At 41.4% G+C, this 72,089-nt stretch overlaps 1 protein-coding gene across 1 annotated transcript; it reads left to right on the forward strand.

The window, feature by feature from the left end:
- The first annotated feature begins 17,263 nt into the window (after window positions 1–17,263).
- LOC122337612 (ADP-ribosyl cyclase/cyclic ADP-ribose hydrolase 1) lies at window positions 17,264–41,750 on the forward strand. Its single transcript, XM_043233795.1, has 8 exons — window positions 17,264–17,362; window positions 17,437–17,557; window positions 17,823–17,949; window positions 29,081–29,219; window positions 29,339–29,421; window positions 29,596–29,669; window positions 36,261–36,353; window positions 41,110–41,750. The coding sequence occupies exons 1-8, from the start codon at window positions 17,296–17,298 to the stop codon at window positions 41,204–41,206; spliced, it is 801 nt and encodes a 266-aa protein (XP_043089730.1). The 5' UTR covers window positions 17,264–17,295; the 3' UTR covers window positions 41,207–41,750.
- Window positions 41,751–72,089: the final 30,339 nt, after the last annotated feature.

The following is a 72,089-nucleotide window of genomic DNA, read 5'->3' on the forward strand; positions in this document are numbered from 1 at the left end:
CGGACCTCATCGGCCTAGTAGACGGTCATTCGTGGGAGATCCCCCTGAGGCCGGATCTACTCTCTCAGGCGGGGGGAACAATAGTTCACCCTCGCCCGGAGTTATTGAAGCTGTGGGTGTGGCCCCTGATGGGGCACAACTCATAGCCTCTGGTCTTTCAGCTGAGGTTGTTGAGACCATCCTCCAATCCAGAGCTCCCTCTACGAGGAGCATGTATGCCAGGAGGTGGGAAATGTTCACTTCCTGGTGTGGAGACCGCCACTTAAACCCAGTTAACTGCCCAGTAGGTTCAGTGCTGGAGTTCCTTCAGGCGAGATTCTCCACTGGGTTATCCCACTCCACCCTAAAGGTCTACGTGGCAGCTATATCTGCATATCATGACCCTATTGGTGGCCACTCAGTGGGCAGACACCCATTAGTTACATGATTCCTCCACGGTGTGCTGAGGCTGAGACCTCCAGTGCGGACCAGAATTCCCCCCTGGGATTTGGTTGTGGTGTTAGAGGCTCTGTGTAAGGCACCCTTCGAGCCCCTCGAAGAGGTTCCCTTACCTGTCTTATCTTTTAAGACAGCATTTCTCCTCGCCATCACCTCTCTGCGGAGGGTGGGAGATCTGCAGGCCCTCTCAGTGGCCCCTACTTACCTGGACTTTGCCCCAGGCATGTCCAAGACTTTTTTATACCCACGAGTGGGTTATACACCTAAAGTGCTCTCTGTTACACCGCAGCCGATCGTACTGCAGGCCTTCTGTCCTCCCCCCTTCCAGGATCCAGACCAGCGGAAGTCCAACTGCATGTACTGCGAGCACTGGACACTTATGTGCGCAGGACTGCGTCTCTGCGGAGGTCGGACCAATTACTTATTTGTTTTGGTCTGACGAATAGGGGTGGCGCTGCTGCTAAGCGGACTGTTAGCAGGTGGATAGTTGAGGCTATCCACCTGGCCTATGAGGCCTCTGCACTCCCATGCCCTCTCGGGGTCAGAGCACACTCTACCAGGGGTATGGCGGCCTCTAAGGCCTATCTTAGCGGTGTCCCCCTCGGGGACATCTGCAACGCTGCTTGGGTGGTCCACGCCTCCACTTTTGCCCGGTTCTACAACTTGGACATGAGGGCTGCTCCTGGCTCCTCTGTCCTTTCCTGATGGGTGGTCTGAGGACCCCGTTTCAGGCAGGGCCTTGGAATTATGGCGGCGTGGGCATCTCGTTCCCAAAGCGTTTGTGACGCAGCTCGAGTTCCTGAAGAGGAACGTCTCAGGTTACGAATGTAACCTTGTTCCTCTAGGGAACGAGACGCTGCGTCCCGATGCCATACTTCCCGCACCCCTGCCGGCGCTTACTTCACTACGAGGCTGGTGCCGGCATCGCAGAGCGTGACTTTATACTTCCTGGTCGGCGACGTCATCTCGTCCATGACGTCGCTCCCCTCCATTGGACAGATTTCACACGTGGTTCAGAACGGCTCAAGCCGAAGGCGTTCCCAAAGCGTTTGTGACGCAGCGTCTCGTTCCCTACAGGAACCATGGTTACATTCGTAACCTGAGACGTTTTTGACTTTTTATGACTAGAAATGCTGTTTTAGTGCCTCTGAGCAAATGAACTGAAAACAAGCCTAGAAGTGCTTTAAAGGTTGTTTCTCAGCGAGAGAAAGCTTTTTCATGCAGTTTCAAAGCAGAATGAGCCTTTCAGTGAGTTTCTGCTTTTGGACACAAAATGTCATTTTAGAGCTCAAAAAGCACAATTTGCTTAGTTTTTCACTTTTTATGATCAGAAATGCTGTTTTAGTGCCGCTGAAGAAATGAACTCAAAACAAGCCTAGAAGTGCCTTAAAGTTTGTTTCTCAGTGAGAGAAAGCTTTTTCATGCAGTTTCAAAGCAGAATGAGCCTTTTCAGTGAGTTTCTACTTTTGGACACAAAATGTCATTTTAGAGCTCAAAAAGCACAATTTGCTTAGTTTTTGACTTCTTATGACCAGAAATGCTGTTTTAGTGCCTCTGAGCAAATGAACTCAAAACAAGCCTAGAAGTGCTTTAAAGGTTGTTTCTCAGCGAGAGAAAGCTTTTTCATGCAGTTTCAAAGCAGAATGAGCCTTTCAGTGAGTTTCTACTTTTGGACACAAAATGTCATTTTAGAGCTCAAAAAGCACAATTTGCTTAGTTTTTCACTTTTTATGATCAGAAATGCTGTTTTAGGGCCGCTGAAGAAATGAACTCAAAACAAGCCGAGAAGTGCTTTAAAGGTTGTTTCTCAGAGAGAGAAAGCTTTTTCATGCAGTTTCAAAGCAGAATGAGCCTTTTCAGCGAGTTTCTAGTTTTGGACACAAAATGTCATTTTAGAGCTCAAAAAGCACAATTTGCTTAGTTTTTGACTTTTTATGATCAGAAATGGTGTTTTAGTGCCTCTGAAGAAATGAACTGAAAACAAGCCTAGAAGTGCTTTAAAGGTTGTTTCTCAGTGAGAGAAAGCTTTTTCATGCAGTTTCAAAGTAGAATAAGCCTTTAGAGCAGTGGTTCCCAACCGGTGTGCCGCGGCACTAGGGGGTGCCGTGAGATCTTTTGAGGGTGCCGCCAAAATTTCGGGGAAAAAATTCCAAGGGTGCCTCAAACAAGAAAAGGTTGGGAACCACTGGTGTAAACAGTATTCTCATATCATCTAGGACTAGGTATAAGGTGTTGTTGCATGCAAACTCTCGAAATGAAACAAATAAATAAATAATAATAAAAAAGCTACGGAGATTTTAAATATCTATTTCCTTATAAGGGTGCCGGGAACTTTTGAAAGGCTTTCCAAGGGTGCCTCAAACAAGAAAAGGTTGGGAACCACTGCTTTAGAGTATGTTACTGGTATTGGTTACAAAATGTCATTTTAGAGGTCAAAAAGCACAATTTGCTTACTTCTTGGCTCTTTATGATCAGAAATGCACTTTTAGTGCTTCTGAGCAAATGAACTCAAAACAAGCCTAGAAGTGCTTTAAAGGTTGTTTCTCAGCGAGAGAAAGCTTTTTCATGCAGTTTTAAAGCAGAATGAGCCTTTACAGTGTGTTTTTGGTTTTGGACACAAAATATAATTTTAGAGCTCAAAAAGCACAATTTGCTTAGTTCTTGACTTTTTATGAGTAGAAATGATGTTTTTAGTGCTTCTGAGCAAATGAACTCAAAACAAGCCAAAAACTGCTTTAAAGGTTGTTTCTCAGTGAGAAAAAGTTTTTTCATGCAGTTTCAAAGCAAGACATGCCTTTTCAGTCAGTTTCTAGTTTTGGACACAAAATTTAACTTCAGAGCTTAAAATGCACAATTTGCTTAGTTCTAGACCTATATGAGCAAAAACTGTTGAGCCTATTTCACTCAAATGGCTCTTTACCAGGAAGGATCAACTCAAGCGTAATAAAACACAGGGTGAGATGAGTAAAAAGGAATGACAAGGACTTCAAACATGAAGTCAAACATCAACTACATATCTTTTGCGCGTCAGACTCTTCACTCCTTCAGATTCTTCTGGCGCCCATACCAGTCTAAGATATTATATTGAGGTCATGTTATGATCTAGAACAAAGAGTGAACCGAATTGAGACTGAAGGGCCACAGGTGCACATATGTCAATACACAATTCCAACATTCCGTGTCCACCAGGCGGACATCCTGGTGAAAGCCTGGTACCGGTGGACACCAATGCACAACTCCAACATCTCCCTCCTGTTTGACATTTAGCACCTACTAAAGATGACATAAAAAAGCACATGCATGTTGAACTACATATCTACTGATTACTTGATTAAATAATCAACGCTTACTTTAAACAGCAAGGTTGGGCGAAAACCTCAGTATCTGAGGAAAAATTCCCAACCGACCCCCAAGATGTTACATGGGCGATCACCTGTAAGGCTTGCATCTTAATGTATACAATATAAAATTTAAAAATAGAAAATGAGAAAAATAAAAGGAAAATATGAAAATGAAATGAAAAGAGAAAATTAAAATAAAAACAGTGCCTCTTGTTCTTGGCACGGCTACTGTATCTTGTCAGTGTACTTTTTGTATCACAACATCAGCACTCAGCCATGTCACAGCTGTGGTTTTAACTGAGACTCCACACATGACAGTAAAACTCTCCATTTTTCTCTTGGTGGAGAAGCATGGTAAAACTGAAAATTTTCTGGCTAATCATTTTGGTATTCATTGCCCTTAAACATGGTAAAACACAGATCATGCATAAACACAGCAAACTTAAAACTGCAATCACTGGTGTGATCATTTTCAATAGCACATTCCACCATTTCCCACCAAACAGCCATGATAACAGTCCTTGAGTTGTTATTCTGTCCCTCTCCATGACATCTCTTAATTCAGTGAGGTTGGCTATTGCTTGTTGTATTACTCCTCCGTCCGTATCGTTGTCTGGTATAAACGTGCAACATGATGTTCCTACTGTTGCACACACTCCTCCGGTGGAGGCTGTAAGTTGATCTAATACCAGTCTGTCTTGAAGTTCCATCTGTCTCAGTGCTCTCAGCTCTTCCTGTATTCCTTTTATGGCTGCTATGGTGCTATTCACAAACAAACCCGAAACGGTAATCCACTTTCTCCATGGTAAACATTAGTTTACCAACCCCATCCCATGGAAAAAGGGCCAATAAAACTTTCTCTCCATCAGTCCATAGCTTGTGGTCTTTGGGAACGTCCGTCCCCCAGACAGAATCATGTTTCTCAAAAGACCTCTTTCTCAACCTTACTTTACTAGGATGTGCACTTACGATGTAGGGATGGTCTGTAGGAATGACAGGGGCGCATTGTCCGGTCCACCTTGTTGGTAGATTAGAATAAATGTTGTTGCCACATAACCACACATGTGTTTACTGAGGTGTGGTTCCCATGACGTCTGGAACTGTAAAATATGACTCACAAATTGTCTGTGTAGGATTAATTCCATTATGTTTACCTGCTATACACGCTGTAAATGTCTGATTACAGTATGCAGAGGGGAAATCTCCCATTTCTTGCTCTGGCGTGCCACCTAGTGTTTCTCTATTCTCATAACAGGTGAAAACAGACCCTGCTTCTATGTGCACCGGTCCACACAGTTTCTCTACTCCTGTGGTATTTAATATTAACAAGTTCTTGAAGGTCAATGTGCTCATATTCACAGGTGCGGGCAACTTGTTGTTCTTAGTGGAATTCAAATAAGCAGAGCTATAAGCTGATACAAGTGTTTCAGGAAACAATGTTGAAATATTTGTATATGGTCTAGGAATTATGCGTGGGTTTCTGATGGCTGTTGGCATTTTAGTGCAGACATAGCAGTTGGTCAAATTTGTGCTGTTTGCTAGGAACTTTGCGTAGGCATACCACATGTTCAAATCAAAATGAGTTCTTAGTTCTTGTCGTTCTGTGAACCAGTCAAAATTCACCTCTTTCTGTTCCTTTTTAATCGTCTCTCTCTCCTCGTCATCCATCCACAGTAGGACTCCCACCAGGACCGCCATGCTAAAAATGAGTAGGGTTCTGTTGGTTTCTTTACTGGGTCGAGACCAGTGAGGCCTATTGCCTTCACCACCCTTTGTAACCGGACTTCACACCCGTACTCGTCATTCTAGGCGGGAAACTCTGTTACCATCTTAAAGTGGCTCTGATGAATCCACGTAGATCTCTCAGCGATCTTCAAGGCGGTTGGGGTAGTCAGTACCACGGTGAAAGGTCCTTCCCACTTGGGCGAGGTCCAGTTTTTCCTCTTTATAGCTTTTATCAGGATGGTATCTCCAAGTTTCACTCGGGTTTCCTATGTAGACAGAGGAACGACTGGCAGGTCATTTGCACTTACAACATCTTTAAATTTCAGCATTTTGTTCATCCATTCTGCTAGTATATGCTGTTCTTGTGGTTTCTCACACACATCATCACACAGCGGCAAACTGAACGGTCTACCATACAATATCTCAAAAGGTGTTAGCCTTTTGTCCGTGGGCGTTATTCTCATATATATTTTTTTACCAAAGTCAAACATTCAACCCAGTTTCTGCTTGTCTGTTCCATTGTTTTCCTTAACCTGAGTTTAATTGTGCCATTAGTTCTCTCAACTAATCTTGCACTCTGTGGGTGATAAGAACAATGGTTTTTAAGCGTTATGCCTAAATTAATGGACATCTGAGTGACTACATCATTCACAAAATGTGGTCCATTATCACTGTACAGTCTCTGAGGTACTCCATGTTCTAGGATGATTATCTTACACAAAGCTTTAGCCACCGTTAGTGCATCAGCATGTTTACTTGGCACTATTTCAACCCATTTGGAAAATGGATCTACCAGCACCAAACAGTATTTGTACTGTTGGCAAGGTGTCAGTTCAAAAAAATCCATGTGGATAAATTGAAAAGGGTAGTCTGGCTTTGGAAATTGACCTCTCTTAGGTCTGCAGTTGCCCTGCGAGTTATGTTTACAGCAGATCAAGCAAGACAAATTTTTTTGAGTAGCTATTAAAGCCTGGTGCATAAAAGTATTGTTCTACCCTATGCACCATCCCTCCTGTTGACACATGTGCTTGCCCATGTGTCAAACTTGCTGCTATTTTGTACAAACTTCATGGAAGGCACAGTTTGCCTTCTAGTCTGTATGTGTCATCTGACAAATGTGCTCTTTTTGTTAACCACATCTGCTTCTCCGATGCTGGTGCTTGTTTTTGCATGTCTGATATCACTGACACGTCTAATGGAGTTTCTAATGATGTTACTTTGTGTATTTCACATATATCTAACTTTCCTTGTGCAGCTTGCTTACCTGCTTCGTCTGCGTATGCATTGCCAAGTGAAACTGAGTCAGTACCTTTTGTGTGTGCGGCACACAAAACAACTGTATGAGGGAGTTGAATGACTCTTAATAAATCTGTGAGAAGGGCGGCGTGTTTGACGTTTTGACCAAATCAAATTCAAATCAAATTAAAATTTTATTTGTCACATACACATACATACATGGTACGACATGCAGTGAAATGTTCTTTACAACCATCCAGCATCAAAATAGAAAACAAAATTTAAATATATATATAAATATAAAAATATATATAAAAAGAAGTGTGCAAAGTATAAAAAAAAAAAAATAAAATAAAGTATAGAATATAAAATATAAAGTATAAGATATAAAGTGTAAAGTGTAAAGTGGCTGGGCGAATGTCCAATGCAAAGTGACTAGTGCAATATTTTCCTGTGTAATTGTCCAATTGTAAGTGGCGAGTATCTGGGGAAGGAGGGGTGGACATGGGAATCCCAGTGATTAGGTACTGGGTGTTCTCTGGTTCAGACTCTGAATGGCCTGCGGAAAGAAGCTCCTCCTCATTCTCTCTGTGTTTGCCTTCAGGGAACGAAAGCGCTTTCCTGAACGCAGCAGAGAAAAGAGTCCATTGTTGGGATGGCTGAGGTCTTCCACGATCTTCCTGGCCCTGGTACAGCACCGCTTGTTGTAGATGTGCTGCAGCACAGGGAGCTCAGTGTGGATGGTGCGCTCAGCTGACCGCACCACCATCTGAAGGGCTCGCCTGTCCTGCATGGTGCTGTTCCCGAACCATGAGGTGATGTTTCCCGTCAGGACAATCTCGATGGTGCAGGTGTAAAAGTTCCTGAGCACCTGAGATGGGAGTCTGAAGTCCCTTAAGTGCCTCAGATGGTATAGACGCTGCCGGGCCTTCTTCACCAGGGTGTTGATGTGACAGGACCAAGACAGGTCCTGCGTGATGTGAACACCCAGGTACCGAAAACTGTCCACTCTCTCCACTGGGGTCCTGTCGATCATGATGGTAAGAGCGCACCTGCTTCATGCTGAAGTCCATTATTAACTCCTTTGTTTTGCTGACGTTCAGGAGCAGATTGTTCTCCTGACACCATCTCTCCAAGTTGTTGATCTCCTGAAGGTAGGTCATCTCATTGTTGTTGGAGATCAGGCCCACCACAACAGTGTCGTCAGCAAATTTAATGATGGTGGTGGAGTTTGTAGTGGCCACACAGTCATGTGTGTACAGCGAGTACAGCACAGGGCTCAGAACACAACCCTGAGGGGCTCCAGTGCTGAGAGTGAGGGAGGATGAGGTGTGTTTTCCCATCCGTACGGCTTGTGGTCTGTCGGTCAGAAAGTTGGTGATCCAGTGATGCAGGGATGGGCTGAGTCCCAGGACCTCCAACTTCGAGGTGAGCGTGGAGGGAACTATGGTGTTGAACGCTGAACTATAGTCCACGAACAGCATTTTCACATAGTTCCCTTTCCTAAAATCCAGGTGGCTCGTGGTTGTGTGGAGGAGGTGTGTGATGGCATCCTCCGTAGACCGGTTTTGGCGGTAGGCAAACTGTAGTGGGTCGAGTGTGTCCGGTAGCGATGAGGTGATGAAGTCTCTGACGAGTCTCTCGAAGCACTTCATCACTACCGACGTCAGAATAAAAGGGCGGTAATCATTCAGGCAAGATGGTTGAGGTTTCTTCGGCACAGGAACAATGGTGGACTGTTTGAAACACAAGGGGACTGTAGACTGTTTCAGGGAGAGATTAAATATCTCAGTGAACACCGGTGCTAGCTGGTCAGCACAGGCTCTCAGAACCCGACCTGTGATGCCGTCAGGTCCTGCTGCCTTCCTGGTGTTCACTCTCCTGAATGCCCTCCTTACGTCGTCCCCCGAAATGGTGAAAGCAATTTCCTCTCCGGCTCTCTCGGCATACATGCTGTTCATCATACTGCTAGCGATGCTAGCGTGATTAGCGTGATTAGCTGCAGCCTTGAAACGAGCATAAAAGTTATTTAGCTCGTCTGCCAGAGAAGCAGCCGTGCTCTCCACTCTGGAGGTTGGCGTTTTATAGTCTGTGATGTTTCTCAGTCCCTGCCATAGGCTCCTAGAGTTACTGTGTTGAAACTTTGACTGTAGTTTCCTCCGGTAGCGCCTCTTTGCCTCCTTTACCGCTTTGCGCACGCTGTACGACGCAGCCTTGTATTCGGTCATGTCCCCGGTGACAATCCCCGTGTTATAGGCTGCGGAGCGGGATCTCAGAGAGTTGTGGATAGTTTTGTCTACCCACGGCTTCTGGTTTTCTCTACCGTGTCATCCGCTAGTTTCCCGATGAATCCCACCACCGCTTCCGTGAACACGTTGACGCCCTCGGAGCTACACCTGAACATGGCCCAGTCTGCATCATCCAAAGCGTCCTGCAGAGCGGCCACCGAATGGTCAGACCAGCGTGACACCTCCCTTTGTACTGGGGCTTCCTGTTTCAGCCTCTGTTTGTAAACAGGTACAAGGAAGATTGCGGCATAGTCCGATTTACCAAACGGTGGGCATGATCTCTCTCTAGCTCTCTCTGAAGGGTGTGTAGCAGTGATCCAGTGGGGCAGGTGATGTGCTGGTGAAAGTTTGGCAGTGAGGTTTGCACTGTTAAAATCCCCCAGCAGTCCCAGTGCTGTAACTGGTGTGTTGTGAGGTGGTTGTGTAAGTCCCATATTGCAGTGTCCGTGTCCGCTTGAGGTGGAATGTAAACGGCACTGACTATGACAGAGCTGAATTCCCATGGAAGATAGAAAGGGCGACATTTGATGGTCAGAAGTTCCAGGTTTGGTGTGCAGGAGCATGAGAGAGGAACAACGCTCGCGCTGTCGCACCAGCGGTTGTTCACCATGGAAGCCTGTTGTTCAACATGAATTCCCGTGGAAGATAGAAAGGGCGACATTTGATGGTCAGAAGTTCCAGGTTTGGTGTGCAGGAGCATGAGAGAGGAACAACGCTCGCGCTGTCGCACCAGCGGTTGTTCACCATGGAAGCCTGTTGTTCAACATGAATTCCCATGGAAGATAGAAAGGGCGACATTTGATGGTCAGAAGTTCCAGGTTTGGTGTGCAGGAGCATGAGAGAGGAACAACGCTCGCGCTGTCGCACCAGCGGTTGTTCACCATCAGACACACTCCACCTCCCCGTGTCTTCCCCGACTCCATTGTTCTGTCCATGCAGTAAACAGAGAAAAACTCGGCTGGTTGTATGGCGTGGTCCGGTACCGCTGGGTTCAGCCATGTCTCGGTGAAGCAGAGGAGGTTGCAGTCCCGACTGCCTCTCTGGAACTTGATCCTTGCCCTGAGGTCATCAAGCTTGTTTTCCAGAGACTGGACGTTGGCTAACAGGACACTAGGTAGGGGAGCGCGGTGTGAGCGTGCCCTCAACCAGTTCCTGACGCCGGCTCGTTTCCCTTGTGGACGCCGGTGTGGGTCGCGTCCTTTTGTCTTCGACAGGATCTCGCTCGGCCAACATGGGTCCGAGTTTAAAAACGGCGAAAGTTGGGTGCATTGTACACCAATAGATATAAGAGTGGCTCGGTTTTATGTAGTAATAGCCATCTTATATAAAGAAAACCGCGCAGACTATCAAAAATACTAACAATTAACAGAAAAACAAAGTTTTGCAGGAGCGGTCGTGACGGCAGCCGAACTCAACGGCGCCATCTTGATAGACTTGATAGACCTTGATAGATCTTGACAGACACATTCTACCAAGCTAATCAGAGAGGAAGGGGGAGGAGAACACGTGGGCAAGGTAAAAGGGGAAGGTTTTAAAGGCAGACACACGATGACAAAGAATATAACAGGTGTTTTAATTGCCACAAGGAAGGCCATTATATCCGAGACTGTCCAAAACCGCTAAAGCCCAAAACACAGGATCGAAGCCCTGATGAAAACTACAGCCCCATATAATGATCAGTTATGACTACGCAAGACCAACAATGACCCCATAGCTGACCCAGATCTAGACGATACTGATAATCAATCAATCAATCAATCATTTTTATTTATATAGCGCTTTTAACAACACAGGTTGCATCAAAGCACTGTACAGTATAATGTAGAAGAGTACAATGACGAGAGTGACCAATTTCTTATTAAATGCAGAGACGGTCTCTGTAGTCAATTCAACGATAATCACTAGAAGTTAAGTGTCCCCAACCAAGGAAGCCATAGGCGACAGCGGCAAGGAAACAAAACCCCATGCATCCAGAATGGAGAAAAAAAAACCTTGGGAGAAACCGGACTCAGTTGGGGTCAGTTCTCCTCTGACCGGACACCCAGCACTTAAATTCCAGTTCAATTTTAAACGCAACTGTGTCAGGTAGTGTAAATGACTTAGTGTGTGTGTGTATGTGTGTGTGCATCGGGATCTGGTGACTGCCGCCCGCAGTTGATTTTGATATTCTAGGTATTATCAAATGGCCAGAGTTTTGAGAACGCAGCGGACGGGCAGGACTATAATGTGATAAGAGCTCGCTCAAGTATTGAGGAGCTAAACCATTCAGGGCTTTATAGGTAATTAATAAGATTTTAAAATCTATCCGATGTTTGATAGGGAGCCAGTGCAGTGTTGACAGAACCGGGCTAATGTGATCATACTTCCTAGTTCTAGTAATGACTCTGGCTGCTGCGTTTTGGACTAGCTAAAGTTTGTTTATTAAGCGTGCAGAACAACCACCCAATAAAGCATTACAATAATCTAACCTCGAGGTCATAAACGCATGAATTAATATTTTTGCATTAGAGGTTGAAAGCATAGGTCGTAATTTAGATATATTTTTAAGATGGAAAAACGCAGTTTTACAGATGCTAGAAACATGACTTTTGAAGGAAAGATTGCTGTTAAACAGCACACCTAGGTTCCTAATTGATGATGAAGAATTAACAGAGCAGCCATCAAGTGATAGGCTGTGTTCTAGATTATTATATGTGGGGTTTTTAGGTCCAATTATTAGCACCTCTGTTTTTTCAGAATTTAGCATTTGGAAGTTACTCATCATCCAGCTTTTTATATCGACTATGCATTCTGTTAGATTCTCAATTTGGTTGTGTATCACCAGGCTGTGCTGAAATATAGAGTATCATCAGCATAGCAGTGAAAGCTAACACCATGACTCCTGATAATATCTCCCAGAGGTAACATGTACAGGTTGAAAAGTAACGGTCCTAGCACTGAGCCTTGAGGAACTCCATATTTCACTTGTGATTGATATGATACCTCCTCATTTAATGCTACAAACTGATAGCGGTCAGATAGATATGATTTAAACCATGCTAAGGCGCTTCCTCTAATTCCAACATAGTTTTCTAGTCTATCCAAGAGAATGTTGTGATCGATAGTATCGAATGCTGCGCTAAGATCTAATAGCACTAATAACGAGATAAAACCACGATCCGATGATAAAAGCACGTCATTAATAACTCTAATGAGAGCAGTCTCAGTACTATGGTATGGTCTAAAACCTGATTGGAAATCCTCACAGACACCATTTTTTTCTAAAAAGGAATACAGTTGTGAGGATACTACCTTTTCTAGTATCTTTGACAGAAAAGGGAGATTAGAGATTGGTCTGTAATTTACTAAGTCTTTGGGATCAAGATGTGGTTTCTTAATAAGAGGCTTAACTACAGCCAGTTTGAAGGTTTTGGGAACATATCCTAATGACAATGATGAATTAATAATGTTCAAAATAGGATCTATGACTTCTGGAAGCAAATCTTTTAATAGTTTAGATGGAATAGGGTCTAACATACATGTTGCTGGTTTAGATGATTTAACAAGTTTGTACAAGTCTTCTTCTCCTATAATAGAGAAAGACTGTAATTTTTCCTCAGGGGATCTAAAGCTAGTGAGATGTGTCTGATGTGAAACTGTAGTTGTCGGCTGCATAGTTACAATTTTATCTCTGATGGTATCAATCTTAGAAGTAAAGAAATTCATGAACTCATTGCAGCTATACTCTTGGGGAATATTAGCACCTGTTGACGTTTTATTTTTTGTTAATTTAGTTACTGTACTGAATAAATACCGCGGGTTGTGTTTGTTTTCTTCTAAAAGGGAAGAAAAATAATCAGATCTTGCAATTTTTAATGCTTTTCTGTATGACAGGATACTCTCCCGCTAGGCAATACGAAATACTTCTAATTTAGTTTTTCTCCACCTGCGCTCCATTTTCCGGGCTGCTCTCTTTAGGGTGTGTGTGTTTTCATTATACCATGGATTCAGATTGTTTTCTTTTATCTTTTTTAAGTGCAAAGGAGCAACTGTATCTAAAGTGCTAGAAAAAAGAGAGTGCATAGTTTCTGTTATATCATCAAGTTTTTGCGTCGTATTGGATGTGCTAAGGAATTAAGATAAGTCAGGAAGGTTATTTAGAAAGCTTTCTTTTGTGGTGGAAGTGATGGTTCTACCATACTTGTAATAAGGTGCAGAGTTTACAGGTTTAACTATACAGAGTTCACACAAGACTGCAGCAGCAGCGGCCAATGCGATCCTGATGTCTCAACAACAGCGGGAGTGAAACCACAAGTTTGCGGAGGCGAAGCAGAGAAGTGCAATTAGCCCCTTTGAGAGCTGATAGCGCGAGTTCCACTTCCCATGCTGCTCATAATGACACTCTGCTTGTGTATAAAATTACTAGATCTGGTGAGAAAGGAAGAGGATAGGAGGTTGCCATCATCATTCTCTTTACCAAATCCTACTGTGATTCCCTGAACACAGCCTTTGGACTAATTACACATACTATTCAGAGTATGGTCATGCTGGAGGCATTCCTCATAGCAACATTGACACGGTTCGGGTTCCTGAAGACGAACTAAGCCCACATATGCTCCAAAATCTTTTTTCTCAGTGAGAGAAAGGTGCCTTGTGCAGTTTTAGGGGGAAAATTTAAATGTTTTATTCAATGTTAATAGCAAAGTTTGCCCACATGAAGGATTTTTCGAACCTTTTTAACGTGATCTCACGTTTTTACAGCCACTAAAATATACAAAACAAACTGAAACATACAAATATTTATGTATTTATAGCATTTAAATGTACAAAACTGTGGATTCGTATGAATATTGAAATCACTGTATTAATTTTGTTATTTTTAGTTGTTTAGTTGATCAATGACCTTGCTTAAACTATTTACTTAAAATGAAATGATAACAGATTACATTCTGTTGTGTGATGTCTGCTGCAAGCTCTTTTCCAGAAATAGGCCTTTATATAATGTTCCATTTTAAACCTTCAAAATAAACAACATTTCTGCAATAGTTTAATATTTACTTGTCATTTAATATCTAACTTACGTACCATGGGCACCAAAAGGCGTTTTCTCTGACATGCTGTAACTAACAATAGAACAATAAAATATATATAAAAAAAACTATTTCATTTGTGTGCTGTAATCCAAATCTTCTATATCCATACAGAGAAGAACACACCCAAATCCAAGCCTTTATTATGCAATATTAATCTCTATCCAGAGCAGAGTTAACTAGTGGCTGTAAACAGTAAAACCCGCTCCAGAATGACGTACTCATTACAAATTCAAACGTTGCTGCTTTAAACTACAGGTTTTTACGGCAGGATACTCAAACACTTATTGATTCTCACCTGCGTTTGTCACAGATTGTGACATACCATGATTCTGTTTGCATGCATCTTCCTGAGTTCACGAAAAGAGCATCAGGAAATAATCTGGATACATTTTCAGTGATTAACAACATAAATTCTACTTTGCATCTTACACAAACTTACTCTATTCCTCTAGGGAGGACTGTGGATGCAAAACATTGATATTTGTATTACTTTTGGTACTGCATTTGATAAGATGCCTTTACAGACATAGAAACATCTCCAGGCATGTTGTGGATATATTAATAATCTGTCAGATATAAATATGTATTTATGTATGTGTCACCAAGCCAGCAGAGGGAGCCCTTACCTCTGGGTGATCTGCATTCACTCCCTCTGCAACAACTTCCTGTTCCTGGACTATAAATTCAGAAGCAGGTCACTCACCTGGAGGTTGCATTGTTCGCCTGTTTGGATTTCTATAGGATTGTTGTTTCTTGTTTCCCTGGTTTTGACCCTGCCTGTCTTCTGATTTTCGGATTGTTTGCTGCCTGACCTGACCACCGCCTGTTTTTGGATTTTGTTTTTGCCTCGTCTCCGATACTCCTGTTTGCCCTGTTAGACGCCTGCCTGTTTTGACCATGCCGTTGTTCAATAAAAGCCTGCACATGGATCCGCACGCCTCAGACCATTTGTGACAGAATGCAACCTCACACCAGGATCCAGCGGCTTTTCACCCGAACCATGGCCAGGTATGCACCTTGCAATGTCTTTGCTAACCCTCAAGCAGGGCAGCTGAACACTTGAGGACTACACCCAAAAATGTCTGGACCTGGCTTACCTCTCTGACTTACCGGACTGTTTATTGATTGAATTTTTTCATGAGGGAATAAATCAGCCACTCAAATCAAAACTTGTTCCACGTGAGTCACTTGCACAGTTTATAGAGTTTGGTTTAGTGACTGTGGGGTCAGCTTTCACGTTGGGTGTTGAGGAGGAAAAGGACACCGCATCAACTCCTGTAATGGCCGCCTTCCCCGATCCGCTTCCCAAGATGCCCACCTGCCCAGCGCCGCTGCCCAAGATGGCCGCCTGCCCAGCGCCGCTGCCCAAGATGGCCGCCTGCCCAGCGCCGCTGCCCAAGATGGCCGCCTGCCCAGCGCCGCTGCCTCCAGTGCCCGCGCCTCGTGCATCGCCTCAAGTTATCCCACCCTCCCACCCTTGCCACACGTCATCGATGGATCCCAGCAGCCCCTGCACTCATCCTCTGCCCTCCACATGGAGCTCACCACGGGTCTGCCAGTCTCCATCGCCGCCGTGGGTGAAGGATCCCTTGCTTCATCATTTATATTTTTGTGTGTGTGTGTCTGGTTCCCGTGATCTATCCATCTTGGTGTTCTGGTATACGATGAAGGTCATATCTTGATGCTAATCGGCAATCTGATCTGGATATACTGAGAAACAGAATAAGAAAGAAACAGACTAATATTAGCATAGATGCCATTCTTTTTACATTGCTATAGAGAGTGTTCCCAGTTCCAGTTGATCTTATTAATTCAGCCTAACAATCCTTTAACACATATATAAATAGGGTATGTGGTATATATATGCATGTATGAAGCCTAAATGTGTGTGTGTGTGTGTGTGTGTATTTGTAAAACTGTGTGTCTGTTTGTTTGTTCTGTTTATTGAATCCAATTTCAATTATTTATATAATTATTTACAAGTGAAAGAACATATTTTGCTTAAAAATTAATTACTTTGATAATTTTTTTTTAATTTTCTCAGTTTCTTTGTCTAACATTTTAAATTTCTGATAAAACCTAAAACCTATCTACATCCAAGTTGTTAATGATGTGTTCATATATGCATAGCAGAAAATATTCTGAAAACCATCACATTTAGGTGAAAATAATCAAAAACTCTGGTGGTGGCTGGCAAAAAAAAAAAAAAAAAAAAAAAAAAAAAGGGGGAGATTAAAAATACATTCATGTCCTGCCCCAACAAAGTTATGTTGAAACAGAAATAGTGACAGATCTGTATGATATATAATTATAAGCTCAATTGTGAACATGCGTGGTAAAAAAAAGCATTCATACTTTTTGACAGAGTGATTAAAGACACTCTCCTCTAACAAAACCTGATTTTGCTGAGTGTGACATGTTTCTGCATCAACATCTGTGTTGACCCTGGAATAACATTGTGGTTAACAAAAAATTTAGGATCGCAGTTAGTGTATGGTGCTTGTACATCTGTGTCATTAATCTATAATTTCCTCCAAACATTAAAATGTTGGGTGGTCCATGTAGGTCAAATTATGTTGACCTAGGAAAACATCTAACTCTGCAAAATCAGGATTGACTCTCTACTACAAAAGTTTATACAAATGTTCTATTTAAGGGAGCATATGGTCACTCCCTCCTCTCAGCTTACATCATAATTAGAATCATGAGAATGTGTTTTTAGAATCATGAGAAGTGTGGAAGGTTTTTTGTCTGGAATTTGTGGTTTCTTTATTCAGAGGGACAACGTGGTGTCAATTTCCATGATGTGATTAATAAAATTAGCCTATATATTATGTGCTTTGATTAAATTAATTTAATTTCCTTTACTGTGTTTTGATACCTTATTCCCGTGGCCTAGTTTTATTCTTTACATATTCTGCAAACATTTACAAGTGTAGCTATTATATTATATAAGAATTTGTTACAGAATGTGAGTTCTGTCTTTTACTTCTTAAATAATTCTTCTTTATTTACTACTAAACAGCATAAGACATACAGAATACGCTTGAGAATGTGAGGGTGAAGGACATTTTTGCAGTGATTAAATTAGTTTGGTAATTTCTAAGGACACAGACTTATGTTGTAGTTGTCCCTCCCTGCTCCCTGATGCTGCCCTGTAGTATTTTGCTCGCAAGATCTTATTTTCTTTACCTCATGGATTTAGTGAAGCATATTAACTGCCAGAGGGGAGAAAAGTACACTGTTTTCAGAATGATTTTAGGTAAGTATCTGTTAGACGCATTACTAGTTTTATTTTATCTCTTGTGTTGTTTAACATGTTTATAATTTATTTAGGACTTGCTCTGCTGTTTATTCTCACGGATGTAACAGCAGAGTTTGGGACCACACCAAATCTTAAACAGATTGTTATTGGACGGTGTTTTGAATATGTAGCTCTGGCTAATCTCAATCACAGGTGAGCTGTAGACCTAAAAGCATTTTAAATGCTAATAATGTTAATTTTTAACCCAATGTCTTACACATTTAAAATGATTTATAGGTAAATGCATAATATATTTATATAATTTTTCATGTAGTTAGTCTTACATTATTTCACAAAACCTTAGGAAAAAAAAAGTCAGATCTGTATTTGTCTCTTTTCTTCCACTTTCAATAGCTAATATTGCATCAAATCTTTAAAAATGCAAACTGGAGAAATGTTTTTCTTTTCTGTCTAAAAGGTACAATTGTGAAAAGATATGGCAGGAGTTTGAAAAGGCTGTGGTTAGGAGATCACCCTGCGATGTGAGAGTTAATGATTACCAAAAAATGTTTCAGGTCATCACTCAGACTTTACCATGTGGCAAGGTGATTCCATGCATAAAAACAATTCAACAACAGTACAGAAAGTTTCTAGTAAGATTTATTCAGCATTTCTACTGGGGATTGAATGCTAAAAATAAAACTGGGTGTGAGTGTGAGTGAGAGAGAACAGAGTGTGAATTAACTTTTAAGTCAAAATACATGTCTTTTTCTTCATGGGGTTGGTTCATGTTCTGATTTTGGCATTATGTATGTATTTTTTATTTATTGTTTGCTTTTTATTGCTTCAGAGGTAGTTGCACTAGATTAAGCAACTGTTCCTCTCTCTCTCTCCAGCATTAGAATGTGGACTGTTTTTTCTGGAGTGTTTGGGGCCATGGCTAACCTGAGTACATTTTGTTCCTTTATTTTGTTTACAGTAAAAAAAAACTTTTAGATACAAAATTGGTCAAAAGTCTTTTTTCTGACAATATTTTTTATACAATTATTTATAATATTATTTATAATAATACTTTTTATAGTATGAATATTTTTTCAATCATTTCATGTCAGATTTTCCCCCATACTTGATGGAATATTGAAACCATCATATAAATACATTACATAAATGCCTTAAAAAATGCCAGCTGTGTATAGTCCTCAGGCTCCATCTTCTGTCTAACCAGTTCTCCCTTGGTTTAAGGACTTTTCACCACAGTCTGAGACTTACGACTTTCCAGCACCATCATAGCTTTCCGGGTTGTTGACTCGAACTTGGCAGTTCTATCCCTCATGTTCATTGGCTCTACCTCGGCCTTCTAAGACCCCATGCAGTTCTGTCCTCCAACTGTTTTTGTCCATCTTGGTCCTCTGCTTCAACATATGTCTCTATATATCTTACAAAGTTTTCTTCACTTGCTCCACCATGGTCAATGGCTTTTCACATATTACTGTGGATCTTCATCCCACTGGCTCCAATAGGTTTTTCCACCTTGATGGTTCTGCTGTGACCTCTTCCTCAAATGGCTTTCAATGGTGTTGGCTCCTCTGTTCAGGTCCTCATGGGTCTGCTATGGTGTCATGAGCTGGGCTTGACTCCAATGTTCTTTTTTCCTATATACTCCTTGTTCTGATTAGTACAGCACCTGTCTCTGTTTAAAATTTATTTGTTGCCTTATTTCTTTCTGTGTTTCCTAAACTTGACTAAACTTCTCCTCAATGCTGTTTACCTGTCTATTTCACCCTGTTCTGCTGTCTGGTCCTGCCCAGTCCAGTTTGTTCGACTAGATTCCTACCAAGGATCTGACCAGTTTGCCTAGTCCTCTAGTAACTGCTGTTCAAGACTTACTGCTCCTTGATCGAACCAGCAAACAGAGGGGTCGGTCTTCGCCTCCTTGCCCCAGACTGATTCTGCCGCAAAAACGTTTTTGTTTCAGTTATCTTTTATCTTTTGCGACCAGTTCTGCGTCTGCCTGGTCTTGTTTTTGGGCTCTGAGGAGGAGCTAATTCTTGTTGTCAATCCAAGACATTTGTACAAGGAAGGGTGCGTTGAGGAAATCTCTATGGCGCAAGAGATGTAAGCCACCTGATGGTGGTCCGGACGATGACTGGACCTGTTTACAACTTTTCCTGTTCACTTCAGGTGTGCCTCATCACACGCCGCCAGACATGTTCAATCCTGCGCCCCTCCTCTCACTTCAACCACTCCTGTCAAGAGTCCAAGCACACAGTAGTTTTACCTTCCTCAACTAGGCTCCAGTGGTTGGAGTGGGCAGGGGAAGATATTGCTTTCAGGCAACTCCCTTCTCGCACTGGCATTGAGTCTCCGTCGTTCCTCCATCCTGGTTTGGGTTGTACCAGGCTTTATGAGTGAGAGGGGATGATGTCATCAGGTGTTGCATCAGTTTATAAATTCAGCTATAAATGCCTTGTTCTTGATTTATTCAGTTATGGTTCAGTTATCTTTTTAACAGAAAAACAAATAATCAAACACAACACAGAGAACACATAATTTTAGATGAGCTCACAAAAAACAGACAGCTAGCAACGTCTCAGGTTACGAATGTAACCATGGTTCCTCTAGGGAACGAGACGCTGCGTCACAAACGCTTTGGGAATGCCTTCGACGTGAGCCGTTCTGAACCACGTGTGAAATCTGTCCAATGGAGAGGAGCGACGTCATGGACGAGATGACGTCGCCGACCAAAAAGTATAAAGTCACGCTCTGCGATGCCGGCACCAGCCTCTGTAGTGAAGTAAGCGCGCGGCAGGTGCGGGAAGTATGGCATCGGGACGCAGCGTCTCGTTCCTAGAGGAACCATGGTTACATTCGTAACCTGAGACGTTCCTCTTCAGGAACTCGAGCTGCGTCACAAACGCTTTGGGAACGAGATGCCCACGCCGCCATAATTCCAAGGCCCTGCCTGAAAAGGGGTCCTCAGACCACCCATCAGAATAAGACAGAGGAGCCAGGAGCGGGCCTCATGTCGAAATTATAGAAAGGGCAAAAGTGGAGGGCGTGGACCACCCCGCAGCGTTGCAAATGTCCCCGAGGGGCACACTGCTAAGGTAGGCCATGGAGGCCGCCATATCCCTTGTTGAGTGGGCCTTGAGCCCAAGAGGGCACGTGAGTGCCGAGGCCTCATAGGCCAGGTGGATAGCCTCGACTATCCACCTGCTGAAGTTTGCTTAATAGCAGCACAACCCCTATCTGTCGGGCCAAGCGGATAAGTAACTGGCCCGACCTCTGCAGAGACACAGTTCTGCACTACATGTCCAGTACTCGCACTGGACGCATTTGCAGTTGGACTTTAGCTGGTCTGGAAGGGGTGAGGACAGGAGGCCTGCAGTACGATCGGTTGCGGTGTAACAGAGGGCACTTTAGGTGTATAACCCACTCTTGGGTAAGCAAAAACCTTGGCCATGCCTGGGCAAAGTCCAAGTAGTAGGGGCCACGGAGAGGGCCTGCAGATCTCCCACCCTCCAAAGAGAGGTGATGGCGAGGAGAAATGCTGTCTTATCCTATAAGACAGGTAAGGGAACCTCTTCGAGGGGCTCGAAGGGTGCCTTACACAGAGCCTCTAACACCACAACCAAATCCCAGGGGGGAACTCTGGTCCGCACTGGAGGTCTCAGCCTCAGCACACCGTGGAGGAATCGTGTAACCAATGGGTGCCTGCCCACTGAGTGGCCACCAATAGGGTCATAATATGCAGATATGACTGGCACGTAGACCTTTAGGGTGGAGTGGTTAACCCGGTGGAGAATGTCGCCTGGAGGAACTCCAGCACTGAACCTACTGGGCAGTTAACAGGGTTTAAGTGGCGGTCTCCACACCAGGAAGTGAACATTTCCCACCTCCTGGCATACACGCTCCTCGTAGAGGGAGCTCTGGATTGGAGGATGGTCTCGACAACCTCAGCTGAAAGACCAGAGGCTATGAGTTGTGCCCCGTCAGGGGCCACAATCACAACTTCAGTAACTCCGGGCGAGGGTAAACTATTGTTCCCTCCGCCTGAGAGAGTAGATCCGGCCTCAGGGGGATCTCCCACGGATGACCGTCTACTAGGTCGATGAGGTCCGTGAACCATACTCGGCCCGGCCAGAACGGGGCTACCAGCAGTAGCCTGATTCCGTCCTGGCGCACTCTCGCCAGAACTCCTGGGAGCAGGGCAATCGGAGGAAATGCGTACAGGCGACGTCTTAGCCACGCCTGTGACATGGCATCCAGTCCCAGGGGAGCTGGATGAACTAGAGAGAACCAGAGGGGACATTGTGCATTCCCTAGAGAAGCAAAGAGGTCCACCTCTGCCTGGTACAATCTCGACCAGATCTGCTTCACCACGTCGGGGTGAAGCATCCATTCCCCCGGCCTCAACCCCTGTCTCGACAGGGTGTCGGCTCCCATATTGAGATGCCCAGGGATGTAGGTCGCTCTCAGCGAGCAGATTTTGTCCTGGGACCACACAAGGATCTGGTGCGCCAGCTTGTTCAAGGGGCGCGAACACAGACCTCCCTGGTGGTTGATATAAGAGACCACCGCTGTGTTGTCGGTGTGCACCAACACATGGTGACCTCTCAGGTCTGGGAGGAGGTGCTTCAAAGCACGAAATACAGCTAACATCCCTAGCTGCATGATATACCACCCCTGGTGGTGATAGCCACAGACCGTGGGCCGGGCGCTCATTCAGCACTGCGCCCCAACCGGTTAGGAATGCATCCGTCGCAAGCAAGATGCGGCGACAAAGAGCTCCTAACACTGGGCCCTGATTCAGAAACCAAGGTTACTCCAAAAGTCTAGGCATGACATGATGCTTGATTTTGCGGAGTGGGTTTCCCCTCGGGGAAAACCCCTTGGTCCTGAGTCACCACTGTAGGAGTCTCATGTACAGCAGGCCAAAAGGTATCACGTTGGACGCAGCTGCCATCAGCCCCAGCAGTTTTTTATACTGCTTGACAGTGATTGACTGCCTTCCCTGACTCTCTCGACTGACGTGAGGATCGACTGCACACGAGCAGGAGATAATTGTGCCCACATCGTGGTCGAATCCCACACCACGCCTAGGTATATGGTCCTCTGAGGGGGACGCAATACACTCTTGTTGGCGTTCAGTCTCAAACCCAACTCCCCCATGTGAGACAGAACAACATCTCGATGTTGAACTGCCATCTGCTCGGATTGAGCTAATATCGAGCATTCCAAATTCAAATCAAAATCAAATTCAAATTTTATTTGTCACATACACATACATACATGGTACGACATGCAGTGAAATGTTTTTATAACCGTCCAGCATCAAAATAGAAACAGAAAACAGAATTTAAATATATATAAATATAAAATATATGTATAAAAATGTATAAAAAGTGTGCAAAGTAAAAAAAATAAAGTGTAAATAAGTGTAGAATATAAAAATATAAAGTGTAAATGTAAAGTGTCTGTGCGAATGTCCAGTGCAAAGTGGCTAGTGCAATTGTCCAAAGTAAGTGGTGAGTATCTGGGGAAAGAGGGGTAAACATGGGAATCCCGGTGATTAGGTGCTGGGTGTTCTCTGGTTCAGACTCCGAATGGCCTGCGGGAAGAAGCTCCTCCTCATTCTCTCTGTGTTTGCCTTCAGGGAACGAAAGCGCTTTCCTGAACGCAGCAGAGAAAAGAGTCCATTGTTGGGATGGCTGAGGTCTTCCACGATCTTCCTGGCTCTGGTACAGCACCGCTTGTTGTAGATGTGCTGCAGCACAGGGAGCTCAGTGCGGATGGTGCGCTCAGCTGACCGCACCACCTTCTGAAGGGCTCGCCTGTCCTGCATGGTGCTGTTTCCAAACCAGGAGGTGATGTTTCCCATCAGGACACTCTCGATGGTGCAGGTGTAAAAGTTCCTGAGCACCTGAGATGGGAGTCTGAAGTCCCTTAAGCGCCTCAGATGGTATAGACGCTGCCGGGCCTTCTTCACCAGGGTGTTGATGTGACAGGACCAAGACAGGTCCTGCGTGATGTGAACACCCAGGTACGGAAACTGTCCACTCTCTCCACTGGGGTCCCGTCGATCTTGATGGGATGGTAAGAGCGCACCTGCTTCGTGCTGAAGTCCACTATTAACTCCTTTGTTTTGCTGACGTTCAGGAGCAGATTGTTCTCCTGACACCATCTCTCCAGGTTGTTGATCTCCTGAAGGTAGGCCATCTCATCATTGTTGGAGATCAGGCCCACCACGACAGTGTCGTCAGCAAATTTAATGATGGTGGTGGAGTTTGTAGTGGCCACACAGTCATGTGTGTACAGCGAGTACAGCAGGGGGCTCAGAACACAACCCTGAGGGGCTCCAGTGCTGAGAGTGAGGGAGGATGAGGTGTGTTTTCCCATCCGTACGGCTTGTGGTCTGTCAGTTAGGAAGTTGGTGATCCAGTGACGCAGGGATGGGCTGAGTCCCAGGACCTCCAACTTTGAGGTGAGCGTGGAGGGAACTATGGTGTTGAACGCTGAACTATAGTCCACGAACAGCATTTTCACATAGTTCCCTTTCCTAAAATCCAGGTGGCTTGTGGTTGTGTGGAGGAGGTGTGTGATGGCATCCTCCGTAGACCGGTTTTGGCGGTAGGCAAACTGAAGTGGGTCCAGTGTGTCCGGTAGTGATGCGGTGATGAAGTCTCTGACGAGTCTCTCGAAGCACTTCATCACTACAGACGTCAGAGCTACAGGGCGGTAATCATTTAGGCAAGATGGTTGAGGTTTCTTGGCACAGGAACAATGATGGACTCTTTGAAACATGAGGGGACTATAGACTGCTTCAGGGAGAGATTAAATATCTCAGTGAACACCGGTGCTAGCTGGTCAGCACATGCTCTCAGAACCCGACCTGTGATGCCGTCAGGTCCTGCTGCCTTCCTGGTGTTCACTTTCCTGAATGCCCTCCTTACGTCGTGCTCCGAAATGGTGAACGCGATTTCCTCTCCGGCTCTCTCGGCGTGCGTGCTGTTAATCATGCGCTAAGCGGCGCTAAGCGTGATTAGCGTGATTAGCTGCAGCCTCGAAAGCGAGCATAAAAGGTGTTTAGCTCGTCTGCCAGAGAAGCATCCGCGCTCTCCACTCTGGAGGTTGGCGTTTTATAGTCCGTGATGTTTCTCAGTCCCTGCCAAAGGCTCCTAGAGTCACTGTGTTGAAACTGTGACTCAAGTTTCCTCCCGTAGCGCCTCTTTGCCTCCTTTACCGCTTTGCGCACGCCGTACGACGCAGCCTTGTATTCAGACATATCCCGGTGACTATCCCGTGTTATAGGCTGCGGGCGGGATCTCAGAGAGTCGCGGATAGTTTTGTCTACCCACGGCTTCTGGTTGGGAAGCGTCCTGATGACGGTTTTCTCTACCGTGTCATCCGCTAGTTTCCCGATGAATCCCACCACCGCTTCCGTAAACTCGTTGACGTCCTCGGAGCTACACCTGAACATGGCCCAGTCTGCGTCATCCAAAGCGTCCTGCAGAGCGGCCACCGAATGGTCAGTCCAGCGTGACACCTCCCTCTGTACCGGGCTTCCTGTTTCAGCCTCTGTTTGTAAACAGGTACGAGGAAAATGGCGGCATGGTCCGATTTACCAAGCGGTGGGCATGATTTTGCCTTGTAGCTGTCTCTGAAGGGTGTGTAACAGTGATCCAGTGTCCTTTCGCCCCTGGTGGGGCAGGTGATGTGCTGGTGAAAGTTCGGCAGTGCGCGCGTTTGAGGTTTGCACTGTTAAAATCCCCAGCACAATGAGTGCGGCGCCCCGGTGCTGTGACTGGTGTGTTGTGAGGTGGTCGTGTAAATCCCATATTGCAGCGTCCGTGTCCGCTTGAGGTGGAATATAAGCGGCGCTGACTATGACCGAGCTGAATTCCGTGGAAGGTAGAAAGAGGCGACATTTGATGGTCAGAAGTTCCAGGTTTGGTGTGCAGGAGCGTGAAAGAGGAACAAGCGCTCGCGCTGTCGCACCAGCGGTTGTTCACCATCAGACACACTCCACCTCCCCGTGTCTTCCCCGACTCCATTGTTCTGTCCATGCGGTAAACAGAGAAAAACTCTGCCGGTTGTATGGCGTGGTCCGGTACCGCTGGGTTCAGCCATGTCTCGGTGAAGCAGAGGAGGTTGCAGTCCCGAATGTCTCTCTGGAACTTGATCCTTGCCCTGAGGTCATCGAGCTTGTTATCCAGAGACTGGACGTTGGCTAACAGGACACTAGGTAGGGGGCGCGGTGTGGCGTGCCCTCAACCTGTTCCTGACGCCGGCTCGTTTCCCTCGTGGACGCCGGTGTGGGTCGCGTCCTTTTGTCTTCGTCAGGATCTCGCTCGGCCAACATGGGTCCGGGTTTAAAAACGGCGAAAGTTGGGTGCATTGTACACCAATAGATATAAGAGTGGCTCGATCATATTTAGTGATATCTTATATAAAGAAAACCGCGCAGACTATCCAAAAAACTAATAATTAACAGAAAAACAAAAAGTTTTGCCGGAGCGGTCGTGACGGCAGCCGAACTCAACGGCGCCATCTTGATTTATTCGTCGATATAATTAAGTATGCGGATGCCCTGGAGTCTCAATGGAGCCAGAGCTGCATCCATACACTCCGTACATGTGCGGGGTGAGAGTGCTAGGCCGAACGGAAGTACTTGATATTGGTTTGCTACGCCCCGAAAGCGAACCTCAGAAACTTCCCGTGTTGAGTAAGGATGGATATATGAAAGTATGCGTCCTCCAGATCTATGTTGACCAACCAGTCCTCAGATCTGATTTGAGTCACCACATGCTTGATGGTAAGCATTTTGAACTTCAGTCTGTTGACTGAACGGTTCAAGACCCTCAGATCTATGATAGGACTGCACCCCCCCGTCCTTCTTCAGAACAATGAGGTAGCTGTAAAACCGAACTGAATTCGATAGCCTTCCTCTATCGTTTGTATGACCCATTGAGATACATTTGGCAGAAGTTTCCATGCTGCTAAATAATCTACTAAGGGAATCAGCCTCTCGAAGCTGACCTCTGGTATATGAGATACGGGTCACTCGGTGGCCTGAAGCGGCTGACCGGCAGGCAGACACCGGGCTAGCTGTAAACGGGACCCCCGCAGGGGTGGCGCGCTCCCTGGCCGTGATGCACCCTCGGGTGAATCCGGCTGGGGAAACGTGCTGGAAGCCTCCGCGCTCTGGCACGAGGGCAGAGATAGCGGAGTTACTCCCTGAGGGCACTGAGGAGGAACGGGTGCCGTCTGACCAGGCATAACCTGATCCTCCCCAGGAGGGGCAGCCCTCAGAAGCCCTGAATCACTCATCTCAGGGCTTCTTGGCCGCGGACTTCCTGTCCAAAAAGGCCCTCAGGTCTTTAGACCTGGATGTCCCCGGCCCAGAGTTTCTGCGCTCGCCTGTATGAGGAGCTGGCACGTGGTGGGGGCATCTCTCGTCCTGATGCCCCCTGAGATCGACGTGGGAGGACGCTTTTGAACGCCGCCGCCTGTTTACGGGCCTCCTGGTACCTATCGACAACCTCGTTGACAGAGTCGCCGAATAGGCCAGAAGGCTGCAGGGGGGCGTCCAATAGGCAGACCCTGTCCCGCTCTTTCATATCGGACAGGGTCAGATAAGGGATGACATAGACCGCCCCAAAGCACGTGCGGTCTCCCTTGTGACGCGGAGGCAGAGGTCAGTAGTCCGACGCAGTTCTGCGATGTCATCGGACCTGACCCCCTCATCGACCTCTTTCAGCAGGTCGGCTTGGTATGCATGCAACACCGCCATTGTGTGCATGCAAGACCCAGCCAGACCTGCTGCCGCGTACCCCTTAGCCACCAAAGCCGACGTTGTTCTCAGCGGCTTCGATGGTAAGGTCAGAGCCTTCAAAGACAATGCCAAACCGGGGGACAGATAGGTAGCAAGAGACTGTTCTACCCGGGGCATCGCCTTATAGCCGCACTCCGCGACTCCCGCCACATTGCTATAATAACTAACAGCGGTGGGGGGAAAACGCGAGCGGAGTACGGCCTTCCCCAGGACCTCGACAGCTCACTGTGGAGGTCTGGGAAGAACGGAAGGCTCCGTCTTGGAGGTGGCTGCTTTGCTCTCAGAAATCTATCCTCTAACTTAGACTTCTGAGGCTCAGCAAATTGCTCGTCGGGCCAATCGATATTAAGTCTAGCTACCGCACGAGTAACCACCTCCAAGAGCTCCTCATACTGGGGCGTGTGCAATGGCGCATCGTCCACCACGTCAACATCAACCTCCTCGGAGGAAGAGTGAGCGCGAGTGGACGTCTCCCCCGTGGCCGAAGAAGCCAAAGTTCGGGCTTCGGACACACGGGATCGAGCGCCCGATCTGGCGGATTCTGACGGAGAAAAGGACGAGCCCGTCTCCATCTCCTCCGCCAGATCGAGTTGCGATCCCCAGCCGTGCGTTCGCCGCTCCGCCTCGGCGGCAGCGGGTCCCGCACCTCTGGGAACGCCGGTGAAGGCTCCCTCCTTGAAGAGAGCCCTCTGGGAGCGGAGTGTTCGCAGTGGTAGCTGCGAACAATGCTTGCAATCAGTCCCCTCGAGGGCTGACGCCGCGTGCTCCGCTCCCAGGCACGCCACGCACAAGCTGTGTGTGTCCCCACCCGTGATATAACGAGGGCAGGGATCAGCACACCGCTTGAAACGTGACGGATCACCCTTTTGAGATTTCCTCTTTAGCCCCTGATTATCAGCCATAACAATATTTAAGCTGGACAAACAGACAGCAAATAGACAGTACAAAATAACACGTAGCGCTTACTGAACAGCAGAAAGCTGGTGCCGGCATCGCAGAGCGTGACTTTATACTTCCTGGTCGGCGACGTCATCTCGTCCATGATGTCGCTCCTCTCCATTGGACAAATTTCACACGTGGTTCAGAACGGCTCACGCCCAAGGCGTTCCCAAAGCGTTTGTGACGCAGCTCGAGTTCCTGAAGAGGAACTATTAAATGCTTTATAACTGCTTAAATTAATCATGAATTATTAATAATAATACAATAATACAATAAATCATTAACTATTATCATGTCTCTAAAAAATAAGATTTATTAATATACATTTAAATAATTTATAAATAATTTATTTAAACTTTAGAAAAGTTCTTATTCAACACAGTCAACTCCTAAATAACTGGTTTGTAAATAACATAATTTAGAAATTATAAATTGATCATTAATAAAGTGTCTGAAAATACAATTATTATTCTTGAGCATACATATGCTCAAGAACAGGGCATTTATAAATGCACTTGTAAACTGTCTATTAATGCCTATTAATGTTTTATAAAGGATTAATTAAGTATTTACTAATGCTTAACTAATGATTCAATGTTAATTTAAAAATGGTAAAAAGTTCTGACATGATTTTAATATTTTTTAATGTCTCAATAAGATCAGTTTTACCAAAGGTGTGTAGACTTTGTACATGTGATATATAGAGGTTTTTTTTTAAACAGTCTTTTGAGAAAATGTAACTACTTTGCAATGTTGTGTGAATTCTTACTATGTATCCATACTAGTTTGTAAGGAAAAAGTCAACGCCACCCCTAACTCCAACCTTAAATCTACCCTTCATTTTGAGAGAACTGAGAGGAAAAAATTGCAGCAAATCATAAATAGTTGCACATTTTTGTGAGGTCCTGCTGAACTGACTGGATTTGATGTCTTTAATTTTAAAAAATCTCATAATTTTAAAGTTGCTTTTCTGGAGTAAGACGAGAGACGTCATGCACAGCTATGTAGCCATCACCGGATCTTTCTGGACATTAGAAAACACACTGCTGGGATTCATGTTCAATGATCTAATCTGGTGTGGACAGCAGGAGAAAGAGAGAGGTAAAAAAACGGTACAATTACTACCTTTATTGACAGATGGAAAACATTCAAGGTTTGAATACATTTTATTGAATCATTTATAGGATACTAAAGCCCTTTTTGTCTTTGTCTGTCCTAAGGTTTTGACTATCAGTCCTGTCCAAAATGGTCAACCTGTTTGAACCATCCTGTTTATTCACTTTGGAAACAGGCTTCTCAGAGCGTAAGTCTTGTTCATTCCATATTATTAAAAACATATATAAACTATATGTCACAAAACTATACACTAGCTTTCAGTGACCAGCAGTGTTGTCTAAATTCAATTCAATTCTATTTTGTTTTTCTATGGAATTCAGCTGCAATAATCCAAATCATTGGTTTGAACCTATCTTTGCAGTTTGCTCTGGCTGCATGTGGAAATATTACAGTTTTGCTAAATGGATCAATTCATCATGCTTTCAACAAAAAAAGGTGTGCATACTTGTTTTATATATGCTTACTAGTGTAAGAATTTTTTTTTTTATTTTGTGTTAGAAATACCCTCCCTCCTCATGTTAAATTGCCTGTTGTTATAAGGACTTTTATTCTGACGGGAAAAAAAGAGCGGTGAGCAGGGAGTAGAAAAAATAAAGTGGGGAAAAAAAGCTTGTCTGTATTTGATGGTTTTATTTATATAAACATTTAGATAAAGCCCCGAAAACACCCACAAACGCACAAGAAAAGCATTACACTAAATTATGAGAATTTTGTTCCTTTGAGTATTTAAATTAATTTTAGGTTTTATTTTAAAATGTAAAAATAGCCATAATTATATACTCACAATCTGAATTACGTATCAACATAAAAAATGCTTTTACCTGTTCAGTCACCTAGTATGAATTCAGGTGCTAATACAGTCCATTTATTTTCTGAGATAACAGAAAATATTATTTAAATTTTTGCGGACATATATGGCATGTTGTATAGCAGATATATAATTTTGTTAGATTTTCAAATTTAGAAAGGCACAAGAATTTTATTGGCCAGTTTCGTGGATGACAGCCAGATTAACTAATCATGAACAATGCAAGGTTAATACCCCCAATAGAAATTATTTCAGCATGGTGTTGGAAACTTTTTTTTAGCTTTTTTTAAGAAGAGACCAGGAGATTCTTGGTAAAGCAGGAGTTTGTTTTTTATTTCGTTGCTGTAGTCATCTGCAAGAAGTCTTCAAGAAATCTTTAAGAAAATCATCAAGCAATCTCCAAGAAACAAATCTAACTTAAACCTGCTAGGTTAAAGTTTATATGTTTCAAGGGGGAGAAGTACATAGAGGTGGAGACCATTAAAACAATAGTATGCAAATACAGAACAGGACCTTAGCCCAGAACAAAAAATTTCCAGATCCATGATCTATTTAGCATCCTAGTGTCATTTAAATGCATAGGTTTTATAAACAAACAGCACAGTTGTACCTGTTGATTAGCATTCACACTTAACTTGGGAAAACCTGCCAGATGTTCAGTAACTGATAGACAAAAGATCATTTTAGGGCTTGGACTTCCTGCGCTTATATTGTAAATTACAATATACTTTCAGATTGGAAGCTGTGTTTAACCTTTTATAAATTTGTAATACAACAATGGTAACACAGCAAAATGTAATTCAAAATTAGTATGTAAAAATGTACAGAGAATATCAATCAAATAATTTTTATTTATAATTTTGAATATAATTTTTATTTATATAGCACTGTACAGTATAAGGTAGAAGAATACAATGACAGGGATGTATAATGACGAGAGTGAACAATTTCTTATTAAATGCAGAGATTACTCTGTAATCAATTCGACGATAATCACTAGAAGTTAAGTGTCCCCAACAAAGCAAGCCAGAGCCGACAGTGGCAAGGAAACAAAACCGCATCCATACAGAATGGAGAAAAAAAAACCTTGGGAGAAACCAGACTCAGTTGGGGCCAGTTCTCCTCTGACCGGACTCCCAGCACTTAACTTCCAGATCCATTTTAAACGCAGCTGTGTCAGATAGTGTAAATGACACTAAGTGTGTATGTGTGTGCATCAGGGTCTGGTAATCTGTCCACAGAGCGCATCTAGGTTTTCTGGTCTCTGATGAACATAATCTCTAGGTGCTGAACCACCATCTTATCTGGATATGAACTGAAAACAGATTGAGAAAGAGACAGGAATAATATTAGCGCAGATGCCATTGTTTTTACGATGTCACAAGTGCATCGTATTTTAGGAGTAGTGTTCCCGGATCCAGCAAATCTAAGTAATGCAGCCTAAAAATCCTTTAATGGATTAGAATAATAAAAAGTGTGTTGGTGTGTTATGTATAGGCCAAGTTAAAAAGATGTGTCTTTAATCTAGATTTAAACTGGCAGAGTGTGTCTGCTTCCCGAACAGAGTTAGGGAGATTGTTCCAGAGTTTAGGTGCTAGATAGGAAAATGATCTGCCGCCCGCAGTTGATTTTGATATTCTAGGTATTATCAAATGACCAGAGTTTTGAGAACGCAGCGGACGTGCAGGACTATAATGTGATAAGAGCTCGCTCAAGTATTGAGGAGCTCAACCATTCAGGGCTTTATAGGTAATTAATAAGAATTTAAAATCTATCCAATGTTTGATAGGGAGCCAGTGCAGTGTTGACAGAACCGGGCTGATATGATCATACTTCCTAGTTCTAGTAAGGACTTTGGCTGCTGCGTTTTGGACTAGCTGAAGTTTTTTTATCAAGCGTGTAGAACAACCACCCAATAAAGCATTACAATAATCTAACCTCAAGTCATAAAAGCATGAATTAATATTTCTGCATTAGAGGTTGAAAGCATAGGTTGTAATTTAGATATGCTAGAAACATGGTTTTCGAAGGAAAGATTGCTGTCAAACAGCACACCTAGGTTCCTAACTGATAATGAAGAATTAACAGAGCAGCCATCAAGTGTTAAACTGTATTCTAGATTATTATATGTGTTTTTTTTAGGTCCAATTATTAGCACCTCCGTTTTTTTCTGAATTTAGCATTAGGAAGTTACTCATCATCCAGTTTTTTATATCGACTATGAATTCTGTTAGATTCTCAATTTGGTGTGTATCACCAGGCTGCGCTGAAATATAGAGCTGAGTATCATCAGCATAGCAGTGAAAGCTAACACCATGACTCCTGATAATATCTCCCAGAGGTAATATGTATAGATTGAAAAGTAACGGTCCTAGCACTGAGCCTTGAGGAACTCCGTATTTCACTTTTGAGAGATATGATACCTCCTCATTTAGTGCTACAAACTGATAGCCGTCAGATAGATATGATTTAAACCATAGTATTGAATGCTGCGATAAGATCTAATAGCACTAATAACGAGATAAAACCACGATCAGATGATAGAAGCAGGTCATTAGTAACTCTAATGAGAGCAGTCTCAGTACTATGGTACGGTGTAAATCCTGATTGGAAATCCTCGTAGACACCATTTTTTTCTAAAAAGGAATACAGTTGTGAGGATACTACCTTTTCTAGTATCTTTGACAGAAAAGGGAGATTAGAGATTGGTCTGTAATTTACTAAATCTTTGGGATTGTTAACATTTGTATTGGGTGTGCCTTCATACCGCTCATGTGATATGTACCTGTCTTCCATAAAAGGACATATGCAAATAAAGGCAGTTTCGGTTCATCAGAATACCGAGTAGAGAGGATGTTTTTGCCTCTGAATAAGTTTATATACTTTACCGGTTATCACACACAAAATGGCTGCGCCAACAGGGATCAAGATGTGGTTTCTTAATAAGAGGCTTAACTACAGCCCATTTGAAGGTTTTGGGAACATATCCTAATGACAATCATGAATTAATAATGTTCAAAATAGGATCTATGACTTCTGGAAGCAAATCTTTTAATAGTTTAGATGGAATAGGGTCTAACATACATGTTGCTGGTTTAGATGATTTAACAAGTTTGAACAAGTCTTCTCCTATAATAGAGAAAGAGTGTAATTTTTCCTCAGGGGATCTAAAGCTCACTATCTGATGTGAAACTGTAGCTGACGGCTGCATAGTTACAATTTTATCTCTGATGGTATCAATCTTAGAAGTAAAGAAATTCATGAACTCATTGCAGCTATACTCTTGGGGAATATTAGCACCTGTTGACGTTTTATTTTTTGTTAATTTAGTTACTGTACTGAATAAATACCGGAGGTTGTGTTTGTTTTCTTCTAAAAGAGATAAAAATTATCATATCTTGCAATTTTTAATGCTTTTCTGTATGACAGGATACTCTCCCGCCGTAGTCCGATACTCTCAGGCAGTACAAAATACTTCTAATTTAGTTTTTCTCCACCTGCGCTCCATTTTCCGGGCTGCTCTCTTTAGGGTGCGTGTGTTGTCATTATACAATGGAGTCAGATTGTTTTCTTTCATCTTTTTTAAGTGCAATGGAGCAACTGTATCTAAAGTGCTAGACAAAAGAGAGTTATAGATGGCTCTCAGTGACCAGAGTTTGTCCCGGACCCACACAAGGATCTGGTGCGCCAGCTTGTACAAGGAGTGCAAAGGCAGGCCTCATTGGTGGTTTATGTAAGAGACCACAGATGTGTTGTCGGAGCACACCAACACATGTTGATCTCTTACTGAAAAGTGTGTGAGATACAATAATTTAAGGGTAACACCAAACAAAATTATAAAGGAGATATTTGACAAGTATTTTGAGGGGACCCACGTACTTAGGGTTAAGCCTTTTGCAGGTAAGCCACAGAGATCTGATGTGGAGAGCCACACCCATTGTCTTGGAGCAAAGTTGGGACCTGCTTTGCAATGACGGTCCACTTGTTTCTTGTTAGTTCTTCAGGCCGCTCATGGTAGGTGCACGTGAGCTGAGATACATGTCTGACTGCTGGTAGCTCCGAAGGACCACAGGAACAGAGGAGGCTGGAACACACTGAAAAAGGGTTAGTCTGGTGGCTGGCTTTCAGAGAGAATTCTGGGCATACAGCAAGTAGCAACTACAATCTGACTGGTTACTGTGGCAGTATGAGTGGAAAAAAACTGTAATTTCTTGCTTTAGGTGATAAGGTGTTGTCAGAAAGCTTTCCAGACTTGGGGGGTTAACTGAGAGCCCCCAGCCTGAAACGATATCCTCAGGCAGGCCGTAAAACTTGAACACTTATTTCATCAGGGCCTCGGCTGTCTCAAGTGCTGTGGGGAGCTTGGTGAGGGGAATGCTCTCCCAGCCTGTTTGTGAACGTGAAAGAACGTGAAACATGGATGTGTAAGCAGCTGCAGTGCTGTTACTTTTAAGCAGCATAAGCAATTTCTCTCTAATACTATTAGTATTATTTAAAGTCTTTATATTGCTGAAAAACATTGTATTTTCATCCATTTGATTATATGTATGGTGTAGTGTATTTGTGTAAATTATTATTATTTACCACAGTAAAATGTGTAATTAACGGTTATTAATTACACCTATTTTATACACTATCTGATGCAGCAGAGTTAATAATAATTGATTACACAAAAGGAAAAATAAAACATCTAACTAGCAAACAATGGACGTTAACGAACAATACATGAAACATAAAAGCAAGAAGGAATGAGAAAGGTAGACAAGTAAAGAGTTACAGTGTTAAATCAGCTGTTCCATCTGCATCGACCATTAGGACACTAATCTTTTAGGTTTAATTTACACCTTTTCTCCTGTCAGGGATGTGGAAGGAAAAGTTGCTGATTTTATTAATTATATTAAGTTGTTATGGGTTAGTGGTTATTCTTTGGAGATGATTTAGTGTTTCTTTTTTGTCTGATTTATCTTTTGATTTGATTTATTTTGTTGGATGTAAAGTGTTGTTGATTTCCCTCTTATTTTGTAATGGGCCCATCTTTCTCTTTATAAGCTGTTGTATTGTCCATTTTGGTTGCTTTTGTTTGTTGGTTTGTTTGTCTCTGTCTGCCTGGTTTGGTTTTGTAAAGGTACTTTTTTTTTTAGTTTAATTAAAGGCCTTTTTCTAGTGACTGCTGGTGTTCCTTGTCTTTGACTTCTCAGTCCCTCACAATAATCAATCAGTGGCAGATGCATTTATGATAGTTCAGTGTAGCTGAAAAATAGAAAGAACACATTTACATAAAACAAAAACTGTGTAATGTTGTTCAGGTGGCTGATTCATTCAAGAATGTAGCAAGTGTCTGTCCTTATGAATGGACCACTGAATCATTGGCTCAAATGATTCAAAATTAAATAAACATGAATCATTCATTAACAAAACACTGCTGAGCTATGTGTTGTGTATCTTTGTTTGGAACTATTTTCATTAACCATCTAAAGCTACAATGAACAATATATCCTTTCAATAAATTCTAATTCGAATACTGAGCTAAAATGTATATCAACTACTCATTTAACTATTGTAAATAATGCCAAATTGGTTTTCAGGGAACTCTCTCTTGGTCTTGTCACACTGCTTAACTCGGCATAAAAACTTCTGTGTTGTGTTCATTATATCACATAGAGAAGCTGCATGAACTCTTGCTGTCTCATTAGCGTTACCTTGTTGTTACATGTTATCTTATTATTGGCCCCTACGTGCACCGAATGTAAAAAAATAAAATAATAATAATCAGAACCATTCTTACCAAAATTTTGGTGCAGTTAGATGTTCAATCAGATTAGTTGTCCCTTCAAAAATATTAATTGCCTCTGAGAAGCAAGAAGGAATGAGAAAGGTAGACAAGTAAAGAGTTACAGTGTTAAATCAGCTTCCAATCAGCGAGTTGGATAGTTTGTTTCATTAAACTTTTTTTTAAAATATGTTTTAAAATCCACAATTCACTGGTTTGCTTTATAATTGCACAATAATGTAACGTATACATAATCATAAACATACAAAAGTGCTCAGTTCACACATACTCATATCAGTGGCTCATTATTTCATCACTTTTATTTTTTTTAATCAAACCATTTTGAGCTATAAAACATTGTTTATATTTTACTTTAATCAACTTGTGGATTTTTTTATTTTTTGTTTGTCAGAAAGTGTGTATTTTTATATACTTCTCTATTTCTCAGCATGTTTGGCAGTGTGGAACTGGAAAATCTAAATCCAAGTATGGTCACTCATGTACACATTAAAGTAATCTACAACTTAGAGGGACCCTTTTTGTAAGTACATTTCTTCTTGTTCATATAGTTTTCAGTTTTATTCATTAAATGTTTTATATGTTATACCTTAAGTATGAGTCACACACTTAAATACTGCTATGCAATGAATCAATCAATCAATCAATCATTTTTATTTATATAGCGCTTTTAACAACACAGGTTTCATCAAAGCACTGTACAGTATAATGACAGGGATGTATAATGGCGAGAGTGACCAATTTCTTATTAAATGCAGAGACGGTCTCTGTAGTCAATTCAACGATAATCACTAGAAGTTAAGTGTCCCCAACCAAGGAAGACATAGGCGACAGCGGCAAGGAAACAAAACCCCATGCATCCAGAATGGAGAAAAAAAAACCTTGGGAGAAACCAGACTCAGTTGGGGTCAGTTCTCCACTGACCGGACGCCCAGCACTTAAATTCCAGTTCAATTTTAAACGCAACTGTGTCAGGTAGTGTAAATGACTTAGTGTGTGTGTGTATGTGTGTGTGCATCGGGATCTGGTGACTGCCGCCCGCAGTTGATTTTGATATTCTAGGTATTATCAAATGGCCAGAGTTTTGAGAACGCAGCGAACGGGCAGGACTATAATGTGATAAGAGCTCGCTCAAGTATTGAGGAGCTAAACCATTCAGGGCTTTATAGGTAATTAATAAGATTTTAAAATCTATCCGATGTTTGATATGGAGCCAGTGCAGTGTTGACAGAACCGGGCTAATATGATCATACTTCCTAGTTCTAGAAAGGACTCAGGCTGCTGCGTTTTGGACTAGCTGAAGTTTGTTTATTAAGCGTGCAGAACAACCACCCAATAAAGAATTACAATAATCCAACCTCGAGGTCATAAACGCATGAATTAATATTTCTGCATTAGAGGTTGAAAGCATAGGTCGTAATTTAGAAATATTTTTAAGATGGAAAAACGCAGTTTTACAGATGCTAGAAACATGATTTTCGAAGGAAAGATTGCTGTCAAACAGCACACCTAGGTTCCTAACTGATGATGAAGAATTAACAGAGCAGCCATCAAGTGTTAGACAGTGTTCTAGATTATTATATGTGGGGTTTATAGGTCCAATTATTAGCACCTCTGTTTTTTCAGAATTTAGCATTAAGAAGTTACTCATCATCCAGCTTTTTATATCGACTATGCATTCTGTTAGATTCTCAATTTGGTGTGTATCACCAGGCTGCGTTGAAATATAGAGCTGAGTATCATCAGCATAGCAGTGAAAGCTAACACCATGACTCCTGATAATATCTCCCAGAGGTAACATGTATAGGTTGAAAAGTAACAGTCCTAGCACTGAGCCTTGAGGAACTCCATATTTCACTTTTGAGCGATATGATACCTCCTCATTTATTGGTACAAACTGATAGCGGTCAGATAGATATGATTTAAACCATGCTAAGGCGCTTCCTCTAATTCCAACATAGTTTTCTAGTCTATCCAAAAGAATGTTGTGATCGATAGTATCGAATGCTGCGCTAAGATCTAATAGCACTAATAACGAGATAAAACCACGATCCGATGATAGAAGCAGGTCATTAGTAACTCTAATGAGAGCAGTCTCAGTACTATGGTACGGTCTAAAACCTGATTGGAAATCCTCACAGACACCATTTTTTTCTAAAAAGGAATACAGTTGTGAGGATACTACCTTTTCTAGTATCTTTGACAGAAAAGGGAGATTAGAGATTGGTCTGTAATTTACTAAGTCTTTGGGATCAAGACGTGGTTTCTTAATAAAAGGCTTAACTACAGCCAGTTTGAAGGTTTTGGGAACATGTCCTAATGACAATGATGAATTAATAATGTTCAAAATAGGATCTATGACTTCTGGAAGCAAATCTTTTAATAGTTTAGATGGAACAGGGTCTAACATACATGTTGCTGGTTTAGATGATTTAACAAGTTTGTACAAGTCTTCTTCTCCTATAATAGAGAAAGAGTGTAATTTTTCCTCAGGGGTTCTATCTGATGTGAAACTGTAGTACGGCTGCATAGTTACAATTTTATCTCTGATGGTATCAATCTTAGAAGTAAAGAAATTCAAGAAACTCATTGCAGCTATAATCTTGGGGAATATTAGCACCTGTTGACGTTTTATTTTTTGTTAATTTAGTTACTGTACTGAATAAATACCGGGGGTTGTGTTTGTTTTCTTCTAAAAGGGATGAAAAATAATCAGATCTTGCAATTTTTAATGCTTTTCTGTATGACAGCATACTCTCCCGCCAGGCAGTACGAAATACTTCTAATTTGGTTTTTCTCCACCTGCGCTCCATTTTTCGCGCTGCTCTCTTTAGGGTGCGTGTGTTGTCATTATACCATGGAGTCAGATTGTTTTCTTTTATCTTTTTTAATGCAAAGGAGCAACTGTATCTAAAGTGCTAGAAAAAAAAGAGTGCATAGTTTCTGTTATATCATCAAGTTTTTGCGTCGTATTGGATGAGCTAAGGAATTGAGATAAGTCAGGAAGGTTATTTAGAAAGCTATCTTTTGTGGTGGAAGTGATGGTTCTACCATACTTGTAATAAGGTGCAGAGTTTACAGGTTTAACCATACAGAGTTCACACAAGACTAGATAATGATCTGAAATGTCATCACTTTGCTGCAGTACTTCAACCATTTTAACATCAATTCCATGTGACAGTATTAGATCTAGAGTATGATTTCTACAATGAGTAGGTCCAGAGACGTGTTGTCTAACCCCAACAGAGTTCAAAATGTCTAAGAAAGCTGATCCTAATGAGTCTTTTTCATTATCAACATGGATATTAAAATCGCCAACAATTAAGACTTTATCTGCGGCCAGTACTAACTCAGTTAGAAAATCAGCAAATTCTTTAATGAAATCTGTGCTGTGCACTGGTGACCTGTATACAGTAGCCAGTACAAACATAACAGAAGATTTATCACTAGCACATGATTCTGTAGATAATGTTATATGCAGCACCAAGACTTCAAATGAGTTATACTTAAAGCCTGCCCTTTGAGAAGTACTAAGAATATTGTTATAAATTGTAGCAACACCTCCCCCTCTACCTTTTAAACGTGGCTCATTTTCATAGAAATAATTTTGGGGGGTAAATTCATTTAGCGTAATATAATCATCTGGTTTTAGCCAGGTTTCTGTCAAACAAAGCAAATCTAGCTTCTGATCTTTGATCAAATCATATACATAAAGGGATTTTGTGGAAAGTGATCTAATATTTAGCGAGCAAAGTTTTATCGTTTGCTTATTCGAATTATAAGTAGTTTTAATTTGTTGGACATTAATTAAATTATTGCTTTTGATTAGGTTTGGACGTTCTCTGCATATTCTAATTCGGGGAACAGACACAGTCTCTATAGTGTGATATCTAGGTGAAAGAGTCTCTATGTGTTGAGAATTAACTGCCTTCTGTGACGTGAGGCAGCTAGCAGACGGTTGGTTTAGCCGGTCTGTCTGCTTCCTGACCTGGGCACTAGTTGGTCATGTTGGAGCTATAAGACTATATGCCATATTTCTAGATAGAAGAGCAGCACCACCCCAGGAGGGATGAAGATCTCTTTTCAACAGGTCAGGTCTGCCCCAGAAACTCATCCAATTGTCTATAAAGCCTATGTTGTTCTGCGGGCACCACTTAGACATCCAGCCATTGAGACCCAGCAGTCTGCTGTAAATCTCATCACCCCGGTAAGCAGGGAGGGACCGGAGCATATTTAATATTCCTCTTTAATATTATTTTTAGTGATCTCCGACTGGTGAAGTCGAACATCATTAGCGCCGACATGAATAACAATCTTACGAAATTTACGTTTAGCATTAGCCAGCACTTTTAAATTTGACAAGATGTCAGACGCTCTGGCTCCCAGTAAGCATTGGACTATGGTGGCTGGTGTCTCTATTTTCACGTTCCGTACAATAGAATCGCCTTTTACTAGAGCACTTTGATCAGGTTTCTCAGTGGGTGCGTCACTGAGTGGGGAGAACCTGTTTGATGTTCTGATCGGAACGGAAGAGCGGTGTTTTGACCCGTGACTAGCCCGCCTCACGGTCACCCAATTGCGCTGCTGCACGGGCTCTGAAGCTGGAACCGAACAATGTACATGATTCACTGTACTAGTTGCATCCAAAGAAGTATCTACAGCCCTCGCATTCTTACTGTCCTCAATTAAAGTTTGGATGCGTGTCTCTAATTCTAAAACCTTCTCTGTCAGCCTAGCAATTTCCCTGCATTTATCACAAGTGAATCCCTGATCGCTAACAGAGAAGGATAAGCTATACATGTGACAGACAGTGCAAGTGACGATGCAGGGAGAAGCCATTTACTCACCGTAAGGATTCACTTACCACTCTTGTTTTGATGAGCTTGTGAAAGTGGAGCGAACGAGCGCAAGGAACAAATGAACAGGAGCGGAAAAAAGCCCACAATAGGCGCGAAAACGCGGGTGGGAGCGAAAGTGAATCGGCTAACGAGTACTAACTCACTGCCGAGTTTTAAATTAAAGCGAACGAACTAACAGCAGTCTAATTAGTTAGATTAATTTGATAGTATCAACGATATGTACACAGTTAAATTATATTTGATCGCTAGAGAAGAGGTGATAAATTGAAAAGCGAAGCTACACGCAGCTACAAACAAACCAACCTTTCAGCAGACAGGATCAAGATACAGATCAAGAGCAGGATAATGAACACACTATACAGTAGTAATGTTTTTATATGACACTAATCATATAGCTGGGTTCTCTTTTTGTCCCTCTAGCGAATCTTGCACTCTGGGATCCATTCTTGGACTTACAGAGGTTTTAAAAAAACGAGGGTTTCACTGGACCTGCACAGACAATGACTTGCATGTTTGATTTTCTTCTATTAAAAATATTTGAATTGTTGAGATATTGAGTCACAGCTTATAATTAATCACCTGTAAGTTTTCATTCCAATAGCTGAACACAATGTATTTTTGACTAATGTGTATCTTTGCAAATTCAGCTTCATTTTTCCACTGTAACATTGATTGACAGGCTCTAAGTACACATAGTACAACCTATAGCAGAATGTTCAAACCTCTAGGTTTTTGGAATGCAGTTTGAAAATCTAAATCTGAAATAACAATGGTCACAAAATGAATAACTGGTCGAAAAGTGCCTGATCCATGTCAGGTAGTTTTGAGCAAGAAACACATTTTATATAAAGTGTTTTTTTAACCGTACAGATGCCTGTAATCATTAATCATACAGATGCCTATATTGTTCAAAATATTCAAAACAGTAGTCAATGAAGTTGCTGTAAGGTTGATTATTTACTGTCACGCTTTCTCATAGCTTGTCAGCTGTTAAATGTCTTCCTGCTTTTGGGTTTCTGCTGCTGTATTCTGTTGGATGATATTAAAGACCGTTGAAGTTTGTTCAGTGTTTTTTTGTTCCTAAGCATCAACAGAGTGTGACACATTTAGAGTTGGGAAGAAATGAAATACTTTGTTACTGATTTAAGTATGATTATTAATAGTCTACTGTAAACTAAACTAAATTACTATCATCAATCAAAATATTGAATCATATCCTTTATGATTCAATATTTTGATTGATGATAGTAATTTAGTTAAAGCATTGTAATTTTACAGTAGTTTAACAGAATAAAATGTTCTAAAACAAAATATGTTTAGAGGGAGCTAGGGCAAATTACATAACACTTACAAAAATTCTAACTAAAAACAAAAGTTACTAGGTAAACCACGATAACGACAAATTGGCAATGGTTTTTCTACACTAACCACTTTAGCCATGTAATGTGGGGCAAATATTCTGTAGTTTCATTAAATCTATAGTATTTAAGTCATTATGACATAGAATAACAACACATGGTCATAATCTTCAACATCTTCAACATCTTCAACATCTATATATGACATCTTCAACATGTCATATATAAATAACAAAGGCATTGCCTTTATGCTGCTTTTTAGTGGATGTAATGGATTATCAGAGAGAGCACACAATTTCTCATTGTCTCATGGCTCATTGTTTTCATGTAGAGCTGGGAGAAGTGACTAAACAGGACTTCATCACATATAATATTTTAAAACGAGATGGATAAAAGGAAAATTATCATAATTTTTACATGAGGTTATTTGCTAAAGAGTATGTAAAGCAGATATTTGAAAGTTAAATTCCTTAAAGGGTGTAATGGAGCAGACTAGATGAGAGTCATGTGGATTCAAATGCAAAGCTTTATTATAGAACATGGTCAAAACAGGCAAGGTCAAACGGTGGCAAACAGGTATGTCAAAGATAATCCAAGGGCACTCCGATAAACAAGTGAGGGTCCATGGCAAACTTAATCCAAATGGGCAAAACAGAGCAAAAATCCAAATACCAGTTGCCTGAGCCTGTTTCCTCAAATGCTGCAGACCAATTACATTTACATTTACATTTAGTCATTTTGCAGACGCTTTTATCCAAAGCGACTTACAATTGAGAGTACAACAGCGATTCATTTTTTTGAGAGACAAACAGACAGAGTAAGTGCTTATAACACCCAGTCACAGGCAGTGTTCAAATTAATACATGCTAGAAGGAAAGGAATAAACAAGGGGGAGGAGAAGTGAGACAGAGACAGTGAGAGTATTTTTTATTTTTTTATTTTTTTTATGATGAGGTCAGGTATTGCTGAAAGATGTGAGTTTTCAGCTGTTTCTTAAAGATTGACAGAGATCCAGCATTCCGGATATGTACGGGAAGATCGTTCCACCAGCCAGGAACAGAGAACGAGAAAGTTCTGGAGAGAGGCTAGAGGAGGCAGTCCGTGCTGGCCTGGAGGAGAGAGGGCAGATGTCGTCTAGACAGGAGGTTAGAGTACTGAACAAGGTATCTGTAGCTGCATTCACATCCAAAGAAGAGAAATGGGTAGGTGAGGGAAGGGAGGAGGACACAGCAGAGGAGAGATGGGAGGGAGAAAGGGAACTAAGGTTACGTCGGAAAGTAACCGGTATAGGGGTTGGTTGCACAGGGATAGGAAAATGTAGTTTAAATGTAAGAAGGAAATGGTCAGAGATGTGAAGCGGTTGTACTGAAATGGTGTCTGCAGTACAACTGCGTGTGTAAATTAAATCAAGCTGGTTGCCTGATTTGTGGGTGCTTGTCGTGATAAGGCGTTTGAGGTCAAATGAAGCTAGAAGTGAATGGAAGTGCGTAGCATAAGGTTTGTCAAGATGAATGTTGAAGTCCCCGAAGAGTAGGAGTGGAGTGCCTTCCTCTGTAAAAGATGACAATAATCCATCCAGCTCCTCTAGGAAGGTGTCTAGGATATGTCCAGGGGGGCGGTAGATTACCACTATGTGGAATTTTGTCGGAGTAGTAACTGTGATAGCATGAAATTCAAAAGAGAAGTGAGTGGGTTGAATTTCCAATTGTTTGGGATGAGCAGACCAGTGCCCCCACCCCGGCCAACCTGACGAGGTGTGTGTGAGAAAGAGTGATTGTTGGCTAGAGCTGCTGGGGTTGCTGAGTCTTCTGGACGAATCCAGGTCTCAGTCAATCCCAGAATGTTGAGTGAAGAATGTAAAGAAAAAGCAGAAATGAATTATAAGAAATGAATTAAAAGATGTGCAGTCCGTGAGCTTCATTCACTACAGATACTTGGAGCTCTGATGTGTGCCACATGTCTCTTTTAGGTTTAACGGCACATTGGTTGAATGATAATTATGCAGAGTGTTGTGCTAGACATAAAGGAGAGGGTCACACACCAGCAGGGTGTTTTCAGATTCAATCAAGGAAATGCTTGATGGGTAGGAAATCCCTATATCCAAAGTACATGTGATTTTGAGAGACAATGCTTGCAATATGAAGAAAGTGATGGATGATTTGGCAGTCCCAAAGTTGGGCTTTGTCATGCACTCACTGCAGCTAGTTGTTAACAAGGGATTTGTCCCAACAAAGCATGAGCAATCCAACTGACCTATCAGAATGACCCTCTCTTGAACATAGATGAGCCGGATAACTGTTTCAGGTTTCAGCGCCATAAAGAAACATAGGATCTGAAGCATGCATCGTTTTTATGGGGTTTATGCTTCAGAAATGGAAAAATAATGTGCAGTGGGTACTTGTAACATGATTCCAGGTATAACATTATATACAGTCATGGCCAAAATTGTTAGCACCCCTGAAATTTTTCCAGAAAATCAAGTATTTCTCACAGAAAAGCATTGCATTAACACATGTTTTGCTCTACACGTTTATTCTCTTTGTGTGCATTGAAACAAATGGAGGGGAAAAAAGCAAATTTGACAATTTCACACAAAACTTCAAAAACGGGCTGGACGAAATTATTGGTACCCTTAACTTAATATTTGGATGTATAACTTTTTGGAAAAAATAACTGAAATCAGTCACTTCCTATAACCATCAATAAGCTTCTTACACCTCTCACCTGGAATTTTGGAATTTACATTGTGACCCAAAATCCTCAGATTTCATGATGCCTTGCACACAGTCAAGGCACCCAGTGCCAGAGGCAGCAAAACAACCCCAAAACATCTTTGAACCTCCACCATATTTGACTGTAGGTACTGTGTTCTTTTCTTCGAAGGCCTCATTACATTTTCGGTAAATAGTAGAATGATGTGCTTTACCAAAAAGATCTATCTTGGTCTCATCTGTCTACAAGACGTTTTCACAGAAGGATTTTGGCTTACTGAAGTAAATTTTGGCAACTGTAGTCTTTGTGTCAGTAGTGGGGTTCTCCTGGGTCTCCTGCCATAACGTTTCATTTCATTTAAATGTCGACGGATAGTTTGCACTGACACTGAATCACGCTGAGCCCAAGGCACATCTTGAATTTCTTTGGAACTTGTTTAGGGCTGTTTATCCAATGCTGTTTATTCTGTATTGCAACCTTTCATCAATTTTTCTCTTCCGTCCACGCCCAGGGAGATTATTTACAGTGCCATGGGTTGGAAATTATATTTTTTCAGTAAAAAATAAAGTATAAAAATTGACAATTCACAAAAGCAATTAAATATTACATAACAATAAAAGAAAAATTTACAATATTATGCGCTAATCTGAGTGCACCCGGTAACTACAGGTTTTAGAATGAACTCACACCATGAAATAGTCACAAGTCACAAGAACATCAGACTATCAAATCACAAATAATAATACTAAAAAAAAAAAAACTTACAAAAATTTCACTCAAATACAAAAAAAAAAAAATACAGATTCAATAGGAAAAATCATTCCAAAAAGAAATTGTTTGACTTTTACAATCCTGTCCGTTCAATGATTCAGTTTGGTAAACTGATTCATTTGATTCAAACTATTCGGTCAGAATAGTTTTGGTTCAATAAGTCAATCCAGAAGAAAAGTTCAGTTCAGTCCGTTCGTTAAATTCGGTTAGATTGGGTCGGAATTAAGAGTCGCCGGAAAAGTTGAAGAAAAATTGCTCCGTCTCCACAAAAAGTAAATATTGCTTTGAGCAATTGCTTGAAGAAAAGTAAAATTGAACTCTCCTACCTTGTTCTGAAGTTAAACGAACTCAGTCAAGTCTCCCGTAATAAACAACAAAAGATGAATTGTATCCCCTTTGCTCTTTTTCTGCTTCTTAGTTATTGTGTTACTCGTCTCCTGAATCTCACAGAGAAAAACTAAAATGGCGCCTACTACTAGCAGCTAACGTGGTGGGGTGGGACTTCTGTTCCAATCTAACGCAATTAGATGATCACCACTATGTCAATCAATTTACTGATATACAATTAGCACACATTTTAGAGTTTTGTTTAAATTTTTTTAATAGTTTTTACACACTATTCAGTTAATTCTCATTAAAACATTTCTTTAATATTGTTTATTTGTGTATAATAATGTATTTTATAATACAGGGTTACACCCACACCTGTTACTTGCCCCAGGGGAGTTTAAAGGAGCATCACATGCTTGAAACAATCTTATTTATCCACAAAAGGGTGCCAATAATTTTGTCCAGACAATTTTCTAACTTTTCTGTGTGACATTATGTCAAATTAGCTTTTTTCCCTTTTTTTGTTTTGTTCCAATACACACAAAGGGAATAAACATGTGTATAGTGTGGGATTTATGTTTTAAAGGATTTATGTTTTAAAGGTTTTACTCAATAGAAGCACTGTGCCCAGGCCTCATAAAGGCTCTGAGTTTTTTTACTTGATATTATGTGTATGTGCTGTGCAAAATGTCTTATCTGCAGAAACAGGATGTGGAGACTGCTGAGCCCATCTACTGGTTGAGAAGAAACAACTGCACCTGGTTCTGTGAAGGACACCCTGAGTGGGAGGAAGACCCAAGCACAAGAATATAAATATTGTGTGAAATGTAGTGTGAGCATACAGGACTGCCCTGCATGCCTTTAATGCTGTTGTTCTGTATCCTGAGCTCAGTCTCAATTATTCTGACTTTATTAAACTAATTAAGATAGTAAATTTAAAAGTAAGTCTCATCATTGACAGACCTGAACCTGGGAGGGAAACAACAAAGATTTTCCCAACAATTTGGAGGGGGCACCCGGATCTGTCTGAGACGAGGTCTCTGCTGGGAATCCTCTGCTTCAACCATCAGTACTGAACAACGAAACAGGTAAGCAGTCACCTTTTTCACAAAAGAACCGCAGGATTGATTACTCTAAATTATCTGGTTGGAGTGGTGGAGGCACCAGGGGTTTTCTGTATATTGAAATCAGAATAATTGACGAATTCAAAGGATTTAAAGAAGTAAATGCAGTCAAAATGAATAGAAAAAATGGTAATGTCCTTTTAGAAAGGTTGAACTGTATAAGTAATTTCCTGGCAAGGTTGAACTGCAAAAGGTAATTTCCTGGCAAGATTGAGCTGTAAAATTAATGTCCTGGCAAGGTTGAAATTCACTAAAAGAGTGATTTCGTGAAACCCGGCGTGGTAAATTGCAGTTTGTGAAACCCGGCGTGGTAAAATACAGTTTGTAAAACCCGGCGTGGTACAAAAAGGTATAAGAAATATTGTGAAGTGTGGTGTTATATCGATCTGTGTGTGTACCTGAGTGCGTGTGTGAATGAGATAAGCTGATCTCGAGTATTCTGAGACCAAATTGTCGCGCACCTTCTCTGGACCGTCACTTAAGTGTGACCTGGTAGGAACGGACGCGAGGGTTTGGCCTCAAGTGCGGAGAAAGCTGAATGCATGAGCCCAAGAGATTGGGACACTGAATGACAGAAATAAAACAAGAGTGAAAGAAGCAGTACACACACAGTGGTTTCTGTATAAAGGACATTGATCCTGGGAAAGTAGGTGGTGTTAGATTATATAATAAAAAGCCAATTATTACCCAGACTGGTTTGCAGACTGTTTGGTCATAATCCAAATTGTGAGAAGTGTAATTGGACTGGGGTAAAATATAAACTGATAAAATGACTACCTATAAGGAAGTATGGGATAAATTGTGTAGACAAATGTTGGCACAGGCTGAAATTAAAGAAAAACCAAGGGTAACAAGAGAATTAGAAAAGGCATGGAAGCAATTAGAGTGTATTAATGGGTGGAACAATTCCACTGAGAACAAAGGGGAACTATTAAGGGCCATAATGAGAGAAAAAGAAAGAGCAGACAAAGAGCATAAAATTGCGGTACAGAACAGGCAAGCTGCAACATTTTTTACTAAAGGGAAATTAGAAAAAGAGGTGAAAGAAAATGCCTATCAGACTAGAATATGGAGCAGAATAAACAGTGTCATGGTCTGCAGGGTAAAAATTGCAGCTCTTAATGAGAAACAATCAGAAGAAGAAAAACCTAAGCCCCCCCCTTATGCAGAAAAGTCCCCTTCCGCTCCTTTAATGCTGCCTGTGATGCATGTTGTGGCAGGGGAAGTGTCCACGACAACCAAACAGGCAAATAAAAATGGAAGGTTTGTCCTGACATGAGGAACAGCTGAGGTAGAACCAAGTGAGGAGGCTAGGTTAGAAGAAGAAAAAAAGAGTAAGAGAGCTAATAAATGAAGAACTGACAAAACAACCCATGAGTTCAATCATTAACAGTAGTTTAGACAGAGAAATACTTCAGAGAACTCAGGAAGTAGAGGAATTAGAGCGACACGTAGGGCAGCTGACTGGAGAAAGGAAGAGACTGACGGGTGTGCATAAGGAGGTGGCAGCATGTGGAAGCAGAGTAGGTAGTCTGTATGGAGAAGAAAGTATACATGAGGAGGAAAATGTCAGAATGCTGAGGACAGAACTCGAAAGAAGGGAAAGGGAAATCAGAGAAGAATGTAGGGAAGATTCAATGAAAGGGCTAAGCCTAGCTAAAGGTCAGGGTGAAGAAAAGGATAGTGTAACAATCACTGGATATGAGCTGGACATAGACTGGGGTTCTAAACAGGCGGCACAGGCCCCCACCCAGGGCTGGTACAGCTACCAGCCCCCACAAAGGAGAAGGAGGTGCCTCAGGAAGCACCTTATTACAAGCCTTAAATTTAAAGAAAGACATGGGGGTTAGAACAACATACCCAACCCAGTATCCACTGTACAGGATAGGAGGACACCACAATCCAGAGTATAGACCATGGGGAAATGCAGACATGAATGCAGTACTGCAGAAATTGCCAGATCTAACTAAGGGAGGAATGAGATGGTTAAATAAACTCACCACATTAACCCATGGTAATGAACTAGCAATAGGGGACTTTAGGGCCCTAATAGGACATCTGCTTACCAGAACCCAGATGACTACTCTAGAGGATGAAGCTAGAATAGAAGACATGGCCAATGAGAAACCACTGTCCAAAGTAATTACCCAAATAAGCAGGGCTCTTACAAACCTCTATCCAACACCAAAAATGACTTATCAATCTATAAAATTTAAGATAGGAGCAGAAGAATCTGCATCAGCATATCTGCATAGGACAGAAGCTGAATGGGAAGAAAGGACAGGGCAGCACCCAGATTGCAGTGACATCTGTAAAGAGTTTTACAGGCAGGCAGTAGTGAAGGGAGTTCCAGAAAAAGCAAAACAACAAGTAGAAAACAGCCCAGAAATGTGTGGGGGTAGTGGAGAGACATGGGCCAGGTATTTCATTTACTATGTAGACAAAGCCATGGAAAAACAAGAAAGGGAGGATTCTGAGGTAGAAAAACTAAAAACACAACTACTAAAATTGCAAATAGAGGCAGAAAAAGAAAAGAATAAAAAGAAGCCTAGAGAGGGAGCTCTGCAAATGCCTGTAATGAATCAGGGGATGAAGGGACAGGAAGTGTCACAAGGGGCAGCAAACTATCAGCCTCAGGGCCCACGTGATTATCCATATGACCCGCTGGCCACCTTCTGGATATGGGTGGCAAAACCAAAATTATAGGGGGAATTACGGGAGACCAGGGAGAGAGCAGGGGTGTTATCTGTGCGGAGCAGGTGATCACTGGAAAAGAGACTGCCCACTGAATAGAGGGGGATAACCTCCTGCACTGGGACGGGCTCCTGTCAGAGGAGGGCCTCAGGGAAGAGGAAGAGGTGTCCCCAGAAATGTCCCGTGGTCTACCAACCAACAAGTGCCCAGACAAAGCCCAGTCTGGGGCCAGGCAGACCAGGCGGATTATTGACAAGACCCACAGAGAACCAATAAGGGGGCTGAGGCTGAGCCCTACCTAACTATACTGGTCAACAGACAGCCAGTACAGGCCTTAGTGGACACTGGGGCCTCCTTCTCTACCATCAGGCTGGAATGGTTGAGAAAGGACGCACTCTCCTGTGAAGTACAGGAAGTCAAAGGGTTCTCTGGGGAAATTGTAGCCTGGCCAATATCCAAACCTCTGTCTGTAGAAGTAGCAGGTCAAAAGGTCATGCACCCTTTCCTATGCTCTGCCAGTGTGCCCTCTGCTCTGCTCGGACGAGACCTGTTAGTAAAATTGGGGGTGAAAATTCTGTGTAGCCCAGAGGGCATCATTTTAACTTTTCCAAATGGAAAAACACAAAACTGCTCCATTAAGGGTGGTCTAGTACCTGCAGCTGGTCTATGGGTATTAACTACAGCAGGAAGAGTGGGGGTGGACATTTATTGGGTCAGAGTGCTGCATCCAGAACAAACCAACTTTAGGCAGCTGATAAACCAGAGACCAGACCTGTTGAGACACTTCCTGCCAGTTTCTGACCCATTACACTGTACTCTATACTATGACAAAAGTAATGATGAGGTTTATGCAACAGAGTTTAGCCAATATGTAGATCAAAGACATACCAACCTGAAAGTTATATACATTGGAAAGGAAGGGGTAGCTGTGTAAGTAAGGTTAAGTGAGGAACAATATGACTGGTTTGAAATGAAAACTGTCTCTGTACCACACATCTCCTTAATGATCAGTAAACACCATGGAGCCAAGGCCTTAGGTCCCATGGTAAAAAGACTAAAACAGGCAGCAGATTGGGAAGATGAGAGACAGGGTTGGGAAAGATCCCACATGACAGGAGGTCACAGACTACACATAGAGGAAATATGTGAGGGCAGCTACGAGAAGTTAAGGTCAAACAGAGAAAAGACTAATGCTGTAATGGATGGGCCAGGAGCAGAAGAGATGCTAGCCAACCTGCCAGAAAAGTTATGGTCAACAGGAAGTGAGGATGTGGGTTATTGCGATATTCAGCCAGTGTCTTTTGAAATAGACAAAACAACAGTGGTAAAGGAGAAACAGTAAAGAAATAATTGTGAGGCCATGACTGGTATTGCCCCCACCATTCAGAGTCTATTGAACAAGGGAGTGCTGTGTGAGACCACCTCTGAGTGGAACACCCCAATACTGCCTGTCATTAAACACTCCACAGGGAAATATAGAATGGTCTATGACCTGAGAAAAATAAATGAGAGGGTTCTGACAACACCACTGCCCACTCCAAATCCTTACACCATTTTAACCAGATTGACCCCAGAACACACCCACTTCTCCTGTATAGATCTGGCAAATGCATTTTTCTGTATACCTTTAGCAGAGCAGAGTAGGGCCGTGTTTGCCTTCACATACAACGGCCGGAAGTACACTTACACCAGATTACCACAAGGCTTCATTTTGAGCCCTGGCATTTTCAACCAAGAGCTAAGAAAGCTGCTGGACAATCTGACAGTCGATACCAACACAATTGTGGTTCAATATGTGGATGATTTGCTCATTGCATCTAAATCTGCTGCCACCTGTCTGACAGACACAGAGAGGATGCTGTCACTTCTGGCTGAGGTAGGGTTGAAGGCAAGAGGTCACTTTTCTAGGACGATTAGTGGGTCGGCAGGGAACCTCTATGACAAATGACACCAAACAAGCCATACTAAACCACCCAAAACCCAAAAATGTGAAAGATATGTTGTCTTTTCTGGGCCTAATAGGTTACAGCAGACAGTATATTGTGAATTACACTGAAAGAACAGCTTTTCTGAGAGCTTTAGTGAAGGAAATTGGAATGAAAAACAGTAAGGGTGAATTGAATTGGACAACAGAGGCTGAACAGGCCTTCATTACCCTAAAAGGGGACATGGCAAAGGCTGCTGCTCTACAAACCCCAGACTATGGCCAACCTTTCAATTTAGATGTGACAACCACGGGCAAAACTGTGAGTGGTGTGCTCTACCAGAAACAATTTCAACAACAACGAGTGTTGAGTTATGTGAGTGCTCCATTGGACGTGGTTGAACAGAAACAAGCCCCTTGTGCTCAATTCGCTGCTGGCGTAGCTAAAATGATTGAAAAAACCAATCATGTGGTAATGGGACACCAATTGATAATTCTATCAAACCACTCACTGGTAGCATTCATTACCTCCTCCTCGTTCACATTCTCTGCACAAAGGCAAAACAAATTGATCAAAATATTGACTGCACCAAACATTGTACATGAACACAAGGGCATAAATATGGCAGAATTAGTGGTGGATGGAAAGGGTAGAAAAAGACAGCAAGATCAGGGAGGGTATGAGTAGCAGGCCACTGTCATCACCAGACGTGACCTTGTTTTGTGATGGATGTTGTTTCAGAAATGATCAAGGTACTCTTTCTGCTGGGTATGCAGTGGTGTCCAGTGTAGGGGAGGGAGATGACCTGACAGTAACAGTCCAACAGACGTTGTCAACTAAACTATCAGCTCAAAGAGCTGAATTATTAGCTTTAACATCAGCATTGCAAAAGGGAAGTGGTAAAAGGGTGAACATATATTCAGATTCTATCTATGCAGTAGGGGCAGCTACAGTTGAGCTGCAAGGGTGGGCCAAAGTGGGATTTGTGACATCAACAGGGAAGCCAATCAAACATGCAGAAGAAGCCTCTCAACTGCTAGAAGCTATAGTACTACCAAAGGAGGTGGCCATAGTAAAGTGCTCAGCACACACTAATGGCACAGATTTTGCATCTGTAGGAAATGCAGCCGCAGACAAAACAGCAAAGCAGGCAGCTGGCTACGTGCCATTACAGATGATGGTCAGAGCACAAGATGAGGTGTTGAATTTAGACCCAGCCTTAACAGAAGAGTTCGTAATTAGAGAGCAAGCTGCATACTCCCCCAAAGAACAAACTACCTGGTTACAAAAAGGGGGAACAAAAACAGCCTTGGGACTGTGGAGAGGTCCAGAAGGAAGCCCTGTGTTGCCAGCTAGAGTAGCTGTTTCAGTGCTAGCAGAGGCCCACTCGCTAGCACATAGTAATTCAAAAGATATGACCAAAAGGTTAAAAGGGTGGTGGCATCCATTTCTACCACACATGATCAGTAACACTATTGCTGAATGTCAGACCTGCAGTGAATATAATGTCAAGCCCACCACACATCCGTTGCCTGGCCACTTCCCCACGGATAGAGGCCCTGGGTACATGACTGTGATTGACTTCACAGACATGATAAATCATGTCCACAAAAAGAGATACCTACTGGTCATGGTGGATAGTTTCACAGGATGGCCCGAAGCTTACTCATGTGCCAGGGAGGATGCAATGTCAGTGATAAAATGCCTCATCAATCACTACATACCTACACATGAGTTCCCCAAAGTCATAAGGTCAGACAATGGTACACAATTTAAAAATGAGCATCTGAACCAAGTAGAGTCAGCTCTAGGATTGAAGCACTCATATGGAGCAGTCTACCATCCTCAAAGCCAAGGTAAAGTTGAACGACTGAACCAGACCCTAAAAAACAAAATAGCCAAAATCTGTGCAAGCACTTCTCCGAATTGGGTAAAAGCATTACCAATAGCCTTAATGTCTGTGAGATGTTCAATAAACAGAACCACTGGATTTACTCCTTTTGAATTAACCACTGGACGCCAATTTCCTGGCCCCTGGGTCCCAATGCCTGGGGATGGGTACACTGATACACCTAAGGCCTACCAACAAAAAGTAAGAGCTGTTATTAACACATTTTCCCCACAGAAGTTTTGGCCTGAAATATAGCAACAGGAATTGGACACGAAAAGAGGACCTGACGAGCAGTGGGTGAGGCTGAAACAAATAAAACGAAAATGGTCTGCCCCCAGGTGGTCAGAGCCCATGAAAATAACTGTTCGAACCTCGCACTGCGTACAGTTGGCTGGAAAAGGTAGCACATGGTTTCACCTGTCTGCTTGCTGTTTCTGTTCTGCCCCTAGCAGGCCTCTGACAACAGTTCGAGCTGACCTTCGAGAAGGTCAGAGAGAGGGAGAAGAGACAGGAGACGGGGAAACAGCAACAGGCCAACCCGAGAAGGGAGACAAACAACAAGACACTGAGGAAATCAGCCTCCAACTACCACAACTGAAACATTTTAATGTATTATTAAGTCAAGGGAATTTACTAGAAATCCCAGAACACATTCCAATCACACATTGTATTGGAGCAGACTACGGGTTAGGGGCCGGGGTAGCAAAACAAATATGAGAAAAATACGGTGTGGAACAATTGATCAAACCATATCAGAGCCAGGAGACTGTGTGAAGACAATACATGGGGAAAAAGTTATATACCATTTGGTAACTAAGTGGTGGAGCAGGGATCTGCCCACCTATGAAAACTTAGAAAAGAGTCTAAAAGCACTAAAACAAAAGTGTCAGGAAGACCAAGTGCCGCTGCCCCAAAAATAGGTTGTGGACTCGACCAATTGGAATTTAACAAGGTAAGGCAGATTTTAGAGAAGGTATTTTGCAACAGTGACGTTCAGATAATAATTCTTGGGCTAAATTATGAGGGATAATATTAACAAGGTGGTCATATGTTGGGGGGTGGGAATTGTTGTAATAATAATAACGTTGATACTGTGGAATGGAACAAGAGAGGGAGGGACTCAAGGCAGACACAAAAGAAATGTCATAGGGGTTGGGGAAGGAGCAAAACTAACTCTGGTAAGGGAAAAAGGAAAAGATGGCCTGTGGGAATTTGACCTATGCCAGGTGATTCACTGTGAGGAAGAAGTGGAGCAAAGGTTGTGATCTCTTTCAAAGAGATCAAGAGAGGGAATTGTGGGATTTATGTTTTACAGGTTTTACTCAATAGAAGCACTGTGCCCAGGCCTCATAAAGGCTCTGAGTTTTTTTACTTGATATTATGTGTATGTGCTGTGCAAAATGTCTTATCTGCAGAAACCATCTACTGGTCGAGAAGAAACAACTGCACCTGGTTCTGTGAAGGACACCCTGAGTGGGAGGAAGACTCAAGCACAAGAATATAAATATTGTGTGAAATGTAGTGTGAGCATACAGGACTGCCCTGCATGCCTTTAATGCTGTTGTTCTGTATCCTGAGCTCAGTCTCAATTATTCTGACTTTATTAAACTAATTAAGATAGTAAATTTAAAATTAAGTCTCATCATTGACAGACCTGAACCTGGGAGGGAAACAACGAAGATTTTCCCAACAATTGCAAAACATGTGTTAATGCAATACTTTTCTGTGAGAAATACTTGATTTTCTGGAAAGAATTTCAGGGGTGCAAACAATTTTGGCCATGACTGTATATAATACAATTTATTTTATTTACATTTCCTAAACCCCAAACAGAGAAAAATGTCCCTAAGCATTCAACCTCAATCCAAATTAAGACAAAAATGTTTATCTTTTTGTTGTCATGCATTCATTAAGTTGCGTGCGTGTAACAATGTTTCTCCTTGAAAACTTTTACTCGTATGAGTAACTCTCGCGATGTCACAACACTTCCTCAGCAGGCTCTGAGTCACGTGAGGAAGTTCTCGCGATACTCCCCGCAAAGGTATATTACCACACCCCATCAATTGCTCCCGGTCGAATGGATGCTTTCACTTGGTAATGTCCAATCAAACCGGCACCTACACCATTATTTTGCCCGACGCTCACACACACACTCCCCAAAGTGCCACCTGTGTTACATAGTGAAATAATATATATTCCAAATATTATTTATAACCGTTACCATGGCAAACTTGGCTTAAAGTGAACTATTTTATACTACCTGTTACATACTCCCCTCCAATGTAGATGTTGTCCCCAACATCTAAGTGCTTAACTCTTAGTGCAAACTCTCAGCGTTAACGCCACATTAACAACACACTTATCTCAATGTTACAAGCTGGAACTCTTTTTATACATTTTTTTCTTTTACCTAGAAGGAAATATGTTTTGTTATGACAGACTGGAACTCTTTTCATACATTTAAAAAAAAAAATTTCAGTCTCAGACCCAGGACAACCCGTTGAGAACGTATGACTAGTCTTCTTTAGGGAGTTACTCCCCTTTTGGAATACAACTTCGTATTCAACAGTCTATATGGAAGCTTTGTGTTCCTAGTACAAGAAAAAAAAGGACAGTTATACTGCGGGTATCCACTGAATTTCAGGATGTTCATTATATGGGTGGTTACTTATGTGATAGCATGTGGGGAAGCCCAGTCTATCATATGTGAAAATCCTTGGTTGCCTACGTGGTCGTTGAGGTTGCTGAAATCTTTCCTCACTAGTGATACTCGGAGCAGGTGAGTGTTCAATGTTTTCTGCATTTTGGTCCTCCATAAGACAATGCTCCCTTTCTGGACTGCACTCCTCTTGCTCAGATCCTTGTGGTTTATTCACACTTCCTATTTCAGGTGGGAGAGATAGTACTATAGAGACTATCTACTCAGATAGTAGCTGATCTGGAACTGAGTGATTCTTGGAGAGCTGCTGAACTGGTACAGAGTGAGACCCTGAGAACTGCTGCTGAACTGGGACTGGATAATATTCATCATCTTCCTCCTCTTCCTCTAGTTGTTCAGTTTTTCCCTCTTTCCACTGCGTTTCTTTGTCTTCTCTGGGACTGGTATCTCGGCAGGTAAGTGGTCACATGGGAGAAAAAGGTTGCGGTGCAAGATTCTCAATCTCTTTTTTCCTTTTTTTTTCTCGTAGACAGGAATATCTTGACTCACTTGACGCACAACAGTGTGGATGGTATCCTTCCAGTAATTCCTCAGTTTTCCTGGACCACCCCGAGGTGTCAAGTTTCTGATCAACACCCTATCACCTGGCTGTAGCACTGAGCTTTTTACCTTCCGGTCATAATGACGCTTGTTTTTCAGTGCCACCTTCTGCACATTTTCTCTTGTAATCTCATGAGCCTCTTCCATGCCCTGCTTCCACTTTTTCATATAGTTATGAGGATCACGGTCACCCTGTTCCGTTGGCAAATCAAACAGCAGGTCAACTGGCAATCGTGGGGAACGTCCGTAAAAGGAGAGAATCCAGTGACTTCACTCCGCGTACAGTTATATGCGAAAATCAGTTTGTTCAGGGAATCTTTCCAAGTGTTTTTTTGTCTCGCTGTAAGGGTCCTTAACATCTGAAGCAGCGTCCTATTGAACCTCTCAACCTGTCCGTTCCCTTGGGGATGGTAGGGTGTGGTCCTTGATCCTGCAACTCCGCAGTATGTCTTCAGTTGCTTAAACAGCTGATTTTCAAACTCACCACCCTGATCGTGATGTATCCTGGTTGGGAATCCGAACCTCAGTGCATAATCATTGAAAATCTTTTCTGCAACAGTTTTGCCCGACTTAGACGTGGTGGCGTAAGCTTGTGCAAAGCCTGTGAAATGGTCGATAATAACCAAAATATACTCATAGCCACCTCTACATTTATCAAGATGCACAGGACTCCGCTATCAACAATTTCCAATTTATCCCACTCTCGAAGGAGACATGTGGCCTCTGTACTGAGTTGCTTAATTTGTTGACTAGAGGGTTTTTTTTTCTGACAATTTGCACTGAATAATTAATCCCTCCGTAGGGTCATTCCTTTGATTGGATCTGATTTTTTCAGGTGTTAAGGCAGTAATAGATATCTCTGACAGTGTTTCTAAGGGTACAGCTGACACACCCATGGACCAATCAATATTGTCTCGTCCAGGACAATATTTGACCATAAAGTGAAAATCTGCCAGCTCAGCTACCCACCGGCATCCCGTTGCATTCAGTTTTGCAGTGGAGAGTATATAGGTCAGTAGGTTATTGTCACTATATACTGTGAAGAAGGGGGCATAATACAAATAGTCCCTAAACTTTTCTGTAATCGCCCATTTAAGGGTGAGAAACTCCAACTTTCCTGAATGTAAATGATCATTTTTCTCAGCTGCCGTTAAAGTACGGGAGCCGTAAGCAATCACACGCAGTTTCCCGTCCTGGTTCTGGTATAATACCGCATCCAGTCCTTGTTGAGAAGTGTCTGTATTGAGAATGAATTGCTGTGCAAACTCTGGAAAGCCCAAGACAGGAGGCTTTGCTAGGCAGTCAATCAACTGTTCTAAGGTAGACTGGTGGATGTCAGTCCAATCAATGGGTGTACTGGAGGGAACCTCCCCACTCTTCCGTTTTGTTCTCAATGTTTTTGACTTTGTCCCTTCTTCTGTGCCTTTGTCGGTTTTCAGTAGATCGTAGAGGGGGCTGGCTATTCGTGAAAAATCCTTCACATATTGTCGATAATAGCTCAGTAGTCCTAAAACAGCACTCAACTCACCAATGTTACATGGTTTTTTGTGTTTCAGGGCCCTTACTGCAGCTGTATCAGCTGGGTCCATCCTGTTTCCCTCTGCTGACACTATTCGCCCCAAGTACCGCACTTCTGCTCGGAACAGGTCACATTTCTTTGGTTTTAATTTTATCCCCTGTTCTCTCAGCCGTTGCAACACCTTTCTGACATGGTTAACATGATCTTCAAAGGTTCGGCTAAATACAAGAACATCATCCAAATATGGCACGCATATTTCGTCTCTTAAGCCCTCTAAGCATTCTTCCATGCAGCGCTGGAATGCTGCAGGTCCATTCATAAGCCCGAATGGGACCCGAATCCATTCATATAGGCCCCAGGGAGTTACGAAAGCAGTTAGGTGTCTACTATCCTCGGCCATAAATCCCTGGTGATAGGCCTTTCCTTGGTCCAACAGTGAAAAGAAATGGTTCCCCCCCAAATTATCCATTATATCCTGAACTCTGGGGATCGGGTGGCGATCAGGATTTTTCTATTTAGTTCTCTATAATCAATGCATAACCGCAGAGTACCGTCTTTTTTTCTCACACAAACAATGGGAGAGGAGTAAGACGACATCGATTTTTCCACCCACCCCTGTGTAATCAGGTCCTGCAAATAGTTCTTCATCTCATCATACAAGGGTCTTGGCACAGAAAGGTAAGACTTTGCTACTGGCTAATTATCTTTGAGAGAGATGTGCATTCGCAAATTTGGGATGCAACCAATGTCATCATCAGTCTTGGAGAATGATCCTGACTCCTCTCGTAGCATTTGTGTGACTATTTGTCTCTGTTCCTCATGTAGATGGGCTAAATCAATGGGAGGATCCCATGGCTTGTGCACAGTAGTGCTTCCACTAGATGTCTGAGCTTGGATGTGGTGGATAGACGGCACAGAGGAGTTGTCCATGTTGAATAGATTAATAGGATACTCTGACTGCACTAACTGTACAGACCCTATAACAGTCCTTCCTGGATGTGTAATTTCATGATTTGTTGGATTCTGGGCACTGACAATAATTTTTGGGGCCATCCCTGCAGTTACTGACACCAAGGTATCACAGAATTCCAGTCCTTCAGGCCACTGCAGATTCTCTTGAGGCTCAAAAAGCAGATTGGTGTGGTCTTCGAAATGTGGGGACTGTACGTGACATTCGACTTGAATGGAGCTACGTAATGGTACAATAATGCGCTCATTTACTGTCCTTACCTTATACTCACAAACTTGCTTTAGGCTCACTGCATTGATAAAGGTTTTTACTTTTTGTCTCTTAAGGTGGGGGAAAGCTAGTTTTACTGCCTTAATTAACTTCCCTTCGTCTCTATGCTCCGCCTGATCATCTTGACTATGAAGCACAATGTTTTCAATTACATTGAATCCAATAATTGGGCATTTCTGTTGTTGGCCCTTTAACACTAACACAGGTATGAGCCACTCTGTATCGCTAGCAGTAAGTTGAAATGGGGTTTCCAACCAACCGATATATGGCATTTCTGTTCCATTGGCTGCTTCGAGTTGTAAAGGGTGGTGTGAGTCAATGAGCTCAGCTATCTCCCGTAAGGGTACATCTGGTAAATGGTGATCTTTCCAAATCTCATCAATAGCACAAACTTGTGAGCCTGTGTCCCAAAGGGCCTGTATTTTCTTTCCATGCAGAAAACAGCGAATGAGGCATTTTTTTCCTACTAACTCTCTTACGATGTTAATATTCTCTGCAACAGCAGCATCCCTTTTCCCAGTTTTTCCACGTGGCGGGGTAATTTGCCTTTTAGCACTTGAGTATGCATGTGTCCGGCAATGTCCTTTGTGTATGGGCCAATGAGTTTCTTGACATTCTTTTGAGCAATATAACGTAGTTTTGCACAGTGAGCAATGCTTTAATTCCTGTTTTTCTCTCTTTTCCTTACAGCTGGCACAAGTCTGGGACTTTTTAATGTCCATGGTTACCCCATGTCCCACGGAAGTAACCCTTCTTAGTTTAAATGACCCCTGCCCCCAGGCCTGGCCAGTCTCTCTGCTCTACAACCTGCCCTAAAATGCTCAGTGCTCCCACATCTAAAACAATGCTGGCAATACTCTTCATTAGACTGAATACAAGCAAAACACCTAGGTTGAGGACGGGTTGCTGGGTAATATCGCTGGGGAGCGTACCTCTGCTGAAACTGCGTTGCCTCTCCCCTACGCCCTGGGCCGAATGCTGGTCGATACCCCTGCCTTGGTGGTAGAAATTGTTGGCAATAAGATGGCAGAACATTGGACTCGGCCCCATAAGGGTGAGATAGTGAAGTTGAAACCATTGGAGACAGCGCAGGCAAATTTTGTATTTCCGTGTTTAGTGAAGGGTACTGTGGGGGTAGTCTTCTGTATCGCTTCCATGATTTGGGAAATATCGGCTTTCAGATCTTTCAACAGTACCATGTCAGAGCGCATTTCTTTGATCTCACATAACAAATCAGGAGGTAAGTGTGGTGTATTTTGTTGAACAGTGCGTTTCTTTTCCACCGCAACCTCACTGGACTGAACAGAACTCACATTAGAGGCTCGTAACGGTGTATGGTTTTTCTTTTTGTCCTGTCTCTCTTTTTCATTGGCACAGGCAATATTAACCCTCTCCAGCAAAAGCTCATCTGAGGTGTTGGTCTGCAAGAGGTAAGGCTGTAGATCACTTTTTATGTTATAATTCTGAAGGCCTGTCAGGACATTATGCATAAAGAGGCTCTGAACTAAGGCTGGGTCATATTTTAAACTTGACTCAGCTTTCTGAGAAGCAAACAGTATCTTCTGTCTCAGGTCCATGGCCCTGATCAGGAAGTTTTGAGGGGACTCCCTACTACTCTGAACCTCAGAGGTGAGTTGCTTGTATAAATCTGTGGCGCCCCGTTCTTGGTAATGGGACCTGAATATTCTGCGAAGAGCGGGTAGCGTAAGGTTTTCTTTCCCCTCGAGGTAACTGCGTAGCTGTAGGCCTGGAGTAATTGTGCGGATTACAGCGTCAATGATGTCAGATGCTGGGTAACCTTTACTAAGCCCACTTTCAATTTGCCTAGCCAAGCTAGAGAAAATCAACTTATCCTTTTGTCCAGGCTCACCAATTTGGCCGGCTATCTTGAACTCTTTGCGCCACATGGAGTTATCTGAAGTCGTTAATGTTACGCACTTTGCAGCAGTATCGACAGTTGAAGAAGGGTTTCTGTTTTTAGTCATGAAATCCCGCATTGCGTTCTCTTTCTCTTCTAATGACTGTCTCAGTGCCTCAACTTCTATACTTTTCCGTTCATCGGTTTTATTTGAGATTTCATTTTGTATTTCAACAATTAAGTCCTGAATATGAAGAAGTGTGGCCATGCCCTCATCTTCTGAATCAGTTAGCTCTCCCCGCTCAAGATACTTTATGATATGGGAAATCAGCTGACTGCGACTTTTACCAGTGACATATTCCTCTTCTGGCCCTGAGAGCTGAAGGGTATTACACACCTTAATTAACTGTTCTCCACTCAGTTTGTATAATGCTCCTTTGATTTCCAACTGAAGTTTCTCTGCTTCAGACTCCATTTTGTGAGCAACAGTAAGAGTAGCAGAAAGTGAAGGTTTATCCGACTTGACTAGCTCTTGACGCCTCCCTAGTGGTCACTTAGCTCACTTCAGGATACAGATTGCCAGCAGCCGTCTGAATCCACCACCATCTGCTGCTCACCCATCTCTGGTATCTCTGGGTAGTTTTTTTTTTTTTCGAGATGATCGACACAAGGATTTCACCACCAAACTGGGTTTAGTCCTAATGTCTCATATCCCAGCAGTGCCTCCAAATGTAACACCCTGGAAAAAGCAGGGGAAAATAACCACGAGTGTTACGACAATGTTTCTCATTAAAAACTTTTACTCGTATCTACACAATCACGTTACATTTCACAAATCACCGTATAAAACAAACCCATTTTTTATATGCAAACTGTTCCATACATTTGTAAATGTAGTAAAATAAAGTAACTTAACGTAATAACTGTATAGTCTCTTATGCAACTCATAAATCAACGATTGTAAAATGTATAACTGAATGTAACACAAAATATGTGCATCTCGCTAAATTTGTGAGAAGGGAAATCACATTGCGGCCATGTGCTGCACACTGCGGCCATGCGCCTCCACACTCGGCAAGCAGCACAATTGCATCGAATATCACACTGTTTCCAAATACTAATATACCGGTTCATACTCTTTGCACGCATTATCAAAACACACAATGATGAGTTTGCACATATAGCACAGTAATACCTGGAAAAAGCAGGAGAAAATAACCACGAGTGTTACAACGATGTTTCTCATTGAAAACTTTTACTCTCACGATGTCACAACACTTCCTCAGCAGGCTCTGAGTCACGTAAGGAAGTTCTCGCGATACTCCCAGCAAAGGTATATTACCACACCCCATCAATTGCTCCCGGACGAATGGATGCTTTCACTTGGTAATGTCCAATCAAACCGGCACCTACACCATTATTTTCCCCGACGCTCAAACACACACTCCTGAAAGAGGACTAAATGGAATTAAATATATCGAACCAAACCAAATATTATTTATAACCGTTACCATGGCAAACTTGGTTTAAAGTGAACTATTTTATACTACCTGTTACATAAACACATTAATTTCTGCATTTACTTTGAGAGCATAGGCCACAATTTAGATATGTTTTTGAGACAGTAAAACTCAGTTTTACAGATGCTAGAAATTCAAAAGAGAACAACAATGTTCCACATATAAATATTTTTCTTACTATCTATCAGATGTGTTTTCAAATTTTAAAACAATTGTGTAGCCTAAGTATAATTTAAATTAAAAATAGGGAAGACATGAGGATGTGCTCTTTATGTGTTCACACTGTATGGTCAGATTGTCGAGTGCGATTTATGTGCTTACACTATACGTGTGAAATACACGGATTGTGCTTGCACAGATGATGACACCATATTTTAACAATAGCCAGAGATATCTTTAAAAAAAAAAAACTATCAACTATTAACCATTATCTATTAAATTATAAAAAAATATGACGATGATGATGATGATTATTATTATTATTATTATTATTATTATTATTATGGTAGTTTAATGATTAAATGTATAGGTCTACTACTATCCAAAGAATTGTCCATTTACTGCACAACTGAGGTGCAGACAATAAAAGATTAACTTTGATTAATCCTAATTGATAATTATTTAAAACATTTAGATATAGACTACATCACAATTAAAAGGCCAATCATTTAAATTCTCAACCACCTGGACTCCAAACACTGAATTAACAGCAATGTATATTCAGTCAATGAAAATAACACCTTTTATTACAAAAAAATTACAGGAAATTCCAAAAACAACTTGTTTATGTAGGCTTATTTTATTTATCTGCATATGATGTGTAGGCTACTGTGATCTTAGACTGACATGTTTCTCTTTTCATGTATTGTTTTCTTTGATAATATTGAGAATTTTATGGGTTGTGTGTTCTTATAGATACTGATGGACGGATTGTATTATTAGACCCTCCAGAAAGAACACAGTCTGTCACAGTTGTAAGTGATTTGTTGTCAGGTACCTTTAGTTGCTTTTAGGTTTTGTTTTTTTTGCCAGATAATGTATACTTGAATATTTCTCCTGTAGGATGAAGATGATGAAGATGATGACGAAGAGACCACATCTGCTGTGACAGAAGTGGACAATGCTGTTAGATCCACTGAGGTATGATGCATACCATTATAATGTATTGCCTCTTTTTGCATTAGAGTAACAAACTGTCATTGTCCTTTCACAGTACATACCTAGAGGGATTTGCCCACAGATGAGGGTCCTTCAACCTCAGCACACAATCTAAGCAGGGTAACAATTTGTGTCCAGGTGTCCATATTTTAATTATATTGTCTGACCAAACAATCTCATTTATTAAATTTTTTCCACCTTCCTTGTTGCCAGCAAAGGAGCTGTATAAGGTCCATCTTCAAAAACAAATAAGGAAAAGTGACATGGAGATGGACCTTATACAGCTTCAAATGGAAGAGAAAAGGCTCCTCGTTAAAAAAGCAGCACTTGAAATTGAATTACTGAAGCATCGCCTTAAGGTGAGAACTTGTCTGAATATTCTGTTAGAATAATCTGTTGCATGTTAAAAGTGTTGTGAGTGTGTGTGTATAAAGCAACACAAAAAAACATTTTATTGAATTTTACTTTTATTTTTTTTCAGGAAATAAAGAAATAAACTGCCTGGCAGACCAGTGCAAAACAACTAATAAAAGTCTCTCAAAAGTCTTCCGTCTCTGTTGGCCTGTAAAATCTGTAGGTGTTCCTCTGGGCCATTTTGCCTCAACATTGGTAATTATTTGGGTTGCCTCACATATTACCTAGTTAGTGGAAAAAGTAATACTTCTGAGATCAGACGAGACCAGGCGTGAACAGGGTGGTATGGCCGTAAGCGAGAGCTGTTGCAAAAGGCCCCCTATTTTAAGGTGAGGCACACTAAGTACCATCATACTAGATAAGTAATGAAATAAATACAAAAAAAATACTTCAAAATAAGGTACATTAAAGATAAGAGCATTAGTTAAGTAGAAAGTCAAACGCTGTTTAAAGATCAGCTACTTTAAAGGCAATTGAATTAAATAAGCAGTAAGGGAAAGCAAAGAGCTGGTCAAGCTTTGGAGCCAGTGTATTAGAAAAGTAGTGAAGAAAACTAAAACACATACAGCACCTGGTATACCTAGGCAGTCTCCCATCCAAGTACTAACCAGGCCCAACTCTACTTAGCTTCTGAGATCAGGCGTGAACAGGGTGGTATGACCATAAGCGAAGACTGATTCAAAAAGCCCCTTTTCAAGGCGAGGCACACCAAAGCCCATCATACTAGATAAGTAATGAATGAAACACAAAATAAATACTTCAAAATAAGGTACATTAAAGATATGAGCATTAGGTAAGTAGTTAAAAACAGCCAAACGCTGTTTAAAGATCAGCTACTTTAAAGGCAATTGAATTAAATAAGCAGTAAGAGAAAACAAAGAGCTGGTCAAACTTTGGGTACACTAAGGGCCAGTGTATTAGATAAGTAGTGAAGAAAACCAAAAAACGTACAGCACCTGGTATTCCTAGCAAGTCTCCCATCCAAGTACTAACAAGGCCCAACTCTGCTTAGCTTCTGAGATCAGACGAGACCAGGCGTGATTTTTTTTTTTTTTTTTTTATTAGAAAATTACCATGATAAAAACATAAAGGTTACAATTCATCACTTAGTCCATTCAGTACAGCAAGTCTCTTTCTACACATTTTGTATTTTTACATTTTCTTCAATTAAATAAAATACATTAAATACTAAAAGGCAAAACATAATTTAAATCATTCCGTTACTGGCATTTTTAAATCAAACTTTTTACAAACATTGTACATATCTGAGTTACTTTGTAAAAGTCTTGCAATTTGTTTTCTTGCTTAAAATAACAATGTACATGTTCTACATATTTCTCAAACTTCCTTTTGAAAACATTCCATACATCTATTACATTTTCCTGTTTTTTTGCCTCTGCTCATCTTTCCCATATTGCACATTTCATTAGCATCACAATCAAATTTATCATCTTTTTGTGTTTACACTTTTCTTCTATACTCAACAATATCACTCTGCTCCATTCTATTTTTTTCTCTTTTTGTTCCCCTCTTAAAATTTCGATTAGTCTTTTACAGGTTTCATTAAAACTGTCCAATTCTCTGCAATTTAAAAACAAGTGTAAAAAATTTTCATTTTCAGCATTGCAGACTTTACATCTTTCACTTGGTTCCATTCCTATTTTCTTCAATAAAACGTCAGTAAAAACCGCTTTGTGCCTAATAAGAAACTCTAAGCTTTCCAGCCGTGCATCTATCACTCTTCCTTTCATGTTATTCCAAATGTCAGCTTCCTTAAGATCTTCAAATTTCTGTACCCAATACATATTGACGACAGGTTTCTTAAAGATTCCCTCTCTAAAGAAACCATAATTTTATCTTAAAGAATGCACAGTCAAAATGATTTTTCTCCCAACTTCACAAATACCTCTTTCTCTTGCTGCTCTTCTTCCATGTTTTCTATTTGTTTTATCCACTCTTTGGGTATTGCTTCTTTTATTACTTCATATTTATTTCTTATTTCTGTTTTATTAAAATCCTCTTTAGCCTCGTCCATTGCGTCTATTATGTACTGCATTGGTAAAAACCCCTCCTTAAATTCATATAAAACATCTCTGATTCTTGTGATCCCAACATCCCACCATTTCTTATAAAAAATCTCTTTCCCTTGGTTTAAAATGCCATTGTTTAGAAATAAAGGCTGATTTAAAATGCTCTCTCGACCTTGTGGATTAAAATTAACATTAATTAAAAATTTCCCCCAGGCGCTCATCAGTTCTTTATAAAAATCTGGCAACACTTCCACCATCCAATTCTTAGTTTTCATCCATAAAATATTGTCTCCCAAATTAAAATTGCCACATTTGTTTAAAAAATATTCCATTGTCTTTTTCCATGCTGCTTTGTTTCCCTCATCTAGATATTTTTTTAAGCTATTTTTTCTTTGTTCCACATCAATTAATCCCATCCATCCCTCCCTTCCCCTCCCTCCCATACCTCCCTTCCCTTCACTGTATGAAATTCTTGGTGGTTTGCCATTCCATAAAAAATCTAAAAAACATTTTTTCAGCCTTTTTCCACCCACATTGGCATTGCAGTCACATACAAAACATACGACAACTTTGACACCATTAGCACATTTAAAATTAAAACTTTTCCTTTTAAACTTAACATTCTCAATTTCCAAAAAATTAGCCTTCTTTCAATTCCTCCTAGTATTTCTTCCCACATTACTTCTTTAACATTTTTTTCGTTTTTTCCCATTAAAACACCTAAAATCTTTACTTCTTCCGTTTCTTTAAAATTAAAACAATCCGTTACACCAACCACTCCTCCAAATCTCATATATACCTTATTCTCTTCATTTATCTTGCCTCCTGATCCCCTACAAAACGTCTGTACCACTTCCATTACTTTTTTAACACTCTCTATATCCTTAACAATTATGGTTGTATCATCTGCATATTGAAATATTTTTTCACTTCCCCCACTTCCTTCAATGCTTATTCCTCTTATGTCTTCCTCTGTTGTTACTGCTAATCCTAGTGGTTCTGCTACTAGTGAATATAAAAGCGCTGATAATGGACATCCTTGCCTTATTGACCTAGTAATTTAAAAACATTCTGTTAAAAAACCATTACATTTTATTCTTGTTATTGCTCCCCTATATAAAATCGTAATCCACTGGATGAAATTTTCGCCAAACCCGTACGCTCTTAAAATTCCAAACAAATATTCATGTTCCACTCTGTCAAAAGCTTTTTCGAAATCCAAACTGATTACATATCCTTTTTTGTTTTTTTCCTTCATATACCTTATTCTGTCTATTATGCTTATCATTGTGTCCGCTATATCTTTCCCTTTAACTCCATACACTTGATTTGATACAATTATAGATGGCATTACTTCTTTCAGTCTGTTGGCTAAAACTTTTGTTAAAATTTTCAGATCTGTATTCAGCATTGTGATCTGTCTGTAATTTTTTAAGTCTACTTTCTCTCCTTTTCTCTTATATATGAGTTTTATTAATCCCATCCCCATTCTCTGATTCATTTCCTCTTTCCTAAAGATCTCTTCATACACTTCTTTTAAAATACCAGTTAAAAAATCCTTAAATATCTTGTAAAATTCATTCCCTAACCCATCCAGGCCCGGGCTTTTCCCTTTATTCAGTTCACTTATTGCTCTTTTTATTTCTTCCTCACTTATCTCTTGCTCACACTTTTTTTTTATCCTCCTCCCCGACTTTTGTCTTAATTTTCTTTAGTAACTTGTGTTTATCTTTATCGTTTACTCCTTCTGCCTTAAATAACTTCTCATAATATTCTTTTATGGCTTTTAAAATCCCCTCATTTGTTTCCACCATATCCCCATTTTCATTTTTTAGTTCCTTGATTGTCTGCGCCACTCCCCTTCTTCTTTCTAAGTCAAAGAAAAACTTTGTACATTTCTCTCCTTCCACTGTGTACTTTGCTTTGCTTCTTAATCTTGCCTCTTTATATTTATTTTCTTCTATTTCTTTACATTCTTCTTCCATTTCCTTAATTTTTTGCAAATCTTTTTCATTCTTATTCATTTCCTTTTCTAATTGTTCTCTTATTTCTCTTTCCTTTCTCTTTTTACATCTCTGCACCAACCCACAGTATTTTATTGTAAACTTTCTGATGTCATGCTTCACATTTTCCCACCAAATTCTTTTATCTTCTCTATACATTCTGTCTTCTTTTTCCCTTGTAATGATCTCTTGTACACTTAAAACATAATCTTGATTCTTTAGAATCTCAGTGTTTAAAACCCATACTCCCGGACCTCTTTTCACTACGTTCCAATCTATTTGCATAAAAATAGGTTTATGATCACTTAAAGTTGTTTCTTTATACCTTATTTTCCCTAAAAACCGTTCTATATTTCTTGTACATAAAATGAAATCAATTCTTGTTTTACACATAAAATTACCCACTATTTGTCTTCTTGAAAATTCCTTTTTCTTTTCATTCCTTTCCCTCCATACATCAATCAAGTTATTTTCTTCCATCAACAATTTTAACTCTTTTCGTCCTGTGTCTGTCTTAAAAGTCATTCCCTCAGCCATATCCAGTTTACTAAACACCACATTAAAATCCCCCATAATAATAATTTCCTTATATTTCATTATAAACTTTCGTAAAACATTGTAATACTCCCTCTTCTCTGTCTCTTTTGTTGGTGCATGTATATTTATACCAAGTATTTTCCTATCTTCATATTCCATTTCAAACGCCATACATTTTCCATCTTCATCGTTATAAACAACATTACATGTTGTACATCACTGCTTTCTCTTATTAGTACTGCAACTCCTCTTCCAGTTCTATCATCACCATTATTATACAAAATCTTCCCATTCCATATTTTCCTTACTTCACTTATATGTACTTCTTTCCAGTTAGTTTCTTGCAACATAATCACATCCTCATTTTTACACATCTCCTTGACATTTTCAAATTTTCTTATATATAAGAAAGATATATATATTTTTTAGCTACTTCAATGTTTGGCATTACCTTTATTGATCTTCTCCTTTTACTTGATTTCGCTGAATTTTCCTCTTCCATTCCTTTATCCATTTCCATATTCTGTTCATTGTCCTTTTGTTCTGCTCTGTCCGGTACACTTTCTTGGCCTACAGTCCTGTCCATCTTTATCCCTTTCTCTTCCTTTTGACGTGTTTGTTCCAATTCTTTTTTTCCTTTGTCCACTCCTTCTTTAATGTCATTATTTTGTGTAGTTTGGCTCACCTCCATTTCTCCAATTTCTCCCTCTTGATCCATTTCTGTATCTCCTTCATGCACCTGTCCGTCCACCCGATGTTCCATACCTCCTTCCTCTCCCTCTATCCCACACTTGCAATTATTTAAAATTTGTTGACAATCTGGGCACTTTACTGCATTGCACTCTCTTGCAAAATGTCCCCTTTCTTTACATTTGTAGCAGGTGAAATCAGGGCATTCTTTTAGCAGATGTTCAGGGCTCATGCACAGCCTACAAGTCTTCACCTGATGGCTGTGCATCACCCGAAAGTACTGCGGCCCTTCTGCTGTTTCAAGCTTGTTGCTGTAGGGCAACGATGCCACCTCCTTGGGGAACCTTACTTTTAGGAACCTTGTTCCATCTTCGACGTCAGTGCCCAGGTAGCATATTCTTTTAATTTTTGAGATGGTATTAACTACCCATGCCTCCAATTTTTCCATAATTTCCTTATCATCAAGGTAGACGGGGAAGGTGCATGAAGGAAACAACATAATCTCTATTTTGCAGTCTTTTTAACCTCACAGTTCACTCCTTTGATTAAGAGTCCATCAGTAAAATACTCACATATTTCCTCCTTTTCCGTCGTTAGTTCAAATTCTTTCCCTTGCCTTGGTCTTAGCGCCAGAATTGTCCCATTTCCACATTTGTCCGTCACTGCTTTAATAATATCCACCGCTGTCACATCGTTCACATTTTCCACATTCACAATCACCGTAGCCTCCTTTAAATATATCCTTTCGTTGACCCTGTTCTTCATGTTCATTCTATTTCCAACTCGTAGTCGCTTATACAGTCCAGTGTCGTTTGCCGTGCGTGTTCCTCCTCCCGTTCCAGTGTCGTTTGCCTTGCGTGTTCCTCGTGCCGTTCAAGTGTCGTTTGCCATTAAGAAGAAAAAAGAAAAATAGAAAGGCGTAACCACCCTCCAGCAAGCAAAAAAGCTGCTGTTGGGTGGTTTTATAACTGAAAAAACAACAACAAAAAACTAACTTAAACTAAAGAAAAAAGCAAAATACAAACACAAAATGGAGGAGAGCCTTCCTCTCCCTACTGCAGCCAACAACTTCCTGTGTGCTCTCTAGCGCCAACAGGGTGGTATGGCCGTAAGTGAGGTCTGTTTCAAAAGGCCCCCTATTTTAAGGTGAGGCACACCAAAGCCCATCATACTAGATAAGTAATGAAGGAAACACAAAAAAAATACTTCAAAACAAGGTACATTAAAGATAAGAACACCTTTGTAAAATTAAACATAAAATTAACATACATAGGTTCCAACATCCGACTCTTTTAAAACATACATAAAATCAACCGTCGTCATCAGGCATCTTCCAGTCAAATTCTTCAAAGATCTTATATACATCATAAGTAAAAATGTGATAAAAGTCATTGAGTTTTCCCAAGTTCTTGTAGTAACAATACAAATATTTCAGATAGTTTTCAGCTTTTTTCTTCAATATTCTTTCAATATCCAAGACAGATTTCTCTCTTTTTGCCACCACCCTTCTCTCCCATATTGCTCCTTTCATTAGCATGACAAGAAGATTAATGATTTTGCTATTTTTACACTCCTTATATTCACCCAAGATTACAATTTTATTCCATTCTGATTCATCTTCATAATGCTCTCCTTTCAAAAGTTCAAACAGTCTTTTGCATTTAGTTTTTAAAATGTCCAGTTCTTTGCAATATAAAAACAAGTGCAGGAAGCCTTCATCCTCTTTGTTGCACACCTTACAGATGGAGCTCTGCTCCATTCCAATCTTGTGTAGAATCACGTCTGTAAAAATAGCTTTGTGTCTGATTAAAAATTCCAGGTTTCCCAGTTTCGTTTCAACTATCCTTCCTTTTATGTTACTCCATATGTTTTCTTCTTTCAAGCCTTTATATTTCTGCTTCCAATAGTCATTTGCTTTAGGTTTCTTAAAAATCGTATCTCTAAAAACACCATAAAACATTTTGACAGTACATTCCTTGAAAATATGTAGTTTCTCTCTAAAAATAGCGTTCACATCTTTCTCCGGTTCACCCGGCTCCATATTTTCAATTTTTTCAATCCAGTCTTTTGGTATTGCGTTTTTAATCATGCAGTACTTATTTATGATTTCTTGTCTGGTATAGTCCTCCTTAGCTTCTTCCATAGTGTCAAAAACATATTGAACTGGTAAAAATCCCTCTTTGAACTCATACAAAACATCTCTTACTCTCGCTATCCCCACATCCCACCATTTCTTAAAAAACAACTCTTTTCCTTGATTCACAATGTTCTTGTTTAAAAACAATGGTTGATTTAAAATGTCCTCTCGTCCCTTCGGGATGTAATGCACATGCTTTAAAAACTCTCCCCAGGCACTCAACTGTTCCT

The sequence above is a fragment of the Puntigrus tetrazona genome, chromosome 1 (genome assembly GCF_018831695.1).
Source record: "Puntigrus tetrazona isolate hp1 chromosome 1, ASM1883169v1, whole genome shotgun sequence".
Classification (NCBI taxonomy): Eukaryota; Metazoa; Chordata; class Actinopteri; order Cypriniformes; family Cyprinidae; genus Puntigrus; species Puntigrus tetrazona.

What these genes read in the sequence shown, in the direction of transcription:
- LOC122337612 (XM_043233795.1), top strand. Translation starts at nt 17,296, where the DNA reads ATGGATTTAGTGAAGCATATTAACTGCCAGAGGGGAGAAAAGTACACT. An exon ending in TGTTTTCAGAATGATTTTAG is followed by an intron (nt 17,363 to 17,436) that starts GTAAGTATCTGT and finishes TAATTTATTTAG; the next exon opens with GACTTGCTCTGCTGTTTATT. An exon ending in AGACTTTACCATGTGGCAAG is followed by an intron (nt 17,950 to 29,080) that starts GTGATTCCATGC and finishes ATAATTTTAAAG; the next exon opens with TTGCTTTTCTGGAGTAAGAC.